We start from the raw sequence: 72,089 nt of genomic DNA, 5'->3' as shown, positions 1-72,089 counted from the left end.
GTCTAAGGAGACTTTATAAATAGCTGTGAAAAGAAGAGAAACAAAAGGCAAAGGAGAAAAGGAAAGATATTCCCATTTGAATGCAGAGTTCAAAGAATAGCAAGGAGAGATAAGAAAGCCTTCCTCAGTGATCAATGCAAAGAAATAGAGGAAAACAATAGACTGGGAAAGACTAGAGATCTCTTCAAGAAAATGAAACATATCAAGGGAAATTTTCATGCAAAGATGGGCTCGATAGAGGACAGAAATGGTATGGACCTAACAGAAGCAGAAGATATTAAGAAGAGGTGGCAAGAATACACAGAACTGTACAAAAAAGATCTTCACAACCCAGATAATCACGATGGTGTGATCACTGACCTAGAGCCAGACATCCTGGAATGTGAAGTCAAGTGGGCCTTAGGAATCATCACTACAAACAAAGCTAGTGGAGGTGATGGTATTCCAGTTGAGCTATTTCAAATCCTAAAAGGTGATGCTGTGAAAGTGTTGCACTCAACACGTGAGCAAATTTGGAAAACTCAGCAGTGGCCACAGGACTGGAAAAGGTCAGTTTTCATTCCAGTCCCAAAGAAAGTCAGTGCCAAAGAATGCTGAAACTACCGCACAATTGCACTCATCTCACACGCTAGTAATGATCAAAATTCTCCGAGCCAGACTTCAGCAATACATGAACCGTTAAATTCCAGATGTTCAAGATGGATTTAGAAAAGGCAGAGGAAACAGAGATCAAATTACTAACATCTTCTGGGTCATTGAAAAAGTAAGAGAGTTCCAGAAAAACATCTATTTCTGCTTTATTGACTACGCCAAAGCCTTTGACTGTGTGGATCACAATAAACTGTGGAACGTTCTGAAGGAGATGGGAATACCAGACCACCTGACCTGTCTCTTGAGAAATTGTATGCTGGTCAGGAAGTAACAGTTAGAACTGGACATGGAACAACAGACTGGTTTCAAATATGAAAAGGAGTACATCGAGGCTGTATATTGTCATGCTGTTTATTTAACTTATATGCAGAGTACATCATGAGAAATGCTGGGCTGGAGGAAGCACAAGCTGGAATCAAGATTGCCGAGAGAAATATCAATAACCTCACATATGCAGATGACACCACCCTTATGGCAGAAAGTGAAGAAGAACTAAAGAGCCTCTTGATGAAAGTGAAAGAGGAGAGTGAAAAAGTTGGCTAAAGCTCAACATTCAGAAAACTAAGATCATGGCATCTAGTCCCATCACTTCATGGCAAATAGATGGAGAAACAGTGTCAGACTTTATTTTTTTGGGCTCCAAAATCACTGCAGATGGTGACTGTAGCCTTGAAACTAAAATACACTTACTCCTTGGAAGGAAAGTTATGACCAGCCTAGACAGCATATTAAAGAGCAGAGACATTACTTTGCCAACAAAGATCCATCTAGTCAAGGCTATGGTTTTTCCAGTAGTCATGTATGGATGTGAGAGTTGGACTATAAAGAAAGCTGAGCGCCGAAGTATTGATGCTTTTGAACTGTGGTGTTGGAGAAGACTCTTGAGAGTCCCTTGGACTGCAAGGAGATCCAACCAGTCCATCCTAAAAGAGATAAGTCCTGGGTGTTCATTAGAAGGACTGATGTTGAAGCTGAAGCTCCAATACTTTGGCCACCTGATGCAAAGAGCTGATTCATTTGAAAAGACCCTGATGCTGGGAAAGATTGAAGGCGAGAGGAAAAGGGGAAGACTGAGGATGAGGTGGTTGGATGGCATCACCAACTCAGTGGACATGAGTTTGGGTAAACTCCAGGAGTTGGTGATGTACAGGGAAGCCTGGTATGCTGTGGTCCATGGGGTCGAAAAGAGTCAGGGACGACTAAGCAACTGAACTGAGCTGAACTGATAGAATTTTAAAATTGACACAAACAGATTATTTGATTGTATTATACACACTGCAACTTGATTTTTTCTGATTCAGCTTTATGTTTTTGTTGCATCTGTTTATGTATGATAAATGTACCTTGATTCTTTTAACTGCAGTGTAGTTATCCGTGGTATAATTATACTGCATTTTTTTCTGTCTATTCCTCCACTGTTTGTTTGCTCACACAAACATTGAGATTGTTTCCAAATTTTTGTTACCATCAGTTTTACAGTATCAATCATTTTCTTTGGAGTTAACAAGATTCAGAATTTCTAAGACCTAAAGCATATGCCTTTTAAAATTTGTTTTTCTAAATGGCTATATCAGTTTTTTCTCCTGTTTAAAGAGCAGGACAGTTTTCAAATAAATGTATATGCAAACGGTAGTCATTTAGAAGAAAACACAACTTCCCAGGGACAAAGTTATATTATCCATGGCAAGGTGAGTTGAAGCTTTTGACAAGGACTTCCTGTGGGATTAATCTGTAGTCACTGGTACAGCATTTCTAGGTGATCATGTCAAAGGCCGGACAGAAATGACCATAGAACCAGCCACCAGTATTGCTCTGTTTGCCAGTTGATTGGTACTTTTTAGGAAGCTAATGAAATTTGAACAATCACATTATATAGCAACTTCACATCAACCTTCAGATGACCCAACTCACAGTCCAACTCATACTTTGACCTATTAGAGGTTGAGCATGATATGCTGGTGTTGTGACTTACTGAAGCATGCAGCCACCTCTGCCAGAAGGTTGAATTAAGCAGCTACAGAGAAAACAGTTGTGAAATTCATCAATCACAGGATGTCTGTTATTGGCATTAAAACACCTAACCGTAGCATATATTTGCATTGATTGCTATAGGCTGTGAGTAACATGCTCTCTTTCCTGCTTGCATTGCACTCACTGCCTTGACTAGAAGCTGGGATATGTGGGCTGATTTCCTTTCTTCCTTGGAGTCCATATCTGCATTGTAGGGACCAGGGGATATTAAATGAAATAGATTTATATTGAGTGACAACTTGATGTGCAACCATCAAAATAAAATATTATGGAGAACAATTCTTTGACAACTAGAAACTGGAGCATATGCTCTGTCAAAGATTTTTTTGTTTGAATTTTCTTTCTTTTTTAAAAAAATATTTCTGTTTTTATTGTAGACCCTTGTTGATTATTTATTTTAAATATAACAGTGCGTATATGTCAATAACAAACTCCCAATCCATCCCTCTCCCCTACCCTTTCCCTCTGGTAACCATAAATTCATTCTCTAAGTCTGTGAGTCTGTTTCTGTTTTGTAAATAAGTTCATTTGTTTAATTTTTTTAAGATTCCATGTATAAGTGATATCATATGATATTAGTCTTTGTCTGGCTTACTTCACTTGGTATGATAATATCCAGGTCTATCCATGTTGCTGCAAATGGCATTGTTTCACTTAATGGCTGAGCTATATTCTATTGAATATATTATATATATATATTTTTTTTCAAAGATGTTTTGTGCAAATTTAGTGTCAGAGGCAATCTGGGAGATGCTGTTAGACAGTAATGTACTGTATATGGAAAAAAGTGAAAAGAATGCCTAGAATTGGGATTTTCAATGACCATGTTTATACTATCTTAACAGCTTTCTCATATTACTGTTCCTATGATGATGGGAACTGATCCGTGTCCTTACAAAGCTGAATAAGGGTGTGTGTGTGTGTGTGTGTGTGTGTTTACGAAGCAAATAGGCCAGAAAAAGGAGCCAAAATTATTTTTGGTTTGTTTTTGTAATCCCTACATTGCACATTTTACACTGATGTCTCTGAGCACTTTTCATATGTTGAATTCAGACTTTCATTTCTCAGTGGTCAATGATTTTTCTGAACTATAATACAGTGGTACCAAATATATGTCTATGGTTTAATTTTAGGAATATCTTCATTTTTCTGCATATAGCATTGTTTATTTGTATAACTCGAAATGTCTTCTTACTTTTTATTTATTTTATAAAAACAGTCAATTGGAAAAAATAAAAGTTCCACTACTTATAATAATAAAAAGAAAGAATTTATTATGATGGTAATGGAGACAAAGATAGATGCCATTAATCTCAATTGGGTGTTTCATGGACAAACCTCTACTCACTGTTAGTTTCTGCACTTTAAAGTGTAACATCTAACTAGAATTTTATTTGGAAATGCTTTGCAGAAAACATTTTTTTTTTTTTTTTTTGGCATCATGGTGTTTTCCCTTCCTAGGAACTCAACAATTTCCCACTAGTAAGATCTCCTTGTACCCCAAAGCTTTGTCATTTGTGCAAAAATAACTTTCTGCCTGCTTGTGGCAATGCTGGGGGAGGTGAGCTGAAATGAAGCCTTGGGGTAAAATATTGGACAGAAGGATCATTTGGGAGAAAGCTCGAAGACCAAAGGCAGGGCATCTCAAACCTCAAGGTGCAACACTGGCAGGAAGGCACTTGCCAGCAGGTTATTAACAGTTTTCAACAATACAGAGTCATGAAGTGGGGCAAATCCCCAAAGCTTCTTTGGTAAAAGTTAAAGTATAAACACACAACACATAACAATTCCTTGAATTATTCTTGCTTTCTCTCTTCCTGTTGCCTGAGTGCATGCTAAGTCGCTTCAGTCGTGTCCAACTCTTTGTAACCCCATGGACTTCTCTGTCCATGGGGTTCTCCAGGCAAGAATACTGAAGTGGGTTGCCATGCCCTTTGCCAGGGGATTTTCCTGACCCAGGGATTGAACCTGCATGTCACATGTCTCCTGCATTTGCAGGCAGGTTCTTTACTAGCACTACCTGGGAAGCCCTCTCTTTCTGTTAACCCACGTCTAATCTGATAGAAAACCAGGTTGACTTTTTAAAAAAGTCTTCTCAGAATATAACTGCTTTTGACCGCTTCACTGTTAAACCTGCCCAAGCCACCATTTCCTCTCACTTGAATTTCTGAAATAGTCTGTTACTCCACACTTGCCCCCCTAGTCACATCAGACAGAGTGAGTCTTTCAGAAGGGTTAGGTTCCTCTGCTCAAAACCTTGCCAATGGCCGCTCATCTTAGAGAGAAAGGCAAAGACTTTGAAATGACACACAGTCCCATGTATCTGCCTTCAGTCTTCTCTGACCTCTTCTTCCGTCACCTTCTGCTGCTTCTCTCACTCCAGATCACCACAGAGGCATTGGTCTCTTTGTTCTTCCTTGAACTTGCCAAGCATATTTCCTTTAGGAGCCTCTTCCTTAGATGCCTACACGACTGGCACCTTACCGTTTTTGGTCTTTACTAAATGTGTGTGTTCAGTTGCTCCCTCGTGTCTGACTCTTTCATGACCCCATGGATTGTAGCCCACCAGGCTCCTCTGTCCATGGGATTTCCCAGGCAAGAATACTGGAGTGGGTTGCCATTTCCTCCTTCAGGGGATTGTCCAACCCAGGGATTGAACGGATTGGCAGGTTGCTTCTTTATCATTGAGCCATCTGGGAAGCCTAGGGATCGAATTTGCCTGTCTTACATCTCCTGTATTGGCAGATGTGTTCTTTACACTAGTGGGACCTGGAAAACCCTCTTTACTTAAATATGATTGCCTAAACACCACCCTTATGTCAGAAAGTGAAGAACTAAAAATCTTCTTGATGAAAGTGAAAGAGGAGAGTGAAAGAGCTGGCTTAAAACTCAATATTCAAAAAACTAAGATCATAGCATCCAGTCCCATCACTTGATGGCAAATAAATGGGGAAACGATGGAAACAGAGACAGACTTTATTTTCATGGGCTCCAAAATAACTGCAGATGGTGATGCAGCCATGAAATTAAAAGAAGCTTGCTCCTTGGAAGAAAAGCTATGACCAACCTAGACAGCATATTAAATACCAGACACATTACCTTACCAACAAAGGTCCATCTAGTCAAAGCTATGGTTTTTCTAGTAGTCATATATGGATGTAAGAGTTGGACCATAAAGAAAGCTGAGCATGGAAGAATCAATGCTTTTGAGCTGTGGTGTTGGAGAAGACTCTTGAGAGTCCCTTGGACTGCAAGGAAATCCAACCAGTTCATTCTGAAGGAGATCAGCCCTGGGATTTCTTTGGAAGGAATGATGCTAAAGCTGAAACTCCAGTACTTTGGCCACCTCATGGGAAGAGTTGACTCATTGGAAAAGATTCTGATGCTGGGAGGGATTAGGGGCAGGAGGAGAAGGGGATGACAGAGGATGAGATGGCTGGATGGCATCACTGACTCGTTGGACGTGAGTCTGAGTGAACTCTGGGAGTTGGTGATGGACAGGGAGGCCTGGGGTGCTGCGATTCATGGGGTCGCACTTGGCAATTCATGCAAAGAGTCAGACACGACTGAGCGACTGAACTGAACTGAATACGTTTCAGGGATGAAAACCACAAAGGTAAAGTTTCATTTTCATCACATCATGCCACAATACATACTATCAACATGACTTACCACTTTTCATGTTGATTTCGATCACCTGGTTGAGGTTATGTTTGTCAGATTTCTCCAATGTAGAATTACTCTTTTGTTCTTGCTTTCCACAGAGAATGCTTCAAAGGAATGTCACTAAGCTCAGTTTACAAGGAAGAATTTAAGAGTTATGCTCTATCTGCTTAAGGAAAGAGAGCGTGCCTGCTCATTTGTCCAACTCTTTGTAATGGCATTGATGGTAGCCTGCCAGGCTCCTCTGTCCATGGGATTTTTCAGGCAAGAATACTGGAGTGGGTTGCCACTTCTTTCTCCAGGGGATCTTCCCAACCCAGGGATTGAACTTGTGTCTCCTGCGTCTCCTGCATTGCAGGTGAATTCTTTGTCACTGAGCTATCAGGGGAAGTCCAAGGACAGAGTATCTGCATAAATTATTTGGAACTCTGCACAGGAAATTGTCTATGTTTGTATCTATTTGATCATCAGAGTTGACTCATTATTATGTATTTTGTACTATGACTTATAATCCAATACCTTATTACTTATTTATTGCTCAAACTGTTCCAGCTTTGGCCATTGGGAGCTTTCAGTTAGCTCCTATATCTCTTTGAAACAAGTCCATCACTTGAGTGTGTGTGTGTGTGTTAGAATGTTGAACATTTCCTTACTTTCTGGCACAATAGCATGCTGCAGGCTTAGCTCCTCTATTCCTGGCTCCAGCTTTGGAGTCAGTTATTTCTCTAAGGAGTCTTGGTCCCTTTTATTAAAGACTGGATAAGAGACCAAGATCTGAGCTCTGGGCATGTTTGTTACTATGGGATATTTTTGCTTTTAGGCTCTCTGTTTCAAAATAAGGAAATATACCAACCAGTTTTTTGTAATATTGCTCTCACACATTGTTGAGTCCCTACACGCTTTGCTCACGTTTATTTCCCATAATATACATCAACTAATTATATTCTATCTATTTGCTTACTTATGTATGTATGCACATATTTAAGAAAATGTGAGTAAATCAACATTAATCTACAAGGAGAAATAGCATCCATGGTGATTTCCCTTTCCTAGGGGTAAAATTTCATAGGGAAGATTAGCAGTATTACTTTCAAATGCAAAGCACAACACTGTCATTAGCAGTCCTGAGAAATAAAAGCCAAATTTAACTATACACAAGTAATAAATAAAACATCCTTAAAAATCTTCCCTTAGCCTCAAAGATAAGTAAATATATTTAAAATAAGATATTTTAGAAATGAATACAAATGACATATTCAAATAACTATGCATATGTATTCAAGATTGGCCTATAATAGAAACAAAAATATCAATTCAATTGTGACAATTTTCTCTCAATGTTGTTTAAAGTCCTTGAGACTTTATGAAAGTCCAGGAAGATGCCCTGGAGAAAGAAATGATATTTGATATTTTTAGTAAGTAGAAGTTTTAATTCCTAAATCTAAAAGCAATACAAAACTTTTCTTAATAGCATTACAATTGGACAGAAAGAACTGTTTTGATACTTGTATATTCATGACATTTAAAATGGCTACATATTACCCCAGTGTATCATTCTACAGTGTCATAATTATTAACTAGATCACTATCAATGGGTATTTATACTGTTTCTTATGATGTACTCAACAATACCTTACTGAACATTCTTGAATTAATATTCTTGAATTAATATTATTTAAGGATAGATTCCTTCAAGTGAAATTTTTTGTGTCAATGTGGATAGATAAGATTTTATTTCATGTTTTTAAAGTGCTCTTCATGAAGATAGAAATTTTACACTTGTACCAAGAATATGTGAAAATAACTAATTCCCCACATGTCCGCTAATATTGTGTAATATCATTCTTCTACATTTTTGTTAATCTGGACTTTAATTTGCTTTTCTTCTTTACTATCAGTGAGTATAAACATCTTTTCCAGAATGTGTTGATCATTTGCCCTCCTTCGGTGAATTGCCTTTTCATCTTATTATCCTATTTTTATATTGTGGTTTCTAGGGTGTCTTTCTTCCTGATATGTAAGAATTAATTGTATATTAAGAATATTGACATCATATCATATGTTGCCAATGCTTTTTTAGCAAGTCATTTGATTTTTGACTTTCTATCTGGTATTTTTGTAACTATAAAACTTTTATTTTTAAGGTAACCAGTCTCTCCATTATGACATCTGCATTGGTGTCGCATTTAAAAAGGTAATAGAAAAATTCCATCTTAGTTCATACTTACATTGCAATATGAACATATGCTTATGTTTTGGAGCACACTTGTGGTGTTTTGGAGGGCTAAATATATGAGCAATGGAGTTCAAATTGCCATCTTAGAACCAGATATCTTTTTTATTTGTAAATGAAATAAGATTTAAAAATTTAAACAGTCTGTAGACCTCTTAATCTTTTATTGTTTAAAGATGATAAAAAAGGTACTTTGAAATATATAAAGTTTAAAAATAAAATTAAATTAAAAAAAAGGTACTTTGAATTCTTTCACTTTATATCAATGTTGATATGTAAAAACAGTTGTTTACCAATCATATGAATATAAATGTTTTGTTCTTAATACTTTTTTCTGCCAGAAGAACTTGAATTCAATTATTTATTTCCATTGTTAAAAAAAGCACTTTTAAAAAGAAACACAATGATATATTAAATGTGGAAATTTTTGTATTCAGTTCACCTTGCTGAAATAAATAGAATTATATGTTATTACTGGCAACTGAAGGATAAAGATGTTACATAAATTCACATTTGTGCTTACACTTACAGTTGTTATAAAACCGTGAATCAAACAGGCACACTGAGTATTTATTTATTAGTGATTTTATATTGATTCTTCAGTCTCTGTTGAAACATATAATCCAAGGGTTGTATATTAATAGATATTCTGCACCCAGAATTCATAATGTTTCTCTTACTTATATTTCATGGAGATAAGGAATCTCTAAGACTTGTCTATTTTTTAATCCCTGCCTGCCAAAGCATGCTTCCTTATGAGAGGCTAAGAATGTGCAGAACTCTGAGGGGAGTGGATTAAAGAATATTGAAAAATTGTGAGAAACCGTGGAGTGGGCTGAAATGAAAAAGTAAGAAGTCAAAAGATATCTGGAGTAACAAGTAACAAACTTCAAGGCACGTTTGGCCTTGGAGTACAAAATGAAGTAGGGCAAAGGCTAACAGAGTTTTGCCTAGAGAGCACACTGGTCTTTGAAAACACTCTTTTCCAATAACACGAGAAACGACTCTATGCATGGACATCACCAGATGATTGATACCAAAATCAGATTGACTATGTTCTTTTCAGGTGAAGATGGAGAAGCTCTATACAGTCAGCAAAAACAAGACCGGGAGCTGACTGTGGCTCAGATCATGAACTCTTTACTGCCAAATTCAGACTTAAATTGAAAAAAAGTAGGGAAAAACCACTAGGTCATTCATGTATGACCTAAATCAAATCCCTTACAGTTAAACAGTGGAAATGACAAGCCGATTCAAGGGATTAGATATGATAGAGTACTTGAAGAATTATGGATGGAGGTTCATAATCTTGTATAGGAGGTAATGGTCAAAACCATCTCCAAGAAAAACAAATGCAAAAAAGGCAAAAGGGTTGTCTGAGGAGGCTGTAAAAATAGCTGAGCAAAAAAGAGAAGAGAAAGGCAAAAGAGAAAAGGAAAGATATATCCATCTGAATGCATGGAAAGATAAGAAAGCCTTAAGAGTTTGATGCAAAGAGAATGGGAAAGACTAGAGATCTCTTCAAGAAAATTAAAGATACCAAGGTAACTTTTCATGCACAGATGGGCACAATAGAGGACAGAAACAATGTGGACCTAACAAAAGCAGAAGATATTAAGAAGAGGTGGCAAGAATACACAGAACTATACAATGAGATCTTCATGACCTAGATAACCATGATGGTGTAATCACTCACCTAGAGCCAGACATCCTGGAGTGCGAAGTCAAATGGGCCTTAAGAAGTATCACTATGAACAAAGCTAGTAGAGGTGTAGGAATTCCAGCTGAGCTATTGCAAATCCTAAAAGGTGATGCTGTTAAAATTCTGTACTCAATATATCAACAAACACTGAAAACTCAGCAGTGGTCACAGGACTGGAAAAGGTCAGTTTTCATTCCAATCCCAAAGAAAAGCAATGCCAAAGAATATTAAAACTACTACACAATTGCACTCATTTCACACACTAGCAAAGTAATGCTCAAAGTTCTCCAAGCTAGCCTTCCACAGTGTGAACCGAAAACTTCCAGATGTTCAAGCTGGTTTTAAAAAAGGCAGAGGAACCAGAGATCAACTTGTCAACATCCATTGGATTATAGAAAAAGCAAGAGAATTCTGGAAAAACATCTACTTCTGCTTCATTGACTATGCTAAAGCCTTTGTGTGAATTACAACAAACTGTGGAAATTTCTTAAAGAGATGGGAATACCAGACCACTTGACCTGTCTCCTGAGAAACCTGTATGCAGGTCAAGAATCAATAGTTAGAACTGGACATGGAACAACAGACTGGTTCCAAATTGGGAAAGGATTACATCAAGGCTGTATATTGCCACCCTGCTTATTTAACTTCATGCAGAGTACATCATGTGAAATGCAGGGCTGGATGAAACACAAATCGGAATCAAGATTTCTGGGAGAAATATCAATAACCTCAGATATGCAGATGATACCACTCTTATGGCAGAAAGGGAAGAGGAACTAAAAAAATCTCTTGATGAAGGTGAAAGAAGAGAGTGAAAAGCTGGCTTAAAACTCACCTTCAGAGGAGCCAAGATGGTGGAGGAGTAGGACGGAGAGAACACTTTCTCCCCCACAAATTCATCAAAAGAGCATTTAAACGCCGAGTAAATTCCACAAAACAATTTCTGAATGCCGGCAGAGGACATCAGGCACCCAGAAAAGCAACCCAAGTCTTTGAAAGGAGGTAGGAAAAAATATAAAAGACGAAAAAAAAAGAGACAAAAGAGGGAGGGACAGAATTCCATCCCAGGAAGGGAGTCTTAAAAAGAGAGAAGTTTCCAAACACCAGGAAACCTTCTCACTGCCGAATCTGTGCCGAGCTTTGGAAGCACAGAGGGCAACATAACAGGGAGAAAAAATAAATAAACAATTAAAACTCGCAGATTGCGAGCCCTACGGTAACTCCCCCAGCAGAGAAGCAGCGCAGACGCCTGCACACGCCATTAGCAAGCGGGGCTGGGCAGGGAGGCACGGCACGGGCTGCGTCACTTAGAGTAAGAACCTGGCCTGAATACCCTGAGCGCTATCTGAGCGAAATAATTTGGGCTAGCAAACCAGACTGTGGGATATCTACCACGCAAAAAGCCAGCCCTAACCTATGACACCACCAGGCCCGCGCATGGAACAAAGGATTGAACAGAGATAGCCGGCTGCAGACCTTCCCCCTCCGGTGACAGGCAGCCAGAGCTGGAAGGGGGCAATCGCAGCCCCAGAGAGACACTATCTATAAAACTGTAAGCAGGCTTCTTTGCTAACTAAAACTTCTTGGGGGTCTGGACGGTCAACATCTGCCTGAGAAGGTGTGCCAGTTGTACACCTAGATAACTGAGTGGCGGGGAGGCGATAAGTCGCAGCATTGGCGCCCGCCAAACACCTCATCACCTGAGCTGCTCGGACCTGGGAAGAGCACAAAACACAGGCCCAACCGAGTCTGCACCTCTGTGGACTACCTGAGTGCCTGAACCTGAGCAGCTTGGACCTGGGAGGTGCATGCAGGCCAGGGCCAGCTTTGGATGGTTCCCGGGGGAACAACCTAGAGCCCGAGCAGTGTGGGCAGGGAGGCTACATGCGCTGTGAGCGGGGGCAGACCCAGTGTGGCTGAGGCACTGCGAGCGCAGGCCAGTGTTATTTGTTTGCAGCATCCCTCCCTCCTCCCCACAGCGGGACTGAACAAGTGAGCCTAAAAAAAAAAAAAAAAAAAAATAGTGTCCTCCACCGTCCCCTTTGTGTCAGGGCGGAAACCAGACACTGAAGAGACCAGCAAACAGAAGAAGCTATAACAGAGGGAACCGCCTTGGAAGCTACAGGCAATAGATTAAAACCCTGTGGTTACTACGGACTACATAGGAAGGGGCCTATAGATCTTGAGAAATATAAGTTGGACCAAGGAACTAGCCGAAAATGAACTGAACCCACAATACTCACAACAAAACCAGAGAAAGTCCTAGATATATTTTTACTATTTTTATGATCATTCTTTCTTTCTTTTTTTAAAATTTTAAAAAAATTTTTAAGGCCTCTATTGTTCCTTTAATTTTCACTTTTATAACCTATTACTTTGCAAAAAAAAAAAAAAAAAAAAAAACCCTATTTTTTTCTTCAGCAAACTTCATATATATATTTTTTATAATTTTTTGACCTTGTTTTTTTTTTTTCTTCTTCTTTTCTTTAACATTGTATTTTTGAAATTCCAAACTCTACTCTAGATTTTTAATTTTAGCTTTTTGGTATATGTTATCAATTTTGTAGCTAGTTTTTTTTATAATTTCTGTGACTTTTTTTTCTCTGTTTCTTTCTCTTCTTCTTTTATATAACATTGTATATCTGAAATTCCAAACTCTACTCTAGATTTTTAATTTATGCTTTTTGGTATTTGATATCAATTTTGTACTTGTACTCTCTTTATAATTTTCGCGACCTTGTTTGTTTTTGTTTGTTTGTTTTTTCTCTCTTTCTTTTCCTTCTTCTTTTCTTTAACATCGTATTTTTGAAATTCCAAACTATACTCTAGATTTTTAATTTTTGCTTTTATGTATTTGTTACCAATTTTGTACCTTTAAGAACCCAATCTTCAGTACCCATTTTTCACTAGGGAGCGAGATTACTGGCTTGACTGCTCTCTCTCCCTTTGGATTCTCCTTTTTCTCCACCAGGTCGCCTGTGTCTCCTCCCTAACCCCTCTCTACTCTACCCAACTCTGTGAATTTCTGTGTGTTCCAGACGGTGGAGAACACTTAAGGAACTGATTACTGGCTGGATCTGTCTCCCTCCTTTTCATTCCCCCCTTTTATCCTTCTGGCCATCTCTGTCTCCTTCCTCCTTCTTCTCTTCTCTGTATAACTCCGTGAACATCTCTGAGCGGTCCAGTTGTGGAGTGCACATAAGGAAGTGACTACTGGCTAGCCCACTCTCTCCACTATTGATTCCACCTCATCTCATTTGGGTCACCTCTAACTCCCTCCTCCCTCTTCTCTTCTCCATGTAACGCTGTGAACCTCTCTGGGTGACCCTCACGGTAGAGAAACTTTTCATCTTTAACGTAGATGTTTTATCAATGGTGCTGTATAGAAGAAGAAGTTTTGAAACTACTGTAAAAATAAGACCAATAACTGGAAGCAGGAGGCTTAAGTGCAAACCCTGACTCCAGGGAACTTCTGAATCCAAGGAACATTAATTGACAGGAGCTCATCAAACGCCTCCATACCAACACTGAAACCAAGCACCCCACAAGGGCCAACAAGTTCCAGGGCAAGACACACCAAGCAAATACTCCAGCAACAAAGGAACACAGCCCTGAGCTTCAAGATACAGGCTGCCCAAAGTCACCCCAAAACCATAGACATCTCATAACTCATTACTGGACACTTCATTGCACTCCAGAGAGAAGAAATACAGCTCCACCCACCAGAACACTGACACAAGCTTCCCTAACCAGGAAACCTTGACAAGCCACCTGTACAAACCCACACACAGCGAGGAAACACCACAATAAAGAGAACTCCACAAACTGCCAGAATACAGAAAGGACACCCCAAAATCAGCAATTTAAACAAGATGAAGAGACAGAAGAATACCCAGCAGATAAAGGAACAGGATAAATGCCCACCAAACCAAACCAAAGAGGAAGAGATAGGGAATCTACCTGATAAAGAATTCCAAATAATGATAGTGAAATTGATCCAAAATCTTGAAATTAAAATGGAATCACAGATAAATAGCCTGGAGACAAGGATTGAGAAGATGCAACAAAGATTTAACAAGGACCTAGAAGAAATAAAAAAGAGTCAATATATAATGAATAATGCAATAAATGAAATTAAAAACACTCTGGAGGCAACAAATAGTAGAATAACACAGACAGAAGATACAATTAGTGAATTAGAAGATAGAATGGTAGAAATAAATGAATCAGAGAGGATAAAAGAAAAACGAGTTAAAAGAAATGAGGACAATCTCAGAGACCTCCAGGACAATATTAAACGCTACAACATTCGAATCATAGGGGTCCCAGAAGAAGAAGACAAAAAGAAAGACCATGAGAAAATACTTGAGGAGATAATAGTTGAAAACTTCCCTAAAATGGGGAAGGAAATAATCACCCAAGTCCAAGAAACCCAGAGAGTCCCAAACAGGATAAACCCAAGGTGAAACACCCCAAGACACATATTAATCAAATTAACAAAGATCAAACACAAAGAATAAATATTAAAAGCAGCAAGGGAAAAACAACAAATAACACACAAGGGAATTCCCATAAGGATAACAGCTGATCTTTCAGTAGAAACTCTTCAAGCCAGGAGGGAATGGCAAGACATACTTAAAATGATGAAAGAAAATAACCTACAGCCCAGATTATTGTACCCAGCAAGGATCTCATTCAAGTATGAAGGAGAAATCAAAAGCTTTTCAGACAAGCAAAAACTGAGAGAATTCTGCACCACCAAACCAGCTCTCCAACAAATACTAAAGGATATTCTCTAGACAGGAAACACAAAAACGGTGTATAAATTCGAACCCAAAACAATAAAGTAAATGGCAACAGGGTCATACTTATCAGTAATTACCTTAAACGTAAATGGGTTGAATGCCCCAACCAAAAGACAAAGACTGGCTGAATGGATACAAAAACAAGACCCCTACATATGTTGTCTACAAGAGACCCACCTCAAAACAGGGGACATGTACAGACTGAAAGTGAAGGGCTGGAAAAAGATTTTCCATGCAAATAGGGACCAAAAGAAAGCAGGAGTAGCAATACTCATATCAGATAAAATAGACTTTAAAACAAAGCCTGTGAAAAGAGACAAAGAAGGTCACTACATAATGATCAAAGGATCAATCCAAGAAGAAGATATAACAATTATAAATATATATGCACCCAACACGGGAGCACCGCAGTATGTAAGACAAATGCTAACAAGTATGAAAGGAGAAATTAACAATAACACAATACTAGTGGGAGACTTTAATACCCCACTCACACCTATGGATAGATCAACTAAACAGAAAATTAACAAGGAAACACAAACTTTAAACAATACAATAGACCAGTTAGACCTAATTGATATCTATAGGACATTTCATCCCAAAACAATGAATTTCACCTTTTTCTCAAGCTCACATGGAACCTTCTCCAGGATAGATCACATCCTGGGCCATAAATCTAGCCTTGGTAAATTCAAAAAAACAGAAATCATTCCAAGCATCTTTTCTGACCACAATGCAGTAAGATTAGATCTCAATTACAGGAGAAAAACTATTAAAAATTCCAACATATAGAGGCTGAACAACATGCTGCTGAATAACCAACAAATCAAAGAAGAAATCAAAAAAGAAATAAAAATTTGCATAGAAATGAATGAAAATGAAAACACAACAACCCAAAACCTGTGGGACACTGTAAAAGCAGTCCTAAGGGGAAAGTTCATAGCAATACAGGCATACCTCAAGAAACAAGAAAAAAGTCAAATAAATAACCTAACTCTACACCTAAAGCAACTAGAAAAGGAAGAAATGAAGAACCCCAGGGTTAGTAGAAGGAAAGAAATCTTAAAACTTAGAGCAGAAATAAATGCAAAAGAAACAAAAGAGACCATAGCAAAAATCAACAAAGCCAAAAGCTGGTTCTTTGAAAGGATAAATAAAATTGACAAACCATTAGCCAGACTCATCAATAAACAAAGGGAGAAAAATCAAATCAATAAAATTAGAAATGAAAATGGAGAGATCACAACAGACAACACAGAAATACAAAGAATCATAAGAGACTACTATCAACAATTATATGCCAATAAAATGGACAACGTGGAGGAAATGGGCAAATTCTTAGAAAAGTACAACTTTCCAAAACTGGACCAGGAAGAAATAGAAAATCTTAACAGACCCATCACAAGCACGGAAATTGAAACTGTAATCAAAAATCTTCCAGCAAACAAAAGCCCAGGTCCAGACGGCTTCACAGCTGAATTCTACCAAAAATTTAGAGAAGAGCTAACACCTATCCTGCTCAAACTCTTCCAGAAAATTGCAGAGGAAGGTAAACTTCCAAACTCATTCTATGAGGCCACCATCACCCTAATACCAAAACCTGACAAAGATCCCACAAAAAAAGAAAACTACAGGCCAATATCACTGATGAACATAGATGCAAAAATCCTTAACAAAATTCTAGCAATCAGAATCCAACAACACATTAAAAAGATCATACACCATGACCAAGTGGGCTTTATCCCAGGGATGCAAGGATTCTTCAATATCTGCAAATCAATCAATGTAATACACCACATTAACAAATTGAAAAATAAAAACCATATGATTATCTCAATAGATGCAGAGAAAGCCTTTGACAAAATTCAACATCCATTTATGATAAAAAATGTCCAGAAAGCAGGAATAGAAGGAACATACCTCAACATAATAAAAGCTATATATGACAAACCCACAGCAAACATTATCCTCAGTGGTGAAAAATTGAAAGCATTTCCTCTAAAGTCAGGAACAAGACAAGGGTGCCCACTTTCACCATTACTATTCAACATAGTTTTGGAAGTTTTGGCCACAGCAATCAGAGAGGAAAAAGAAATAAAAGGAATCCAAATTGGAAAAGAAGAAGTAAAACTCTCACTATTTGCAGAGGACATGATCCTCTACATAGAAAACCCTAAAGACTCCACCAGGAAATTACTAGAACTAATCAATGATTATAGTAAAGTTGCAGGATATAAAATCAACACACAGAAATCCCTTGCATTCCTATACACTAATAATGAGAAAACAGAAAGAGAAATTAAGGAAACAATTCCATTCACCATTGCAACGGAAAGAATAAAATACTTAGGAATATATCTACCTAAAGAAACTAAAGACCTATATATAGAAAAATATAAAACATTGGTGAAAGAAATCAAAGAGGACACTAATAGATGGAGAAATATACCATGTTCATGGATTGAAAGAATCAGTATAGTGAAAATGAGTATACTACCCAAAGCAATTTATAGATTCAATGCAATCCCTATCAAGCTACCAACAGTATTCTTCACAGAGCTAGAACAAATAATTTCACAATTTGTATGGAAATACAAAAAACCTTGAATAGCCAAAGCGATCTTGAGAAAGAAGAATGGAACTGGAGGAATCAACCTACCTGACTTCAGGCTCTACTACAAAGCCACAGTCACCAAGACAGTATGGTACGGCACAAAGACAGAAATATAGATCAATGGAACAAAATAGAAAGCCCAGAGATAAATCCACGCACATATGGACACCTTATCTTTGACAAAGGAGGCAAGAATATACAATGGATTAAAGATAATCTCTTTAACAAGTGGTGCTGGGAAATCTGGTCAACCACTTGTAAAAGAATAAAACTAGAACACTTTCTAACACCATACACAAAAATAAACTCAAAATGGATTAAAGATCTAAACGTAAGACCAGAAACTATAAAACTCCTAGAGGAGAACATAGGCAAAACACTCTCTGACATACATCACAGCAGGATCCTCTATGACCCACCTCCCAGAATACTGGAAATAAAAGCAAAAATAAACAAATGGGACCTAATTAACCTTAAAAGCTTCTGCACATCAAAGGAAACTATTAGCAAGGTGAAAAGACAGCCTTCAGAATGGGAGAGAATAATAGCAAATGAAGCAACTGACAAACAACTAATCTCAAAAATATACAAGCAACTCCTACAGCTCAACTCCAGAAAAATAAATGACCCAATCAAAAAATAGGCCAAAGAACTAAATAGACATCTCTCCAAAGAAGACATACAGATGGCTAACAAACACATGAAAAGATGCTCAACATCACTCATTATCAGAGAAATGCAAATCAAAAGCACTATGAGGTACCATTTCACACCAGTCAGAATGGCTGTGATCCAAAAGTCTACAAGTAATAAATGCTGGAGAGGGTGTGGAGAAAAGGGAACCCTCTTACACTGTTGGTGGGAATGCAAACTAGTACAGCCACTATGGAGAACAGTGTGGAGATTCCTTAAAAACCTGGAAACAGAACTGCCTTATGATTCAGCAATCCCACTGCTGGGCATACACACTGAGGAAACCAGAAGGGAAAGAGACACGTGTACCCCAATGTTCATCACAGCACTGTTTATAATAGCCAGGACATGGAAGCAACCTAGATGTCCATCAGCAGATGAATGGATAAGAAAGCAGTGGTACATATACACAATGGAGTATTACTCAGCCATTAAAAAGAATACATTTGAATCAGTTCTAATGAGGTGGATGAAACTGGAGCCTATTATACAGAGTGAAGTAAGCCGGAAAGAAAAACACCAATACAGTATACTAATGCATATATATGGAATTTAGAAAGATGGTAACAATAATCCTGTGTACGAGACAGCAAAAGAGACACTGATGTATAGAACAGTCTTATGGACTCTGTGGGAGAGGGAGAGGGTGGGAAGATTTAGGAGAATGGCATTGAAACATGTATAATATCATGTATGAAACGAGTTGCCAGTCCAGGTTCGATGCACGATACTGGATGCTTGGGGCTGGTGCACTGGGATGACCCAGAGGGATGGAATGGGGAGGGAGGAGGGAGGAGTGTTCAGGATGGGGAACACATGTATACCTGTGGCAGATTCATTTTGATATTTGGCAAAACTAATAGAATTTTGTAAAGTTTAAAAATAAAATAAAATTAAAAAAAAAAAACAAAAAAACCTCACCTTCAAAAAACTAAGATCACAGCATCTGGTCCCATCACTTCATGGCAAATGGATGGGTAACAATGGAAACAGTGACAAACTTTATTTTCTTGGGCTCCAAAATCACTGGAGATGGTAACTGCAGCCATGAAATTAAAAGACGCTTGCTCCTTGGAAGAAAAGCTATGACAAACCTAGACAGCATATTAAAAAGCAGAGACATTACTTTACTGACAAAGGTCTGTCTAGTCAAAGCTATGGCTTTTCCAGTAGTGATATATGCATGTGAGAGTTGGACCATAAAGAAAGTTGAGCACCGAAGTATTGATGCTTTTGAACTGTGGTATTGGAGAAGACTCTTGAGAGACCCTTGGACTGTAAGGATATCAAACCAGTCAATCCTAAAGGAAATCAATCCTGAATATTCATTGGAAAGTCTGATGCTGAAGCTCCAATACTTTGGCCCCCTGATTTGAAGAACCGACTCATTGGAAAAGACCCTGATGCTGGGACAGATTACAGGCAGGAAGAGAAGGGGATGACAGAGGATAAGATGGTTGAAAAGTATCACCGACTCAATGTACATGAGTTTGAGCAAGCTCCATGAGATGAAGAAGGACAAGGAAGCCTGGCGTGCTGCAGTCCATGGGATTGCAAAGAGTTGGACACGAGTGAACCACTGAACAACAACATGATGTGGGCTGAGCATTCCACTTTTGTAAGCTCTCACTTCTCCTGAAGCCCGTCTAGGTCTCCACGTCTGGATCTCTTTGATGGTGACATGCCAGGCTGCCACTACTGGGCATGCCAGCAGACCACTGACAAGAGGCTACTGTGGATCTGGCTCCCTAGAGCCTTTGTTGGAAAGCAGACTGAGAGCACAATTGGCGATCTTTAAATTCCACTCCAAATAATGATATTTACACAGTTGAGACAGAATACTCAATGGGGTGGGCTGAAGACCCTGAATTAGCCACATCGATCTGGGCAAGTGATGGATATGTTCCCCACTGCAGGGGAGAAGCACGCAGAGTGAAGAGCTTTATCTTCTATTTAAAAACTCCATGGACAAATCCATCAAGCTCTTTGACAGGTAAATTAAGCAGGGTTCCAGTTTCCAAGGAGCCCAACTCATATTCCCCTTCAGGAGCTTAACTGGCTTTAAAACCTGCCTCAGAATTTATGCGTCTCGGTCTTCCTCATGGTCAGAGCCAACTCACTGGGAGCCACCCACAGCTACTGCTGTTTCTCCTGGATGTGGCTATTCCTGTAACAGGCAGGCTTTTCTTCTTGAACAACCCACCCAGAGGGTAAGTCATTCCTTTGCTGAGCTTGGGGAAAGCTGTGGCAGTTACAAGGCACATTTTGGTCACTGATGGACCGTGACATTAAAGTCAGTAAATTGCATTTGGAGACAGAGATTCCCAGACCTTACTTTCACTAGGATTGAAGAAATCATAGCCCCAGTCCAAAAAAAAAGTAACTACACAGGTCTCTTTCCTGAAGAGTGATATTCTGAAGGGAGTGGGAAGGAACTAAATCAACTAATTATGTGTCAGATATTTATTAAACATGTAGTGTATGTAGCTGCCTGAGACATGAAAATGAACGGTGAATAATATATTGGAGGTCTTGTCCACAAGGAATAAAATCCTCAGACCCCATGTACATGTCTCATAAGTGCCAGCACCTAATTAGCTTGCAAGCTAAGGGCAATGTGCTGGTCATTGCAGAAATACAAATGAATGACATTATATATGTCTTCCTAGTCTCTGCCTCTTCATCACAGTGGCTACCATCTCTTTCAGGTTTTCCATGAACCCAGCCCTGAACTAAACACTTTAGTCTAATTTAGTCTAATTTAAGCCTTGTATAATTGTATCAATTATTCAGTATTTATCTGATGTGACAAGTGAGGGGATAGATGCTCAGGATGTTTCATCTATTCCTTCTTTATTTTTCAACTGATATTGAGTGTCAGAGGCTGTTCTGGGGTCTTGCTTTACAGGTCTGGGAGCTCCAAAGTTTCTCAGGCACCAAGCTATGTCTCTGTTCACATCACCTTCTCCTGGTGGGTGTGCCCCATTTCAAACCTGAAGGTAGCACAGAGCCTAGACTTAGAATGGGAACTATGCCATTGAGGGGATTGTGGGACCCTGATTAACCAGAGCAACGTTCATCTTGATTGAATATATATAACCAAGGAGGGCTTCCTTGGTAGTTCAGATGGTAAAGAATCGTCTGCAATGCAGGATACCAGGGTTCGATCCCTGGGTTTGGAAGATCCCCTGGATAAGGGAATGGCTACCCACTCTAGTATTCTTGCCTGGACAATCCCATGGACAGAGAAGACTGGAGGGCTACAGTCTATGGGGCCACAAAAAGTCGGACACAACTGAACAATTCACACTTTCACAACCAAGAAAGGAAAGAAGGCAATTATATTTCATGAGAAGGGCAGGAACAAATGTGGCTTCCTGGTTCTCTCATTTTAACAACACTTGAATAACACAGCTTCTACATTTCCTGAGTACTTTGATTAAAGACAACTCCTTGCACACATCTTCTCAATCTTCTGAATTTGTCAGGGTGAACCCCAATGCTACCACTCCAGAAAGGATTTCCTTGTCTATTCTAATAAGAGTAAGGTTGTTACAGGCATCCAGGCATAGATCTACAGTGTTGGTTGAACCCTGTAGGTTTTATTTTAAATAATAATTATTCTTAATTATGGGTTTTTTTGTCTCTCTCCCTTGTGTGCTCATTCGCTCAGTCATGTCAAACTCTGCGACTCCCTGGATTGTCTGTAAAAGAGTCATTTATTTCTCGTGTACCTCTTATCCTAGGCTCAGTGCAGAGGAGAGAGGGGATGTTTAGTAGATATGCTCTTGAATAAATAGATATTTTATCCGCAGGGAAATATGGCAATCTAGTGAACACATAGGAGGGTAGAACAATTGTTAGACTTGTCTGAATAACTGTCTTCACATAATGTGGAAAGAAACTGGGCTTTCTATATTACCGACGTGCTTTCTACATTATCATAGACAATGGAGGCTGCTGTGAAACGTGGCTTGTGAAAAGAATGCATATGTCAAGCTCTAAAATATGCAGTGCCACAAATCACGAGGATTGACACACAGACAAAATCCATGTAAATGAGCCACTGATCAAAGATAAACTTGTTAGGGAAGCAGACTCGCCATGACACCAATCTATACATTTCTGAAGTTTTCACTGCATTATTCATTTATAGGAAGTGTTCATGGGTCTTGGCATTTACTTTTAGGAAAAGTGTATAATAAATAGACTTTGGAACGTCTTCTCAAGCACACTCTTCTCTAAGGGAAGGATTTAGAACATTTGGGGATAAGACAATTTTGGAATACATTATTTAAACAAACGGGTTCTGGAATTGAACTGCTGGGTTTAAAATTCAGGTGCTATGTGTTTTATAACTTCGGTGAGCCTCAGTTTTCTCAAAAGTGAAATTGGGAGGATAAGATGATAATAGCTTTCATCTAATGTGTATGTCGGAGAAGGCAATGGCACCCTACTCCAGTACTCTTGCCTGGAAAATCCCATGGATGGAGGAGCCTAGTGGGCTGCAGTCCAGGGGTCGCTAAGAGTCGGACACGACTGAGTGACTTCACTTTCACTTTTCACTTTCATGCACTGGAGAAGGAAATGGCAACCCACTCCAGTGTTCTTGCCTGGAGAATCCCAGGGACAGGGGAGCCTGGTGGGCTGCCGTCTATGGGGCCGCAGAGTCAGACACGACTGAAGCATCTTAGCAGCAGCAGCAGCAATGTGTGTGTTGGAGAAGGCAATGGCACCCCACTCCAGTACTCTTGCCTGGAAAATCCCATGGACGGAGGAGGCTGGTGGGCTGCAGTCCATGGGGTTGCTAAGAGTCAGACACGACTGAGCGACTTCATTTTCACTTTTAACTTTTCACTTTCATGCATTGGAGAAGGAAATGGCAACCCACTCCAGTGTTCTTGCCTGGAGAATCCCAGGGACGGGGAAGCCTCGTGGGCTGCCGTCTATGGAGTCGCACAGAGTCGGACACGACTGACGCGACTTAGTAGTAGTAGTAGTAATGTATGTGTATGTGTATGCATGTAAGAGAGAGGACTGAGATCTTGACAAAAGTACTCACACTGTTTGGTACTATATGATACACTTTTACATAGGTTTAATTACATTGAACGATTTTCTTTCTAAAATCTATTGTTTCAATTCTGTTCAGTTCAGTCGCTCAGTCGTGTCCGACTCTTTGTGACCCCATGAATCGCAGCATGCCAGGCCTCCCTGTCCATCACCAACTCCCGGAGTTCACTCAGACTCACGTCCATCGAGTCAGTGATGCCATTCAACCATCTCATCCTCTGTCGTCCCCTTCTCCTCCTGCCCCCAATCCCTCCCAGCATCAGAGTCTTTTCCAATGAGTCAACTCTTCGCATGAAGTGACCAAAGTACTGGAGTTTCAGCTTTAGCATCATTCCTTCCAAAGAAATCCCAGGGCTGATCTCCTTGTTTATTGGGGTATAATTGCTGTGTTCACTTCTAGTGTACAACAAAGTGAATCAGCTCTGTGTATACATTTATCCTCTTCCTCCCCCTCATCCTACCACTCTAGGTCATCACAGAGCACTAAGCTGAGTTCCCTGTGTTATTCAGCATCTTCCCAATAGCTATCTATTTTAAACATGGCAGTGTCTATATGTCAGCGCTACTCTTCCAATTCATCCCATCTTCCCCTCCCCCCTGCCCTTCTGGGTCCACATATCTGTTCCCTTTGTCTGCATCTCTGTTCCTGCCTTGCAAATAGATGCATCTGTACCATTTCCCAAACTTTGCTAAAACATCTATTTGTATGAACCTATTTCTCTTCCACTTCTATCTTACTTTTCTCTTCTCTGATTTCTTCCCAAGTGCCAGCAATACTTGACTCTTAGGAGAAGGCAGGGTGCTGTCTCAGAAAAATTGAAGACAAAGCATATAGCTTTCTAGGGCATGTGCTGTGAGGGGCTGTGGGCGAGTGATCCATTTAGGAAATGATCTCATCCAATGAAATCATTGTCATCTTTTAGATTAGTCGTCATCTTGGGAAGCACAGACTCCAGCACCCAGCAGGGATTGTGTGTTTGATTGATTGATGGCATTAATCGTCATGATTCTTTAGCCAACCCTGTAACCATTCTCTTTGCCACATGACTTGCAGTGCTTCTCCTGAGATAGGAATGTTTCACTCTGAGGTGGCCATGTATCTTGTGCTAGACATAAGAATGTTAGCTGATAGAACCAATAGAAACTGAAAAAAAAAAAAAAAAAAACAAACAGAAAACTATTAGACATTTCTGCTGCTTCTTTAGTCCTGCTGTCTTTTCATGAGAACCTGCCTGGACAGAGCTGAGGCATTTGAAATAGCCTCAAAACCATCCTAGATCAGTTGTGTAAGGTCCTGTCAACCTAGGCCAGAATATTGGAGTGGGTAGCCTTTCCCTTCTCCAGGAGATCTTCCCAATCTAAGGACTGAACCCAGGTCTCCCACATTGCAGGCGATTCTTTATCAGCTGAGCCACAAGGGAAGCCCATAAACACGTCAGGAAGTCTAAACGAGACCAGGAGATTGTGCATCTAGGCCAGCCTAAATCACCCAAATGAAGATTCATGAGCCAAATGAATATGCATACTTTTAAGTTACTGAAAGTTGGAACAGTTTGTTACTCAGTATTATTGTAGACATACATAACTTACATTGAATATGAGATGGATAGGCTCATGGAACCTTGTGTAGAATCTTTCTAATGTATAACATTTATTATGTTGTACCTAAATGGCTCTATATTAGTTAAGCCCTGACTATCTTATCAACCACATCCCTTTTTCTCCCTATACTCAAATTTGTACTTATATTTATGAATATAGCATACTATAAGTCTTAGGCTTTGTTGCCTGGAAAGACCAGTTGCAATGAATTAAATTTCCACTTGTTCCTTGGTTCTTATTTTAGGAATCATTTTTTTTTTTTTTTTTTGGGAAAGCCTATGTAGACCCTGTAAGAGAAGTTTGGGTAACTCTCCTCTGGGTTACCTAACACAGCACTTCATGGTTTCACTTTCTTGGTTCTTATCATATGTTGGTGTCATTGCCTGTTTCCTGGCTTCACTGGGATCCATGTTCTTAGAGAGCTAAAGACTTTTATTTTGTGTTTTATGAACCATTGCCTTTTCAGTATGAAGCTCAGTGTCTGGCACACAATTTGTGCTCAACTGATAGATGTCAAAGGAATAAATGAAAAGATGTTGAATTCATGGGCAAATGGGGGAAATGATGGTATTGTGAAGGTCCATGTCCCGGGACAAAGATAAAAAGTGAAATTGACAGGAAAGAAAATGTTAGGCTCTTCTGCAAATTGGTAATGTTCAAGTGACACAGAATAGTCTCCCACTCTCCAGACCTTTTCTATAGGTTTCAGGCAAAGATCAGATACCGTCCAGATTACTAAACTAAAAGAGTTCTTGTTTTATAAGCAAGGGAAAAAAAATATAAGTAAATCACCTTTGGGGGCAATAAGAGTGGCATCTGCCAATTGAGCAACATGGATGGGGCTTTACTTCTTTCCTAAGTAAATTAAAGAAAATGAGAAAGTAAGACCTCATTTAGAACTTCTTTTACAGTTGCTTCCAAATTTTGGATATTTTAGACGTTGAATTTACAGATTAAAATAAAAAACAAAATGCAAACAAATTGAGGAACACAAACCTTTTGCACTAAAGACTTTTTTCCTATGTTCCCAGGAAAATTAATGAGTGTGTGATTTGGGCATGCATAATCTTATGGTCATAAGATTTTAGATGAGGAGAAACTCTTCAGGATTTTCTAACCAGTCTTATTTAACCCAGTGTGTTTTCAAATGAATGGGACACACATTTGATGTCCTAAGTCTCTTCTGACTCACTTCGGCTCCAGCAATTAGAATTCAGCTCCTTGGAGTCTGAGTCTTTCCTTTGGACTTCCTACACTTTTATTTTCTTGACAATGGAGATCATTAAAATGTGAATTTTAACCCGCTGTTTTTTCCTTATTTACAGAGGATAATTGTTTTGCAATGCTGTGTCAGTTTCTGCTGTACAACAACCTGAAGCAGCTGTGAGTGTGCATATATACCCTCCCTCTTGAGCCTCTCTCCCACCAAGCCCCTGATCCCACCTACTCCCCAGTCCCATCCCTCTAGGTCATCACAGAGCACCAGGCTGAGTTCCCTGGGTTATACTCTATTTTATACTACCCTGTAGTGTATATAGATATATCAATGCTATTCTCCCAGTTCATACCCCTGCTTCTGCCTCCACTGCGTCCACAGTTCATTCTCTACATCGGTGTCTCTATTCCTGCCCTGCAAATGAGATTATCAGTACCATTTTTCTAGATTTCATATATATGATTGCTTACCCTTTCTTACCTTACAAATAAAAATAATTCCCCAAAGCTGTGATTGCCTAAGTTAACCCAAATGATAGTGAGAAAGGTAAAATCTGGCCCTGAAAATTTGCAGCTTTCAGTGTTTTTTTTTTTTTTTTTTAACCACAATGCACTCTCTTTGACCCCTTTCCTCACACATTCCATTGTGTTGTGCAGAATCTGCATGGCTGGAATGAATACAAGTGGAAGGGGAAGTTAAATCCATCTAAACTTTAAAATGTAAGGGAGATTTAACATTCTTATGTCCTCTGGAATGCTATGGCACATTCATGGTTCATGTAGTCAGCAAACTAAAGGTCAGGCTTTCACTGGTATTCAGCATAAAGTATGTTGTAATGTTGACAGGCTATATTTTTACAGTGGTGCTAAAAGATTAAAATAAATATATACCAATGTTGATCCTAACAAATGTGTGCACTGCAGCTAATAGAGGTAACATCAATTTTCAAGTCTATAATTGTTTATCCATATGTTGCAAATGGTAGTTTTTCCAAAATATAATAATTTGGCACTTTGTTCTGTAGATTTTTTTTTTTTGGAGAAGGAGAAAATAAAATTAATATTGGAAGATCTTGATTTCTAGACTATATTACTGCAGGAAAAAAATTAGGATCCAGGTTTTCAATCAGCTTTTCAACCAGTTGTTTGGGAATTCCATCTCTACAAGTCTTTCTGTGTAGCAATTTTTGCTCCTCTAAATACTAAAGGAATAAATATCCCGTGCTCTCTAACTTTTCACATGTCACATGTCACAAGTCTAAGGTCTTTGAATCTGTAGGATAAGGTATTACTTGTACTCTAGATCTGTGCCCACATTTCTCTTGTCCCTGTGCTGCAAGGACCCCCAAATCTCCTGCCAACAGGGCTCCATGACTATTCCTCTTTCTCTCACATCCCCAAGCTAATGACGTGGTTCACACACATCGCTTGAGAAGAATTGCCCCTATAAGGGAAGAATTCTCTTTCTCAAGATGGTAGTTCTTTGATTCAGCCTGTATGAACATCTCAGCACTTATAAGGTTGTGCTGTTATTTCTAGGCTAGAGATCTTTCAGATGAGGTTGTTGATAAGATGCATATCCAGTAGTTAGTCAGTACAAGTCCATTGGGCCTGGCTCCCCACGTATATGCTCTGTGTTTCACCGCTGTGCACATGTCCTCCCCTCCTCTCCATGTCCTTCCTCTCTGGGGGACCCTCTAGAGGAGCTGCCAGCCTTCAGCTTCCCTCCTTTGCATTGACTCTTTTTTTTTTTATTTTATTTTTAAACTTTACATAATTGTATTAGTTTTGCCAAATATCAAAATGAATCCACCACAGGTATACATGTGTTCCCCATCCTGAACACTCCTCCCTCCTCCCTCCCCATTCCATCCCTCTGGGTCGTCCCAGTGCACCAGCCCCAAGCATCCAGTATCGTGCATCGAACCTGGACTGGCAACTCATTTCATACATGATATTATACATGTTTCAATGCCATTCTCCCAAATCTTCCCACCCTCTCCCTCTCTCACAGAGTCCATAAGACTGTTCTATACATCAGTGTCTCTTTTGCTGTCTCGTACACAAGGTTATTGTTACCATCTTTCTAAATTCCATATATATGCATTAGTATACTGTATTGGTGTTTTTCTTTCTGGCTTACTTCACTCTGTATAATAGGCTCCAGTTTCATCCACCTCATTAGAACTGATTCAAATGTATTCTTTTTAATGGCTGAGTAATACTCCATTGTGTATATGTACCACAGCTTTCTTATCCATTCATCTGCTGATGGACATCTAGGTGGATCCTCTATGACCCACCTCCCAGAATATTGGAAATAAAAGCAAAAATAAACAAAAGGGACCTAATTAACCTTAAAAGCTTCTGCACATCAAAGGAAACTATTAGCAAGGTGAAAAGACAGCCTTCAGAATGGGAGAAGATAATAGCAAATGAAGCAACTGACAAACAACTAATCTCGAGAATGCATTGACTCTTAAGTGTATTGAACAAGGACCATTCTTCTTTCCAAGCAGCTGAATTTAGTTCATGTACATTTTACCTCTAGTATCCTTCAAGAGCCCTTCTCAAGAGCTCCTGAGATCCTTATCTGGTCTCCTATATGATGGTTTTTTCCCCTAGGTGAAGTATTGACACTGACACTTTCATAATGAGCTGGAGGACTTTGGCAGTCTAGTGGTTGACTCAGCACTTTCACTTCAGGGAGCATGAATTCGAGTCTTGGTTAGGGAACTAAGATCTCACATGCCTTACAGAGGGGCCAAAAAATTATATATGCAAACTTAATAATGTGTGGAAGCTAATGTTTAAACTACATATATACACATGATTGTAGGAGAGGGCTATGTAGCCAGCATAAAGGTAGTCTATCATTTGATAGGTACCTTAGGCTTTAGACTTATCAAGAGATTTTAAAGTTACCATCTAGGGAACTAACTCATACTGTTTATAACAATCTTTTCTGAGACTACTTTTCCTATTTAACATCCTAAAGTTTTTCCTCCCTTCTAATTTTCTATCTATATTTCTACCCATATTCAATGGCAGTAGGCACTTGGTTTGCTTTTACTCAGAGTGATACCACCTGAAATGTCTTTCCTGGATTTTCTGCTTACTAAAATTTATTCACATGGCAGGGCTCAGGGCAGATGTCCCAGGAGGAATGAGCAAACACTCCCTTATGTTTCAATCAGAAGTAAGCATTTCCTACTCTGAGCACCCACTGCCAGCTTCTCACACTGCTCAGTTCATTTATCGTGTTGTGGCCTCCTATTTGTGTTGGGCATATAAAATACATGTGTCTGTTTATTTTTAATATTTAATAGTGTTTATTCAGTAGTGTTTGTTTTTGTGCCAACAAATTAGGCAGAAGGAAAATCACTGTTACTCCCTGACTTTCGCGTGTTGAACCCAAAACCACAGTCACTAACTCAGAGGCCCAGGAACGCGCTTTCATCAGCAAAGGTTTCAGTCTCCTCCAGCTACTTGATACCTTCTCAAGTGTTCTGTCCCTCTCTCAGTTGCCCTAGGAGACCGAAGATAAAGAATTTTGAATAGACAAAGTAATGGAGAAATCACCCATGGGGATCACCTATTAAATTGTTTTCATCATAACCTGAAATGTAAAGAATACAGGAAGGTAATATATCTCTATGGAATCCAGGTGGATTTAGATAGATTGGTTGCTGATTCCTGAAAAATATTTGCTTACAAGCAGTGTCAGAGTAAAGAAATAAAGTTTATTTGTCACAAGGATGCTGTGAGGAGGCAACCTGGGTTTCACTAACGACAAATCTTGGACTAATAAAGGAAAGCTTTGCAAGCAGCAGTATCAACTTTCCTGCAACAAGTTGTTGTAGCATTTATAACATGTTTAGTCCGCTCTTGTTAAATGGCTTCAGGAATGATAAGAGATGTCCTTTGATGGAAGATGTAGCTTCATAGGTATCATTTCATATCTGACTTTCAGAACATGAATGAATGTTGACACCACAGAAGGAAATAAAAGGGGAAAATTATCCTAATTTATAAAATGAGATAATAATACCTACATTGTAGAGTTATGATAATGAAATAATATATAAACCACTTAGCTTTGCATTTAGGGCAAATCATTTTCCACACATGTTAGGTCTCCTAATAACGGTAGTAATTATTCACCACTTACTGTTGCAGGTGTTCTAAGGACTTCATGCGGCTTAGCGCATTTCATCCTCTCGACAAACCCTATCACGTTCTCAAAACGCCAAATATAATATAGAAGCTTAGCACAACCTTTGCCAGCTGATTGCTAAAGTGATACACATAAAATACCCTTCCATAATTTAGTTCTCAAAGATAAGTTCATAGGGTCAAACATCTACTACTGTGGCTAGAAAATATTACCTCTATTATGAAAAGTATGATTGCGTAACAATTTCTTTACGATTGCTTTACAGTTATAAAGCTATTACATACATATCTCATTTGATCTCCTACTTAATAGTTTCTATTAAGTAGGAAAAGTAGTTATTATTATCACTTTTTACATCTATAGAAACTGAAACTCAGAAAGATTAAACAACCTGCATTATCATGAATTAGAATTAAAGAGCCACTACACTTGGTAATTCAACTATACTCCAATAAAATTTTTTTAAAAAGTTCAGAGCCTTTTCTCTGAATTCTAGTTTAATATTTCAAGTCTCATATCTATCATCCCCCAGGCCCCATGATAAGTGCAGTTAGGATACTCTGGGTTACCTTACCACAAGGACTCACAATCCGATGGGGCACTAATTCTACTCAGAGACGGTTAGAGATGACTTCCTGCTCCTAAGATCCATATTCTCTTCCTGGACACACTTGAAGACCATGTTTTCCAAACTCCTTTGCAGTCAGGTATGGCCATGGTCATGAGTTCCAGTCAATGGAATGTGAATAGAATGGCCATGTACCATCTCCAGTTCCCTTTTGCTCTCTGCTATCTGGGTTCAGATGACTACAGGGAAGAAAATTAAATTTGTGCCCAGGGGCACCTATGCAGAGACTGGCAGCTTCTCTTCCCAGATGGCTCAGTGGTAAAGAATTCTGCCGGTGCAGGAGATGCAGGGGACGTGGGTTCCATCCCTGGGTTGGAAAGATCCCTTGGAGGAGGAAATGGCTATCCACAACATTATGCTTGCTGGGAAAATTCCATGGACAGAGGAGCCCAGTGGGCTACAGTCCATGGGGTCCCAAACAGTCAGACACTGAGCATGCATGCATGTCACTCTGTTCTCAACCAAAAAATATCACAAAATGTTTAGTGGAACACTATGTCTGCAAGGAGATCCAACCAGTCCATTCTGAAGGAGATCAGCCCTGGGATTTCTTTGGAAGGAATGATGCTGAAGCTGAAACTCCAGTCCTTTGGCCACCTCATGGGAAGAGTTGATTCATTGGAAAAGACCCTGATGCTGGGAGGGATTGGGGGCAGGAGGAGAAGGGGACGACAGAGGATGAGATGGCTGGATGGCATCACTGACTCGATGGACATGAGTCTGAGTGAACTCCGGGAGTTGGTGATGGACAGGGAGGCCTGGCGTGCTGCGATTCATGGGGTTGCAAAGAGTCGGACATGACTGAGCGACTGATCTGATCTGAGCTGATGTCTACAAGATAATGACAGTTTTTATGAGCCAGAAAGTTCCATGGTCACATGCTCTTGGGCAATTTTGAGTCATAGAATATATAATTGGATCATTTGTGGCAGGACTTCTTGGAGCTTTAATTTACTGCACCAGTGTGCTCTGTGCAGAGGGCAGCACAGAGTTTTCAGAATTTTTCAAAGTCATTTGTCACAGGCAACCAGTGTTCCAGTAAACATATGTTGGCTCCACTGTACCATACTAAGCCTTATCTCCGATTCATACAGAACTTTTCTTTGAGTTTGGTGAGAAAAGAATGTGACATCTCTCTTCTCATCTCTGACAACAAATAACAAACTGCCTCTAAGCTAGTTACTGGGCTTCCCAGGTGGCACTAGTGGTAGAGAACCTGCCCGCCAATGCAGGAAAGACCTAGGAGATGTGGGTTCAACCTTTGGGTCGGGAAAATCCCCTGGATGAGAGCATGGCAACCCATTGCAGTATTCTTGCCTGGAGTATTCCATGGACAGAGGAGCCTGGCAGGCTACAGTGCATAAGATCACAAAGAGTTGGACATGACTGAAGTGACTTAGCACACATGGAAGCTAGTTCCTAGTTATTTGTTTGGGCTTTAACTTTCCCATCTACAAAATACGGCTGTCCTCTGAGGATTTCATTCCCTGCAGTAAGTGTCATGGGTCAGCTGCATGAAGAAGGGGAAGCTATACTGTGCATCAGTTATAGCTAAGGGGCATGGCTGGCTCTGGCCCTAAGGAGCTGGCAAATCCAGACCAGTTCATGAGAACCTTCCAGGTCTTGGTGTTTTTATCTGAAAGATAATGAAGCTGAACTCCATCATCTAGTCCAGAGAACCTTTCTATATAGGCCAAGGTATATGGTTTTACCGAGACTAGCACTAAAAAATGACTTAAGAAATAATAAAATATACAAAGCTGATGAGTTTAACCTTAGATAAAAGTGAGACTGCAAATGTTTGGAATCAGATCAGATCAGTCGCTCAGTTGTGTCTGACTCTTTGCGACCCCATGAATCGCAGCACGCCAGGCCTCCCTGTCCATCACCAACTCCAGGAATTCACCCAGACTCACGTCCATCGAGTCAGTGATGCCATCCAGCCATCTCATCATCTGTCGTCCCCTTCTCCTCCTGCCTCCAATCCCTCCCAGCATCAGAGTCTTTTCCAATGAGTCAACTCTTCGCATGAGGTGGCCAAAGTACTGGAGTTTCAGCTTTAGCATCATTCCTTCCAAAGAAATCCCAGGGCTGATCTCCTTCAGAATGGACTGGTTGGATCTCCTTGCAGTCCAAGGGACTCTCAAGAGTCTTCTCCAACACCACAGCTCAAAAGCATCAATTCTTTGGTGCTCAGCCTTCTTCACAGTCCAACTCTCACATCCATACATGACCACAGGAAAAACCATAGCCTTGACTAGATGGACCTTTGTTAGCAAAGTAATGTCTCTGCTTTTGAATATACTATCTAGGTTGGTCATAACTTTCCTTCCAAGGAGTAAGCGTCTTTTAATTTCATGGCTGCAGTCACCATCTGCAGTGATTTGGGAGCCCAGAACAATAAAGTCTGACACTGTTTCCCCATCTATTTCCCATGTTTGGAATAGTGTTACCTGTATAATTGGATGGTGGCCCCTTTTTTCTGAGAAGGAGGGAAGAGAAGAGTGAGAGAAATAAAAAAATAGGTGTGTAAGTAAAACGGGAATAGTCAAGCTGCTGCTATTAGAAGTGTACTGGAAACTTTAGATATTAAGCTTCTCTTTATCTCTCTATAAAGTCACAAATTTTATAACATGAAGAGAGAAAATAAGAGTAATATTTTAGATTGATTTTAAAAACCCTAAAGCAATTAAAGAATATATCATCAATTCAAATAAATTGGTGGAGGAAAACCAAATCCCAACAAATCAAGGTCTAAAATACAAGTTGTGTATGTGCATGCTAAGTTGGCTTCAGTCCTATCAGACTCTTTGTGACCCTGTGGACTGTAGCCTGTCAGGCTCCTCTATCCATGGGGTTCTACAGGCAAGAATGCAGGAGTGAATTGCCATTCCCTCTTTCAGGGGAACTTCCCAACTCAGGGATTGAACCTGTGTCTCTTATGTCTCCTGCACTGGCAGGCAGGTTCTTTATCACTAGTGCTTCCTGGGGAGTCCCCAAAATATAAGCTGATAAAATGCAAATATTGTTTGATGCCCTAATTAGTAGTTTACAGAATGGATATTGTTTTCTGATTATCAGAATAGTACATGCTTATTTGGAGAAGACTCTTGAGAGTCCTTTGGACTGCAAGAAGATCCAACCAGTCCATCCTAAAGGAGATCAGTCCAGGGTGTTCATTGGAAGGACAGATGTTGAAGCTGAAACTCTAATACTTTGGCCACCTGATGTGAAGAGCTAACTCATTTGAAAAGACCCTGATGCTTGGAAAGATAGAGGGCAGGAGGAGAAGGGGATGACAGAGGATGAGATAGATGGTTGGATGGCATCACAGAGTCAATGGACATGAAGTTGTGTAAATTCCAGGAGTTAGTGATGGACAGGGAGGCTGGCATGCTGTGGTTCATGGGGTCACAGAGTTGGACACAACTGAGCAACTGAACTGAACTGAATATGCTTATTAAAAAAATTAGATAATAAAAAAATTAAGAAAATGAAATCATCTGTATTCCCATGAATAGCCAATGTTTCTATATAGCATATTACAAAGCAGAGACATTACTTTGCCAACAAAGATCCATCTAGTCAAGGCTATGGTTTTTTCAGTGGTCATGTATGGATGTGAAAGTTGGACTGTGAAGAAAGCTGAGTGCTGAAGAATTGATGCTTTTGAACTGTGGTGTTGGAGAAGACTCTTGAGAATCCCTTGGACTGCAAGGATGTCCAACCAGTCCATTCTAAAGGATATCAGTCCTGGGTGATCTTTGGAAGGGCTAATGCTAAAGCTGAAACTCCAGTACTTTGGCCACCTCATGTGAAGAGTTGACTCATTGGAAGAGACTAATGCTGGGAGGGATTGGAGGCAGGAGGAGAAGGGGACGACAGAGGATGAGATGGCTGGATGGCATCACCAACTCGATGGACGTGAGTTTGAGTAAACTACAGGAGTTGGTGATGGACAGGGAGGCCTGGTGTGCTGCAATTCATGGAGTCACAAAGAGTTGGACACGACTGAGTGACTGAAGTGAACTGAACTGATAAACCCTTAGATTTAGTGTGCCTACTCATGAGTGTATTTTATACCAGTATTCTACTCATAAGAACATTTTAAAATTACACTACAATGGGATCACGCTATGTATAGGGTTTAATAACAGACTTTATTCGCTTAATATATCATATAGAATTTTTCATATCAACCAATGTGGATTTGTTAAGTAGTTTTCATTAGCTAATTATTTAATGAGACTTTAATCAGTTATCAACATGGTTTAATACCTTTCTGTAAATTTACTGAGTGTTTACATTTCTTCCGCAAAAAGATTTGTTTTATGTTAATTTAAGCTTAATTAGATCTTATTTGTTATTTTTGTTTTTATTTTCATTATTCTAGGAGCTGGATCAAAAAAGATCTCGCTGCAATTAATGTCAAAGAGTGTTCTGCCTATGTTTTCCTCTAAGAGTTTTATAGTGTCTGGCATTGCATTTAGTTATTTAGCCCATTTTGAGTCTACTTTTGTGTATGGTGTTAGGGAGTGTTCTAATTTCACTGTTTTGCATGTAGGTATACAGTTTTCCCAGCACCACTTATTGAAAAGACTTTTTCTCCATTGTATGTTCTTGCCTATTTTGTCATAGATTTTTTAAAACTGAGGTACAATTGACATCCAATACTAGGTGTACAACATGATTCATTATTGGTATATATTGCAAAATGATCACTACAATAAGTCTTTAACATCTAGTCTCATACATCACACGATTTCATAAACTAATCAGATAGAATTCTTTTTTAAAGAGCAAAGACTGGGGCTGGGAGGAAGAGGTGTGATGAGCAAGCACAAGATTTTCTTTGACATATGCAGTGGGTAGGCCAAAGATGGTTCAAAGCTAAGGATAGTCACACATTAAATAATTGTGCCTTTGTTATATTTGTACAGATTCATAGAATTCTGTCTAGATCACATCAAGTTGTGGAACTATAACTGTCTTCTGTCAAATGACCAGGTATTGGTAATTATTCCCATCTTTTATTTAAGGGAAGGATTGCAGTGTTCTGAAGCACAGCTTGGGAAGAAATAAGGCAAAAGATAAGGAGAGATATTAATAGCTAGCATTTATTAAGTGATTACTACATTCTATGACACAGTGTGGTAAGCACTGTATAACCTAAAACAGCACAACTTTAAGTCAGCATTTGTTTCTAGCCCAACTTTCCAGGGAGGAAACAAAGAATCAGATAACCAGAACTTTATTCAACTTGTCACAAAATACATAACTAACAAGTAGTGGTCTCTAGCTCCATCTTTATAATAATGTCAATATATAGAATATAGGCAAATTAAGGTAATGGAAGAATAAAAGAAACTATTGTAAAATATCCACAAAAAATTCAGTGAAGAAAACCAGTACTCTTTCTAGTACACAGCAAGTATTCAACATTTTTCCCTTTCTGAAGAGTTTCCTTAATCATTACTACTGTTAATCTATTTTATAATTTTAATATTTAATTTTATTTCATGTTATGGCTGATATTGAGTTTATTTTTATTTGGCTATATTTTATGAAGAATTGGAAGCTACCTTAAATTATCTTTGTAATAACAAAGGGATCATAAACAAATACACAAATCTTAATATGTGAATCACTTTTTACAGCCTCATTCAGAAGTGTTTAGTATTGTATTTTTTATAATTTATATATTCCCTGGCAACCTTTGTTGAAAATGTATTATAAATCAAGAGGAATCTACTTAAGGCACTTCCTTGGAATTTCTGAGAAACATCCACAGGATGTTCAATTCCCTACTGGGATAGAAACTCATGTTATTCATAATCACATATTTGAATGTAATCAGGTCAATATGTAAATGACTGTGAATGTGATCCATTGTGTCTGTATTTTCCTTCAAAGGTTCAGCAAAGTCTGTTTTCTCCAGGGACAGTCTAGTCAATATCTGTGCCTTGCACAAGCCAGGAATGTGACATTTAGGGAGCTGAGTGCCACGGAAGAGTGGATTCCTATCTCATTTGCACACTGCGCAAAGATTAGCCATCATAGTGAGGATGGAATAGTGAGGATGCACCAGCATGAAAAACCCTTCCTACTGGCTGTACGCTGGACTTGCCGTTCTACCAGGTCAATACAAATTATTTCTGAGCAATACCCCCTGCAATTACCTGATTAGCAATCCCAATTGCTTTCCCCTGTTTCAAAGACCTTGATTAAATGATATCCCCTCCCGATTACTTTATCAAGTCTGGCTACTATGGACTATTGACAGTTCTATGTTAACTAACTGTGTTTCTTTGGCAACCTGCCAGGCAAATGGGAAAGCAGCTGTTTCTTGAGATGAGGAGAAGGGAAATGCCAATTGATACAGTCCTTGTGGCTTTTGCACACTGACAGACCATTAGCTGACCTTGAAATTGTTTTGGTGGTGGTTAGAGTGTTTGACATCCCTCTGGACTACCAAAGATTGACAACTAGATAGTAGAGGGTTTAGAACTCTGATACAAAACTCCATCCCTTTATAGCTTGTAGAAAGCAGGTGTATGGTGTGCTGTTTGTAGAGGAGGAAATACATCATGTTAGCCTGTTTCTCACCGAGTTCTGACTGCATGGACTGTCCAGAGCCTCAAGGTTTAAATTTGACTTTTGCCATTCTTCCTTGTGCTGAAATTATGTGTAAGGGCTGCTGAACAGGCTGACTTTCATCAAATAGCTCCATATAGAGAGAATGGTGATCTTTTTGTATCTCACTTACAAACCCATGGAGGCTTTGATGCAGGGCCACAGATGATTTAAACACAGTCATCTTCTCACCATGATCTTTAAATACAGATTATTCCATTTTAGTTGTTTTTCTTCTTTTTCAAAATATTAATTTCCCTTTTATATCCTGTGTTTGTTTGTTCTTTTTTTTTCATTTTAATTGTCTTTAAATCTGAATTTTAGAGAAAATCAGTAGGCAAAATGTTAGGAGAGAAGGCTTGAGATGAGTGACTATTACTATAACAATGATGCTTACCTTTTTCTTTTTACTTAATTCCAGTTACATTTTTTTTCTCCTTTCGTTTTTAACAAGCTTCAATTTAGAAGAGTTTTCAGTTCAGTTCAGTTCAGTCGCTCAGTCCTGTCTGGCTCTTTGTGGCCCCATGGACTGCCGCTCTCCAGATTTCCCTGTCCATCACCAGCTCCCAGATCTTACTTAAACTCATGTCCATTGAGTTGGTGATGCCATCCAACCATCTCATCCTCTGTCATCCTCTTCTCCTCCCGCCTTCAATCTTTCCCAGCATCAGGGTCTTTTTCAGTGAGCCAGTTCTTTGCATCAGGTGGCCAAAGTATTGGAGTTTCAGCTTCAGCATCAGTCCTTCCAATGAATATTCAGGACTGATTTCCTTTAAGACTGACTGGTTTGATCTCCTTGCAGCTCAAGGGACTCTCAAGAGTCTTCTCCAGCACCACAGTTCAAAAGCATCAATTCTTCAGTGCTCAGCTTTCTTTATGGTCCAACTCTCACATCCATATGTGACTACTGGAAAACCTATGACTTTGACTATATGCACCTCTGTTGGCAAAGTAATGTCTCTGGTTTTGGATTTAGAAAATTATTGTGATGTTAGTACAGAGAGCTGTTTTCCCCACACCAGGTATGGAATACTTATTACACTTAAACCCCAAATGATAAACTATTACTAACTAAAGTGCATAGATTATTCAGAATGTCCTTAGTTTTTATCTAATGTCCTATTTCTGTCCCAGGATTTTGTCCAAGAATACCACATTCTATTTAGTCCTCATGTCTCCTTATGTTCCTCTTGACTGGGAGAGTTTCTCAGACTTACTTTGTTTTTTAAGAGGTGACAGTGTTGAGACCTCCTAGTCAGGTATTTTACAGACTGTCCCTACATGAAAAGAGAAATTTTACAGTGGAGGAACCTGAAAAACACTACCTCAAATCTGCTGATCTAGGTCAACATCAATAGTTAGAAGTCATGTTGATAGTATGCACGTACCCTTGTTATGATTTATTGAGAATGACACTTTACTTCTGTGGTTTTATTCCCCCAAATCCATCTCGCTAATCTAATCATGAGAAAAATATCAGATAAATCCCAACTGAGAGACCGTCTACAAAACACCTGACCAATACATCTCAAAACTGTCAAAACCAACTAGCGATAGTACAAAGAAGAATTTCAATGTTTATGTAGTTATTTCATTTTCAGTATAAAATCGTGAATATTTATTTTACACTTTCAGTTATAGCTTAATACTACTTTATTTTGTTATTTAGACTGATGCAAATTTGAGCTCTTCCAGTTGATTCTTGTATCCCTGTGACAAGTCCTATCATTGTTACTGCCTTTTGGGGGGCACTGAGGGTATTTTATTAACTCTAAAACCTTTTTCTAATTGTGATAAAATCATGAAATTTACCACCTTAACCATTTATAAGTATACTGTTTAGTAGGGTTAAGTGTATTCACATTGTTGTCCAATTAATCTGAAAATTTTCTTATTTTGCAAAACCGAAACTCTATACTCATTAAACAACTGCTCCCTCTTTCTTCTCTCTCTAGCCCCCTGGAGATCACCATTCTAGTTTCTGTTGCCATGAATTTATCTACTCTAAACACATCATATCAATGGTATCAAAGAGTATTTATCTTTTTGTGACCAGTTTCCTTAACTCAGTCTAGTATCCTCCCAGTTTCTTTATGTTGTATTATGAATTACAGCGCTATGAATAAGAATGTACAAATTTCTCTTCCAGATCCTACTTCCAGTTAGTTTGGATATATGCCCAAAAGTGAAATTGCTAGACTTTATAATTCTATTTTCAATTTTTTGAGGAACTGACACTGTTTTCCAGAGGGACTAAACCATTTTACTTTCTTATCAATAGTATATGAGAAGGTCTAACTTTTTTACATCCTTGCCAAACTCATTACTTTCTATTTTCTTTTTTGATAGTAGCCATCCTAATGGGTATGAGATGATACTTCATTGTCATTCTGATTTGCATTTTGCTAATAATTAGTAATTTGAGCATTTCATATGCTTGTTGAACATTTGTATATTTTCTTTGTAGAAATGTCTGTTCAAGTCCTTTTCCCAATTTTAAGACAGGTTATTTGTTTTTTGTTGTTGTTGACTTGTGCAGTTCTTTATATATCCTGGGTATTAACCTGTCAGATATATGGACTCAATATTTTCTTCCATTCCACAAGTTATCTTTTTACTCTGTTGATTGTTTGGTGCAGAGTAGTTTTGGCACCCCGCTCCAGTACTCTTGCTTGGAGAATCTCAGGGACGGGGGAGCCTGGTGGGCTGCATAGTCCAGTCTATGGGGTCGCATAGAGTTGGACACGACTGAAGCGACTTAGTAGCAGCAGCAGCAGTTTTAAATTTTTATGTAATCCAATATATCTATTTTTATTCTTATTGTTTGTGCTTTTGGTATCATGTCCAAGAAATCAAATCATGTGAAGCTTTCCCCTTACCTTTCTTTCTAAGCAATATAGCTTTGTAAAATGTAAAATCCCTTTTTTATAGTTTTAGCTTTTACATTGAAGTTTTGACCATTTTTAGTTTACTGTTGCATATAGTGTAAAATAATTGACCAGCTTCATTCTTTCATGTGTGGATATCCAGTTTTTCCAACACTGTAAAAAGACTTTTAAAAAGACTGCTCTTTCCTCATTAAATCACATTGTCACCCTTATCAAAATCATTTGACCAGGTCTGTGAGAGTTTATTTCTAGGCTCTTTTTCCTTTTCCTTTGGTCTATATATTTGTCTTTGTGCCAGTACCACACTGTTTTGATAACTGTAGCCTTGTTATGTTTTGAAATCAGAAAATTCAGCTTTGTTCTGTGTTTTTTATTGAGATTTTTTTGGGGTATTTGGGTTCCTGTGAGATTCCATATGAGTTGTAGAATGAATTTTTCTATTTCTACAAAAAATACCATTAGAATTTTCATAAGTATTGCTTTAAATTGTAGCTAACTTTGATAGTATTTACATCTTAACAATATTAAATTTTCCAGCCCATTAACATGTAATGTCTTTCCATTTATTTGTGTCTACTTTAATTTATTACAGCAACATTCTGTAGCTTTAAGTGCAAAGTCTTTTGTCTCCTTCATAAGGTTTATTCCTAGACATTTTACTCTTCTGATGCTATTGTAAACTGAATTGTTTTCTTAATTTCTTTTTGGATTGTTCATTGCTAGTGTATAGAAACACTCTAATTTTTGTGTTTAGTAACTTTTAAGTCTAATTTAACTCATAGTTTAAGAAAACATGCACAATCTTTTAGGACTCTTCTTGTTACCTAACGGTTTGCCTGAAGAGGAATCTATAACCTAAGTAAGTATTTTGAGTTCAGGTTTCTTTCACTCACAGATGTGACTCAACATCTAATTTATTTAAGTCAATTCTGACTTAATGACTTTCTCTTTTACCATCTTGTCTCTACTTTCAGTAGAGTTGAAATGCTTGTCCTGGTAATGGGAAAGAAAGAAACTAGTGGGTAAGTCTCATCTCATCATGCAGATTCCCTGAGATCCTGATAATGTCATTGCTATTGATAGGGAATCTTGTACCACTCAAGCCAATAAGAACTTACTCAGTTGTTAAGAATGTGGTTTTGAGATTAGAAAAATCTGGTTTACTCTAGCTCCAAAATTTACTAGTCATGTAAAGTTGCTGAATTTCTCACTACCACTGAACCTCAAACATGGAACAAGATTGGTTCCAAATAGGAAAGGAGTTCATCAAGGCTGTATATTGTCACCCTGCTTATTTAACTTCTATGCAGAGTGCATCATGAGAAACGCTGGGCTGGAGGAAGCACAGCTGGAATCAAAACTGCCTGGAGAAATATCAATAACCTCAGATATGCAGATGACACCACCCTTATGGCAGAAAGTGAAGAAGACCTAAGAGCCTCTTGATGAAAGTGAAAGAGGAGAGTGAATAAATTGGCTTAAAGCTCAACATTAAGAAAACTAGGATCATGGCATCTGGTCCCATCACTTCATGGCAAATAGATGGGGAAACAGTGGAAACAGTGACAGCTTTTATTTTGGGGGGCTCCAAAATCACTGCAGATGGTGACTGCAGCCATGAAATTAAAAGACGCTTACTCCTTGGAAGGAAAGTTATGACCAACCTAGACAGCATATTCAAGAGCAGAGACGTTACTTTGCCAACAAAGGTCCATCTAGTCAAGGCTATGGTTTTTCCTGTGGTCATGTATGGATGTGAGAGTTGGACTATAAAGAAAGCTGAGTGCCAAAGAATTGATGCTTTTGAACTGTGGTGTTGGAGAAGACTCTTGAGAGTCCCTTGGACTGCAAGGAGATCCAACCAGTCCATCCTAAAGGAGATCAGTCCTGGGTGTTCATTGGAAGGACTGATGTTGAAGCTGAAACTCCAATACTTTGGCCACCTGATGCGAAGAGCTACTCATTTGAAAAGACCCTGATGCTGGGTATAATTGAGGGCAGGAGAAGAAGGGGACGGCAGAGTATGAGATGGTTAGATGGTATCACCAACTCAATGGACATGAATTTGGGTGGGCTCCGAGAGTTGGTGATGGACAGGGAGGCCTGATGTGCTACGATTCATGGGGTCACAAAGAGTCAGACACGACTGAGTGACTGAACTGAACTGAATGGAACTGAACCTCAATATACTTATATTTTTACTCCTAAATTCTTATGTGTGTGAATCACTGAACATACATAAAGTGTTTAGTGTAAGTACCTGTATGTAGTGTACAATGTATTGCATTAGTTACACTCATGTTTGTTACCTTGTCAATTGTTAGGTAATAGCAGAACGGAATTATTGTTAAACACTAGAGTTTTTCAATTATTACTGAATGCAATAGAAACACTACTCTCAACTGGAAAATATAGCATTTTTTGGGGGGGTGGTGGGAAGGATTTGCACTAGAAAGCATGATGAGATAGCCATATACCTGGTCTTATATTTTAATTTGAAAATGGGTTGAGAATGATCAGTTTTGGCTCTATAAGGATAATATATGTGTATCAGGGGGCAGAATGTAATGTGTGATGCAGAATTCATAATCTAAAATGATTAGAAATTCAGATACCAAATTCTACAAACTGGCTTCATTCCAACTCTCCTGAATGTGGGCCTGAATCCAAATAACATCATTAAAGAGAAAAGAACAGCAAAACTGTGAAATGTGCAGTTTAATGAACTTCCCAAATATAGGACCTCAAAAACCAGCTCTAAATGAAATAGATGCATGCATATTAAATGAAATTCTATCTTCTAACACTCTGAAAGCCACTTGTCCAGAAGTCCTCCTACACCCAATATGCTTGGAATTTTTTTAGCAAATGTGTATCACTTGAGACGAAAATAGTTGAAAAGGAAACAAGTGGGTAAAAAAGCAGAATTAGAGAAGTGAACAGATGGCATGTAAGTATAATGATGATCCAATTGTACCATATTATAGATGAACTATCACAGAATCTCAGGGGAGCTTCTGGCCAAACACTTGAACATAATGGAGAAAAGCCCTACTTGTATCTTTCTTTCTTTTATTTTTCACAATTTAAGAAAACTGCAAACAAATGCAACAACTTACTAGAAAGTGTAACACAGAACAGCTACTCATGCAACATATTCTCCTTAATGTCTTCCCCTGGAAATTGAAAATGATCAAGTAGCGCTTGGTCAGAATAAGATATATGGGAAATAATATATTTCCCATAATAATAATAATAATAAATAAAGTATATGACCCATTCTTGGGAAATAAATACTATTTCCATGGAACATACAGGGCTCATCATTGAAAGGCCATGCATTTCATTTCCCTCTCGCAGTATAGTTTTCTGGTATCTTTTCTAATTTCCTCAAATTGTTGGTGGAAATTGCTTTAAACTACTTTGTTACCTCTCTCAGATGTTCTCACTGCAAATAAAATAGATGAATCATCTGCAATCTTTTGCTGCTGCTTCTGCTGCTAAGTCGCTTCAGTCGTGTCCGACTCTGTGTGACCCCATAGACGGCAGCCCACCAGGCTTCCCCGTCCCTGGGATTCTCCAGGCAAGACCACTGGAGTGGGTTGCCATTTCCTTCTCCAGTGCATGAAAGTGAAAAGTGAAAGTGAAGTCGCTCAGTCGTTCCCGACTCTTAGCGACCCCATGGACTGCAGCCTACCAGGCTCCTCTGTCCATGGATTTTCCAGGCAAGAGTACTGGAGTGGGGTGCCATTGCCTTCTCTGCTGCAATCATTTAACAGTGTTTAACAGCACTTGTGTTAGAACTTCACAACATAAATTTGCAATCAGTTTAAGCCCTTTCAACTAGTTTGAACCGCAAGCAGAGATATTTGCAAGGGCCCAAAGATGTTTTATTAGTCTGGACATCAAATTAATTTCAATTCTGTTCAGCAAGTATTTCCAGAACATCTACAGTCACCTTAGAACTGCATGTAGAACTGCATGCAACCTCCACATTCTTGCTGCTGCTGCTGCTCCTGCTGCTGCTGCTAAGTCGCTTCAGTCGTGTCCGACTCTGTGCGACCCCATAGACGGCAGCCCACCAGGCTCTCCCGTCCCTGGGATTCTCCAGGCAAGAACACTGAAGTGGGTTGCCATTTCCTTCTTCAATGAAAGAGAAAAGTGAAAGGGAAGTCGCTCAGTCCTGTCCGACTCTTCGCGACCCCACGGACTGCAGCCTACCAAGATCCTCCATCCATGGGATTTTCCAGGCAAGAGTACTGGAGTGGGGTGCCATCGCCTTCTCTGCCACATTCTTGGGGAGCATGCAAATGTCCATGCATGTAGAAATCTGTTGAGTCTGAGCTGTTCACATTACAAGGTATTAGAAGAAAACATTAGTGGCTGGTCACAGCTGAATTCTTAATTATAAGAATTGGCACAATTCAAATATCTATTATATTAAATAAGGAATTTTGAGGACCATCTGTAAAAGCATGGTCTCTCAACGTCAGCACTACTTATGGTTCAGACATCTTTCTGTTGATGATGGTGGAGGGAACTGCTCATTGCTTTGGAGATTATTTATCAGTGTTTTTGGCCTCTACCCACTACATGCCATCAGCCTGACTTGTGACAATTAACATGTCTCCAGTCTTCTCTAAATGTCTCCTGGAGGCACAACATCACCTCTAGTTGAGATGCTGCTGTAAAAGATACACCCTTTATCATCAAAGAGTTTTCTACACAATAGAAAAAGAAATAGTACACATATTAAACAGTTAAATCAGTAACAGGATTAAGAAGATGATTCAATACTAAGTGGCATAGACAAAACATTCAGTAAAACTTAAGAGGTCCTTGAGTCCATTAATTTGGTTTCTTGCTTGGAAGACTTCTGATAGTACCATCAGTTTAATCTTACAACTCTCATACTGTACAGGAGTTTCCCTTCTCATAAAATGTTCATCGATTGCTTTTGGTATTCCCTATTGACTAACAATGACTTATAAAATGGTAGTGTAATTAAAAACATCATAGTACTCTACTGATTCTTGTCAAATTTTCTATTTGTTGTATGATGTCTTGCCTCATTGTTGATTCTCTTCCTATGCTTTGGTTTTTTTTTTTTTTTCCAGATATTCTAAATTGGGAATCCAAGTAAAGCAAATTGGTGGTAGTGCTTATGCTACTCTTTAGTTGGAAATTATAAAGTCAAGTATCTAATATCAAAGGTGATATCCTATGGAGTCTAGAGTTTACTTAAGACAATATGCACACAGGAAGAAAATAGTGGGTAATCACTGACTTCACTGACCTTCAATAACCATGACTGTCTACCATTCACCCATTAGGTATTTATTTAAGACTTATTGTAGAAGACAGTGTCCTTTTCATTTTTGTTGCAATTTAAAGGCAATGTCTCTTTCCCTTAAAAATGGAAACTACAAGATGCTTAGTTCCTTGTCTCCCTTGAATATAGAACATGACAGAGTCCCAAGTCTCCGAAAACAAATCTGCAAGAGTTTGTGAGTATAAGTTTTCTGGAAAAGATTTAAATCTATAATGAAAAAGAATCTCTTTCTCTTTGACCATGGTTGTGTAGGGATATATTACCTGGAGCTGTGGCAGCCATCTTGCGGTGATAAGGGGATAGTCATCAGTTCAGTTCAGTTCAGTTGCTCAGTCATATCATAAGATAGTCATAGGATGGTAGAAATGCTCTGTGAATGGTAGAAGTGAAATATGAACAGCCTAAGGTTTGTGGTGACATAACTGAGTGGTTGAATTATTTGATCCTATATCTGTCTGCCTTCATACTTCTTGTCAGTATAATAATAATAATAATATATAATAATCAGGGAAGATTATAAATGTTCTTATATAAAAAAAACCTTAATAAACTGTGAATTACAGCTAAAGAATTTCTCAGGTAACATTTTCTAATATATTTAATCCACTATATTAAAAAGCATGTGAAGTTTAAAATCAACCAAACAAACAAAAAGAATGACAAATCCTGACCTCAATAAAGGCATTTAACATTATTTGGGACATTCTATTTCTAGAATTTATAATATGTCACTATAATTTTAACATTTAACTTGGCGTGGACAGATAACATAGCATTTTGTCAACCTGTTCTTGCCATGTCTGTTATAGATTGAATTGTGTCCCCTCCACCTCTACAATATGTTGAAATTCTAACCTCTAGTTCCTCAAAATGTGACCTTGTTTGGAGATTAAAGCATTTTCAGAGATAATCAAGTTGAACTGAAGTCACTAGAGTGGACTGTAGTCCAATGTGACTGGTGTCCTTGTTTATGGGGGAGATTTGGACAGAGGCACTCAAGGAAGGAAGACAGTGTGAAAAGATATGGACAAAAGATAGTATGTACAAGCCAAAGTGATAGATCTGGAAGAGATCCTTTCCTCACAACCTCAGAAGGAACCAACCCTGCTGTCTCCTTGATTTTGAACTTCCAGCCTCCCGAACTGTGAGACAAAAATTTGTATTATTGAATCCACACCATTTGTGACTCTGTTACAACAGCCCCACAAAACTGAGGTAATGTCCAAATCTGAATTCCTCATATCTTCTCCAAACCTGCTCCTTTAAGTATTCCCCATCCTAGTCAATTCTTTCAACTCAAATTCTTCCAAAGCTCTGGTAGAAAACCTTGACTACTTCTCCCCTACTCTACTCCAACCATGTTAGCACATTTTTTTGGATCTACTTTAAAAGTTACTGGACTCTCCCTGTTTATCACTGTACCCACAGACATTACTATATGTCACTGTTATCTTTTTATTTTCTTATAGCCAAAACTGTAGAGCTGGTGTCTATTAACATCATTATAGTTCTTTTTTTGCTTGTTTGTTTGTTTTTAAATTAGAGTACGCACTTTGATCTCATTAAAAGATAACATGGGGGAACTTCCCTTGTGGTCCAGTGGTTAAGACTCTGTGCTTCCACTGCAGGGGGCACAGATTTGATCCTTGGTTGAGGAGCTAAGATCCCACATGTCATGTAGTGCCTACCAAAAAAAAAAAAAAAAAAAAGATAAGGTGGGTAATATCATGATTCTGTTCAAAACCTCCAGTGACTTCTCTAGGACACAGTTCAGTTCAGTTCAGTTCAGTTGCTCAGTCATGTCCGACTCTGTGACCCCAAGGACTGCAGCATGCTAGGCCTCCTTGTCCATCACCAACACCTGGAGTTTACCCAAACTCATGTCCATTGAGTCGGCGGTGCCATCCAACCATCTCATCCTCTGTTGTTCCCTTCTCCTCCTGCCTTCAATCTTTCCTAGCATCAGGGTCTTTGCAAATGAGTCAGTACTTCATATCGGGTGGCCAAACTATTGGAGTTTCAGCTTCAGCATCAGTCCTTCCAATGAATATTCAGGACTGATCTCCTTTAGGATGGACTGGTTGGATCTCCTTGCAGTCCAAGGGACTCTCAAGAGTCTTCTCCAACACCACAGTTCAAAAGCATCAATTCTTCAGTGTTCAGCTTTCTTTATAGTCCAACTTTCACATCCATACATGACTACTGGAAAAACCATAGCCTTGACTAGATGGACCTTTGTTGACAAAGTAATGTCTCTGCTTTTTAATATGCTGTCTAGGCAGGTCATAACTTTCCTTCCAAGAAGCCAGCATCTTTTAATTTCATGGCTGCAGTCACCATCTGCAGTGATTTTTGAGCCCCCAAAATAAAGTTTGTCACTGTTTCCCAATCTGTTTACCATGAAGTGATGGGACCAGATCCCATGATCTTCGTTTTCTGAATGTTGAGCTTTAAGCCAACTTTTTCACTCTCCTCTTTCACTTTCATCAAGAGGCTCTTTAGATTTTCTTCACTTTCTGCCATAAAGGTGGTGTCATCTGCGTATCTGAGGTTATTGATATTTCCCCTGACAATCTTGATTCCAGCTTGGGCTTCATCCAGCCCAGCGTTTCTCATGATGTACTCTGCATATAAGTGAAATATGCAGGGTGACAACATACAGCCTTGATGTACTCCTTTTCCTATTTGGAACCAGTCTATTGTTCCATGTCCGGTTCTATCTGTTGCTTCTTGAGCTGCATACAGATCTCTCAGGAGGCAGGTCAGATGGTCTGGTATTCCCATCTCTTTCAGAATTTTCCATAGTTTGTTGTGATCTATACGGTCAAAGGCTTTGGCATAGTCAATAAAGCAGAAGTAGATGTTTTTCTGGAACTCTCTTGCTTTTTCAATGACCCAACGGATGCTGGCAATTTGATCTCTGGTTCCTCTGTCTTTTCTAAATCTAGCTTGAACATCTGGAAGTTCACGGTTCACATACTGTTGAAGCCTGGCTTGGAGAGTTTTGAGCTTTACTTTTGTAGCATGTGAGATGAGTACAATTGTGCAGTACTTTCAGCATTCTTTGGCATTGCCTTTCTTTGGGATTGGAATGAAAACTGACCTTTTCCAGTCCTGTGGCCACTGCTGAGTTTTCCAAATTTGCTGGCATATTGAGTGCAGCACTTTCACAGCATCATCTTTCAGGATTTGAAATAGTTGAACTGGAACTCTATCACCTCCACTAGCTTTGTTCATAGTGATGTTTCCTAAGGCCCACTTGACTTTCCTTTCCAGGATGTCTGGCTCTAGGTGAGTGATTAAACCATTATGATTATCTGGGTCGTGAAGATCTTTTTTGTACAGTTCTTCTGTGAGTTCTTGCCACCTCTTCTTAATATCTTCTGCTTCTGTTAGGTCCATACCATTTCTGTCCTTTATTGTGCCCATCATCACGTGGAATGTTCCCTTGGTATCGCTAATTTTCTTGAAGAGATCTCTAGTCTTTCCAATTCTATTGTTTTCCTCTATGTCTTTGCATTGATCAATGAGGAAGGCTTTCTTATCTCTCCTTGCTATTTTTGGAACTCTGTATTCAAATGGGTATATCTTTATTTTTCTCCTTTGCCTTTTGCTTCTCTTTTTTTTCTACAGCTATCCACCCCTCTAGGACACAAGGAAAAGTCAAAGTTGCTAATAGAGCCCTACTTGATCTTGCCATAACATATCTTACTTTGTTTTTTTACATTTTCATTCATCAAAAACCATAGTGGTATGCTGTCTATTCTTCAAACTTCCATGCATTTTCCTTTGAAATCACTATTCTGCTTGGATAATTATTTCTTCTAGATATTTGCCTGACTACTCTTTCAACTTCCTTAGCTATTTCATTTGAGAAGATCTAATTTTCCTACTGAGATCTTCTCTGTTTATTTAAATACGTAATTGTTCCCTTGTCTTAAATGCTGAATCACCTACTCCTTTCTTGAATTACTATATTTGTTCCAATAGGATTTGTTACCATTTATCATATTATATTTTTCCTTATTTATTTTAATTGATGTCTATTTCTGTTAGTATAATGCAATCTTTTTGATGACAAGGATTTTTGTCTCTTTTGCTTACTGCTCTATCTCTAGTGACTATAACAGTGCCTAAGATATATAGATGCTCAAAAAAATATTTTGGATAAATAGAAGAATGCACCGAAACTCATTTTACTACCATATCTTAAAAACCTAGGAGATCAAGGGAATTTGAAATCATCAGAAAGTTCTTTTACTTTGTAGGATGTTACTGTTAGCTTTGAAAATTAAAATTCCTCATGGTATATATATGAAGTTTTAATGACAATGAGTAAATTTTTGTGTTTACTATATGTAAATCTCTGTAATACAAGCTCACAGCACTAGTTTTAAGACTATGCACATATTAGGAGATTAGTAAAAATTTGTTTAGGGAGTGAAACCAAAAGTACTGTACTTTATTATCTTAAATATCATACTCCATGACTTTCAAAGTGAATGAAAGAAGGAAGTGTTATGGTTCTTGCTGTTTTTCCTCTTTTCTTTGGGGCTTGTTCCTAGGACCATAGGGTTGAAAGTTATCTGAATAGAAGGCTACATTGGTAAACAGTTTCCCATCTTTCACAGTACAACTAGAAGACCTAAATTTTGTTGCTGCATGATTAGTTTTATCTCACTGGGGGGAGATAAAATAACTTTGCATAAATTTTAAAATTTTTGCAACAATAGACTTTGCTTGTAACCCCTATGAATGTGAATAGAAATCTCTTTCATTGGCTTCTGGCAAATACATTATTTAGAGATATGTAGATATCAACTGTAAGCATTTTGTATGAAAATCACATATATTTCTTTTTCATGTCTTATGCCTGACACTTCAGCTCTTGATTGTTAAGCCCTGTCAGTTACCTGGAATCAGCCATCACAGGGAATTTCTTAAGGGAATTCTGACTGTGATCATGAACTTAGGTTAAGTTATACCCAAAACATCATATGTAGGTAGATTTTTAGCCTTTTTTTTTTTTTTTAGGGTTTTCCGGCTAGGCTCAGAAAATTTACAAGGGCCTACCTTTACTCCTGAGTTTAAATCTTCCCTTTAAAACAGACAAATAAACAAAATCTATATTTAGCATAAGTCATTCTTGCTAACGGAGAAGGCAATGGCACCCCACTCCATTACTCTTGCCTGGAAAATCCCATGGACGGAGGAGCCTGGTAGGCTGCAGTCCATGGGGTTGCGAAGAGTTGTACACGACTGTGCGACTTCACTTTCAGTTTTCACTTAAATGCGTTGGAGAAGGAAATGGCAACCCACTACAATGTTCTTGCCTGGAGAATCCCAGGTATGGGGGAGCCTGGTGGGCTGCCGTCTTTGGGGTTGCACAGAGTCGGACATGACTGAAGCGACTTAGCAGCAGTAGCAGCAGCATTCTTGCTAAAGATAAATCTATTTTCTATTGTTTAGCCCTTAGTGGATATGGGTGGGCAATGTCACAGGAAGAATAAAAAGTACTTCAAGGTTATACAAAAGACACAAAAGCAAACTTTCAAATTACAAACTTCTGGCAAGTAATAGCCATAAATATTCTTGTCAGAGATTTTTGTAATAAAAATATGATAATTATATTTTGAGTAAATCAATAAGGTCAAATGGTAAAGCATCTACCTGCAGTACAGAAGACCCAGATTTGATCCCTGGATCAGAAAGATCCCCTGGAGAAGGCAATAGCAACCTAATCCAGTATTCTTGCCTGGAGAATTCCATGGACAGAGGTACAGTCTATGGATTGCCAAGAGTTGACACAACTGAGCAACTAACACATACCTAAGGTCATAAACAAAGCTAGTGGAGGAGATGGAATTCCAGTTGAGTTATTTCAAATCCTGAAAGATGATGCTGTGAAAGTGCTGTACTCAATATGACAGCAAATTTGGAAAACTCACTGGACTGGAAAAGGGCAGTTTTTATTCCAATCTCATAGAAAGGCAATGCCAAAGAATGCTCAAACTACTGCACAATTGCACTCATCTCACATGCTAGTAAAGTAATGCTCAAAATTCTCCAAGCCAGGCTTCAGCAGTACGTGAACCGTTAACTTCCAGATGTTCAAGTTGGGTTTAGAAAAGGCAGAGGAACCAGAGATCAAATTGCCAACATCCACTGGATCATCAAAAAAGCAAGAGAGTTCCAGAAAAACATCTACTTCTGCTTTATCAACCACGCCAAAACCTTCGACGTGTGGATCACAACAAACTGTGGAAAATTCTGAAAGAGATGGGAATACCAGACCACCTGACCTGCCTCTTGAGAAATCTGTATGCAGGTCAGGAAGCAACAGTTAGAACTGGACATGGAACAACAGACTGGTTCCAAATAGGAAAAGGAGTTCGTCAAGGCTGTATATTGTCACCCTGCTTATTTAACTTATATACAGAGTACAACATGAGAAACGTTGGGCTGGAGGAAGCACAAGCTGGAATCAAGATGGCAAGGAGAACTATCAATACCCTTAGATGTGCAGATGACACCACTTTTATGGCAGAAAGTGAAGAACTAAAAAGCCTCTTGATAAAAGTGAAAGAGGAGAGGGAAAAAGCTGACTTAAAACTCAACATTCAGAAAACGAAGATCATGGCATCTGGTCCCATCACTTCATGGCAAATAGTTGGGGAAACAGTGGAAACAGTGTCAGACTTTGTTTTTTGGGGCTCCAAAAGCACTGCAGATGGTGACTGCAGCCATGAAATTAAAAGACACTTACTCCTTGGAAGGAAAGTTATGCCGAACCTAGATAGCATATTCAAAAGCAGAGACATTACTTTGCCAACAAAGGTTCGTCTAGTCAAGGCTATGGTTTTTCCAGTGGTCATGTATGGATGTGAGAGTTGGACTGTGAAGAAAGCTGAGCGCTGAAGAATTGATTCTTTTGAACTGTGGTGTTGGAGAAGACTCTTGAGAGTCCCTTGGACTGCAAGGACATCCAACCAGTCCATTCTAAAGGAGATAGTCCTGGGTGTTCTTTGGAAGGAATGATGCTAAAGCTGAAACTCCAGTACTTTGGCCACCTCATGCGAAGAGTTGATTCATTGGAAAAGACTCTGATGCTGGGAGGGATTGGGGGCAGGAAGAGAAGGGGATGACAGAGGATGAGATGGCTGGATGGCATCACTGACTCGATGGCCGTGAGTTTTAGTGAACTCCGGGAGTTGGTGATGGACAGGGTGTCCTGGCGTGCTGCAATTCATGGGGTCACAAAGAGTCGAACACGACAGAGCCACTGAACTGAACTGAACTGAAGGTCATAAAGTGGGCCTCTTTGTAAGTGTTTCTTCTCTCTTTTTAATATATAATTTTAAGACGTTTCCTTTTGTGTGATAATTAGTAATGGAGGGGGATCTATTTTGCTTAATTCTTTCTAACTTGTTGCCAGGCTAATCAGTGTAAAATATAGGCTTCTCTAAAACCTTCAGTAGCTCCTCATTACTTATATAATACAATCCAAACTTCTTAGTTTGGCATTCCTGACTACTTTAGGTGAGATCCCCTGGAAGCAAATATGAGATATGGGTTTTTCTGCAAATAAATGATTAAGAAGATTTTTCAAAATTGAACTACAGTTGATTTACAATATTTCAGCTGTACAGCAAAGTTATTCTGTTATATACAGCATATAATATACAACTTTTTGATTCTTTTTCATTAAAATTTATTACAAGATCCTTAAAGTAGTACCCTGTGCTATACAGTGTGTACGTGTGTTAGTCACTCAGATATGGCCAAATCTTTGCAAACTCATTGTATGTCCTTGTTTATCTATTTTATACACAGTAGTATGAATGCTTTTAGAGTCAAATTACTAATTTATCCCTTCCCTTATCCCCTTTTGGGGCTTCCCTCATGGCTCAGATTGTAAAGAATCTGCTTGCAATGCTGGAGAACTAGATTCAATACCTGGGCTGGGAATATCCCCTGGAGAAGAGTATGGCAACCCACTCCAGTATTCTTGCCTGGACAGAGGAACCTGGGGAGCTACAGTCCATGAGGTTGCAAAGAGTCAAACACCATGAGTGACTAATACTATCCTCTTTATTAACCATAAATTCATTTTCTATGCCTCTGAGTTTGTTTCTGTTTTACAAATAAGTTCATTGTATCGTTAAAAAATTTTTTTGTCTGCACTATACCACCAAGGAAATGCAGAAGACTGGTTCAGTCCCTGATCTGGGAAGATTCTACATGCTGTAGGGTAACTAAGCTTGTGGGCCACAACTATTACGCCTGTGTGCTAGAGCCGGGGAGCTGCAACTCCTGCAATTAGCTGCAACTAATTGCCCACAGGGTGCAATTACTGAAGCCTGTGCACCCTAGAACCCATGCTGCACAACAAGAAGAGCCACCACAGTGAGAAGCCCGTGCGCCACAACTAGAGAATAGTCCCCACTTGATGCAACTAGAGAAAAGCCCACACACAGCAACCCAAGACCCAGCATAGCAAAAAACAAATAAGTAAAAATAGTAAGAAAAAATTTATTTTTTAGATTTCACATATAAGTGATATCATATAATATTTTTCTTTCTCTGGCTTACTTCACTTAGTATGATAATTTTTAGGTTCATTCATGTTACTGCAATGGCATTATCTCATTCTTTTCTTGTGGCTAAGTAATATTTAAGAAGATGTTTTTAGCAGAAATTTGTACTGAAGAGAAGGAGACAAGAAAAAGTAAAGAAGGAAGTTGAGCAGACATGTGGTTTCAGAGTACATCTAGCCCTAGTCTGATCCCCTGGGGTACTCTGGAGTGTGAATGACAACCAGTGAGTTTTTCCACCTTGAGGCAAGGAGACCACCTTTTGTACCTGTAGGCCATCGCCAATATTGCAGACACTAAGCAATTTCAAGTGAAGATGGCTCCCTCTAGCCATGAGCAGTTTCCCAGAGAATGATAAGGCCGTAAGCCCTTATCACCAATACTCATGGCAGCCAGAAGATGAGGGCACCAAACTAGTAGAGAGAATATGGCAAGGGGTAGGTGGTGGTGGGGTACTAGTAGGATCTAGTATATAGGCTGTTATGATCTGGCTTCAGTCTTATATACTATTTCCCCCTTGTTTATGTTTTACTCTAATGAAGGAAAAGGGGATGACAGAGGATGAGATGGTTGGATGACATCACCGACTCAATGGACATGAGTTTGAGTAGACTCTGGGAGCTGGTGATGGATAGGGAGGCCTGGTGTGCTGCAGTCCATGGGGTTGCAGAGTTGGACACGATTGAGCAACTGAACTGAACTGATGATTCATAAGAAATTTGCTTCCCTATCCTTCCCTTTTGTAATATTAGGATTTAAGAATCGACCACTTCCTTAACCTTCTCTTCAGGAAGCTGGATGATGATTCATTATAAGATTCTCTAGACAACTGGTAAACCCACTCCAGTGTTCTTGCCTGGAGAATCCCAGGGATGGGGGAGCCTGGTGGCCTGCCGTCTATGGGGTCACACAGAGTTGGACATGACTGAAGTGACTCAGCAGTAGCAGCACAAGACAACTGGTAAAACCAGTATACATTAACTAAACTATCCATGCATCTGGGTTATATCCTCTTGTTTGTAAACTTGACAACCATTCCCATCTTCTTTTTTCCTTATGGACAAGACTCATGTTCCATTATAGAGGCTGGGGATGCTAGATACTCTTTTTCCAACCTCTCCTGTTTCCAAGCATGTGTGTCTCTTCTCCTTTGTCTGAGTGTTTGTGAATTCCACCGATATTCTGCTCACATGAGTTTTACATAGACTAACAAGGACCAGAGTATTCTCTTCTCCTGCAAATTTCATATCCTCTACCCCTTTGTTTTGTGTTATGGAAGGGAAAGAAGGGGAATTAGAATAAGAGTGATGGATTAGCATTAAGACAGCTTCTATTTCTGAATGTATGCCATTACCTTAAAGGTATTTGGAAATAATTTACTAGATATTAAGTGTTTTTGATAGTTTCATCACATGTATATTTGTTTGCGGTCCCTGGGGAATGACATAATTATGTGTTAAACATGATTAACAGCATATCTCAAGAGATATATGAAAGAAAATCAACTACTCCAGAGGAAATTAAGATTAAAAATAATATGGGGGCATATTTACTGGGATTGTGATAATTTGTGTGTGTGTTTGTGTTGCCTTAGATGGAAGTGCTCCAGGCCAATTTGGTTTGAAATTTTCTTTTTAAAGCCCTTAGTTAATATAGAACTTGGGGAGGGATGTGAAGATTGAGAGGAAGTATCTTTTGGGGCTCTTGTGTTCCATCTGACTTGGCCAGCACAGCTGACTTTTGCACTGCTCTGGAGATGTTTCTGAACCAGGAAGGGTTGCCTTATATAAGCTGAGTACTTGCCTTTCCCTCAAATCCCTGCAGAAGGAATAGCTGGAGGGGTTCATTTTCCTCTCAGATATATAATTATTCATGCTTTATTTATAGTAACTCTGAAAACCTAATTTTTGGAGACTTAATGTCTCCATTGTGGCTATATAAATGACAAATGACCACAAGTTTAGCAGCTTTATGATCATATGGTTTCTGTGAGTCAGAAGTTCAGGCACAGGTGGTCCTACTGGTTCCCTGCTTAGAGCCTTAGAACATGGTTGTGTCTCTGTCTCGAGGCTGAGGGGAGAGAATTCATTTCCAGGCTCATTGACTCCAGGTTATTGATTGAATTCAGTGCTATGCAGCTGTCAGCTGAAGGCTGTTCACAGCTTCTGGAGGCCATCTGCACTTGAAAGATTGTGGCCTCCTTCAAGCCAGCAGTGAAGGGTGAAGAAATCCTCTTCACATCTCTATAATTTCTCTGGCTCCCCTTCTGACTCATGTCATCTGCCTTCCTCTTCTGCAACATCTATCTCCTGACTCTAGCTAGAGAAATTTCTCTGCTTTTAAGGATTTGTGTGATTAGATTAGATTCTCATGGATGTTGTCGTTTCATCTCCCTGTCTTAAGACGCATAACCTTAATTACAACTGGGAAGTCTCTTCAGTTCAGTTCAGTTCAGTCACTCAGTCATCTCCGACTCTTTGTGACCCCATGAATTGCAGCACGCCAGGCCTCCCTGTCCATCACCAACTCCCGGAGTTCACTCAGACTCACGTCCATCGAGTCAGTGATGCCATCCAGCCATCTCATCCTCTGTCATCCCCTTCTCCTCCTGCCCCCAATCCCTCCCAGCATCAGAGTCTTTTCCAATGAGTCAACTCTTCGCATGAGGTGGCCAAAGTACTGGAGTTTCAGCATTAGCATCAGTCCTTCCAAAGAAATCCCAGGGTTGATCTCCTTTAGAATGGACTGGTTGAATCTCCTTGCAGTCCAAGGGACTCTCAAGAGTCTTCTCCAACACCACAGTTCAAAGGCATCAATTCTTCGGTGCTCAGCTTTCTTCACAGTCCAACTCTCACATCCATACATGACCGCTGGGAAAATCATAGCCTTGACTAGACGGACCTTTGTTGGCAAAGTAATGTCTCTGCTTTTCAATATGCTATCTAGGTTGGTCAAAACTTTCCTTCCAAGGAGTAAGCGTCTTTTAATTTCATGGTTGCAATCACCATCTGCAGTGATTTTGGAGCCCCCCAAAATAAAGTCTGACACTGTTTCCCCATCTATTTGCTGTGAAGTGATGGGACCAGATGCCATGATCTTCGTTTTCTGAATGTTGAGTTTTAAACCAACGTTTTTCACTCTTCTCTTTCACCTTCATCAAGAGGCTTTTTAGTTCCTCTTCACTTTCTGCCAGAAGGGTGGTGTCATCTGCATATCTGAGGGTATTGATATTTCTCCTGGCAATCTTGATTCCAGCTTGTGCTTCTTCCAGCCCAGCATTTCTCATGATGTACTCTGCATATAAGTTAAATAAGCAGGGTAACAATATACAGCCTTGACGAACTCCTTTTCCTATTTGGAACCAGTTGGTTGTTCCATGTCCAGTTCTAACTGTTGCTTCCTGACCTGCATATAGGTTTCTCAAGAGGGAGGTCAAGTGGTCTGGTATTCCCATCTCTTTCAGAATTTTCCACAGTTTATTGTGATCCACACAGTCAAAGGCTTTGGCATAGTCAATAAAGCAGAAATAGATGTTTTTATGGAACTCTCTTGCTTTTTCCATGATCCAGCAGATGTTGGCAATTTGGTCTCTGGTTCCTCTGCCTTTTCTAAAACCAGCTTGAACATCTGGAAGTTCACAGTTCACGTATTGTTGAAGCCTGGCTTGGAGAATTTTAAGCATTACTTTACTAGCATGTGAGATGAGTGCTATTGTGCGGTAGAAGTCTCTTCAAAGAAGTACAAAGATTAGAGTTGAATAAGCATGAGATGGACAGAGGAGCCTGGTGGGCTACAATTCATGGGGTCACAAAGGTTGGATGTGACTGAGCATGCAAACACATATACACGCATACAGAACCATGAGATGGTGTTTTGGGGGACATCGCTTTATAATTCTGCCTACCACAGTGACATAGTTTGGAATTTAATTCAATGTGAATTTTAATGCTTATATATGGGCGAGTAATTATCCTTCCTCACTGATTCATTAATTTACTCATTTAGCAATTCTCTCTGGAAATCCTGTGTATTATTTGCCAGGCACTGATCTGGGCACTGAGAATACAAAGAGGAGTAAAACTAGACCTGTATTATCATATGGTGGCCACTGACCACACATACAGCCAGTGTACCCTTGATTGTGGCTAATGAGACTGAGGAAATAAATTTTGATTTTCAATTTATTGTCACTAATTTAAATTTGAATAGACTTATATGTCTGGTGGCTACCATGTCGTCAATACAGATTGGCTATTTCAATTATTGCAGAAAGCTCTATTGACAATGAAAAAGTTCCTGTTCTCCTGTTCTTTATATTCTAGTGTGAAGCCAACAATCTTTTTTTGTCTGTAAAGGGCCTAATAGTAAGTATTTTAGGCTTTATGGACCAAACAATTTCTTTTTCAGCTATTCAGCTTTGCCATAGTACCTGAGACTGTCATAGACATTCACAGACATTCATGAATGGATGAGCATGGCTATATTTTTCAGTAAAATTTGATTGACAGGAGAAGATGGTGAAGCAGATTTGTCCAGTGGACTGCAGTTTGCCTACTCCGGTTTTAGTGGAAGATTCCCTATTCATTTACCTTCTGGCTGTTGCTAAGTCTTCTCCACTTTTGCTCTGATCTTTACTTTTCTTACTAGACCAAGCACTTTAATATCATTTTGTTCACAGTTCTATGGGATTTTATCCTGTATTAGTGTGCTAGGGCTTCTATAACAAAATACCAGAGACTGGGTGGCTTAAACAACAGAAATTTATTTTCTCAGCTCTGGAGACCAAGGTCAAGGTGTTGGTAGCTTTGGTTTCTTCTGAGTCCTCTCTCTGTGATATGCAGGTGGCTGGCTTCTTACTTTGTATTCACATGGCTCTCCCGTGTGTGCTATATCTTGCTGTTTCTCTGCCAAAGTTCCTCTTCATATAAGGACACCAGTCAGATTGTTGTAGGGCCCACACTCATGGCTTCATTTTTAACATCATTACTTCTTTAGAGGGCTTATCTCCAAATACAGTTACATTTGGAGGTTCTGAGAGTTAAGGCTTCAATATACAAATTTTGGGGGCTACAGTTCAACCCATAACAAGCTTTAAATTTTAATATGATGTTTTTCAGAGAAGGCAATGGCACCCCACTCCAGAACTCTTGCCTGGAAAATCCCATGGACGGAGGAGCCTGGTGGGCCGCAGGTCAAGAGTCGGACAAGACTCAGCGACTTCACTTTCAGTTTTCACTTTCATGCACTGGAGGAGGAAATGGCAACCCACTCTAGTGTTCTTGCCTAGAGAATCCCAGGGATGGCAGAGCCTGGTGGGCTGCCATCTATGGGGTCGCACAGAGTCGGACACGACTGATGCGACTCAGCAGCCGCAGCAGCAGCATGGTGTTTTTCAAACCTGTCCAAAGTTAGGACCACTTGAGAGCTTAGGTACCCTTTAAGAGATTAATTGAGTAAATTTGCATATAGCCCAAGAGTTTAGATTTTTAACGTTCCCTGGATGAGCATGATGGTCAGCCAGGCTAGGTGCTGTGGTTTTATTATGTATTTAACTGATGCATACCAAGAAATTACCATCTACTTGTGTGATGCACCATATGATTCTTTAGAGGTATGATGTTTATATCTTTATGCACCAGTTGTAAAAATTAATTCAATTTAAATTAATTTTTCTCAAGCATTTTTCTGACCTGAGATAGTTTTGAGCAAGCCAGGTATATTGGAGAAAGAACAAACTCTTCAAGGGATGTTGCCAGTAGTACAGGATGAAGCAGATTCTTTCTATCTGCTTTTTGGCAAGTGATGCTGCTTTTGTGTATAAAAATGATTATGATGGTTCAGACAAAAATACCCAATCTATATACTTCTAAAAAGAAAAAAAATATTTAAAATTATAATGTGCCCTTGCTTCTAACCATTATTAAACATTGTGAATAAATGAAACCCTTAGCATGATATAAAGAGTGCAAGACCAAGTAAACCCAAGCTGTCTGTTCTGCCTCACTTCCTGCCATTCTTATGCAGGATTCAGTTCAGTTCAGTTGCTCAGTCATGTCTGACTCTTTGAGACCCCATGAACTGCAGCACGCCAGGCCTCCCTGTCCATCACCAACTCCTGGAGTCCACCCAAACCCATGTCCATTGAGTCGGTGATGCCATCCAACCATCTCATCCTGCCCACAAGAGAAAACCAAGTAAGACCGTAGGCACTGAGAGAGGGCATCAGAGGGCAGACAGACTGAAACTGCAATCACAGACAACTAGCCAATCTGATCACATGGACCACAGCTTGTCTAACTCAATGAAAATAAGCCATGCAGTGTGGGGCCACCCAAGACGGACGGGCCATGGTGGAGAGGTCTGACAGAATGCGTAATATGCAGGATTGCTATGTTACAATCAAGCAGAGCTTCTCTCTATGCTCATGTGCATGCTTTCCTCTCTATGGAAAGTTCTTTCCCTTACATTGATCCTTTTTTAAAAGGTCTCTATGGTTTTGGTATCTTCTCTACATCACTAGGGAGTATTATTTATTACCTCTGCTTATTTTTTTAATAGTCTAATACAGTAAATTTTCAGTATTAAACACACTGTTTATGTGTTTATGCTGCTCAACAGATCAAAGATGTCATCTGCCACCCCCTTATCTCCACATCCGCCTTAGACATTGATAATCAGTTATGGCACTTTTTCCTGCTTGGTCTATGTGTGGACTCACTACACAGTTCAGCAAATTACTCTGGGGAACCACCACTAACTGACTATTTGGCTTGGGAGATTATAGTAGCCTCAAGACTTCTCCATCTATACAGCACTGTTGATAAAACATCTTTCGAAGACAATGGGCTGCTTTTCTGGGTGTCTGATGTCCTCTGCTGGCATTCAGAAGTTGTTTTGTGGAATTTACTCAGTGTTCAAATGTTCTTTTGATGAATTTGTGGGGGAGAAAGTGATCTCCCTGTCCCATCGGCTTGGGAGATTATAAATGCTTGCAAGTCATTGAAATGTCTCTTAAGAGCAGATTGACAGCTGGTCAAAACCTGGCAAATGTTAATTGGTTTAATGTAAATAGCCTAAAAGAAGACAAATGTGACTTAGAATTACCATATGACCCAGTAATCCCACTACTGGGCATATAGCCTAAGAAAACCATAATTCAAAAAAACACATGTACCTCAATGTTCATTGCAACAATATTTACAAGAATCAGGACATGGAAGCATACCAAATGTTGATGGTATCAGATGGTAACAGATGAATGAATAAAGTATGGTACATATATACAATGGAAATTGGAATATTGCTTAGCCGTAAAAACAAACACATTTGGGTCAATTGTGGAGATGTGGATGGACCTAGAGTCTGTCATACAGAGTGAAGTAAGTCAGAAGTGTTGTAAGTATTAGTCACTCAATCATGTTCGACTCTTTGCAACTCCATGAACGGAATTCTCCAGTCAAGAATACTGGAGTGGGTGGTAGCCAATCCCTTCTCCAAGGGATCTTCCATACCCAGGGATCAAACCTAGGTCTCCATCATCGCAGGCTGATTCTTTACCATCTGGGCCACCAGGGAAACCCTAAAGTAAGTCAGAAAGTGAAAAACTAGTATTTTATATTAATGTATGTATGTGGGATTTAGAAAAATGGTACTGCTGCTGCTGCTGCTAAGTCGCTTCAGTCGTGTCTGACTCCGTATGACCCCATAGACGGCAGCCCACCAGGCTCCTCTGTCCACAGGATTCTCTAGGCAAGAATATTGGAGTGGGATGCCATTTCAGACGAGTCTATTTGCAGGGAAGGAATAGAGACAAAGACATAGAGGACTAATGTATACACAGAGTATACGCAGAAGGATGGGATGAACTGGGAGATTGAAATTGATGTATGTGCACTGCCATGTTTAAAACACATACTTAGTGGGAACCAATTGTATAGTGCAGGGAGCTCAGCTCAGTGCTCTGCAGTAGCTTGGATGGGTGGGATGGGAGTGGGTAGGAAGGAAGGTCAGGAAGAAGGGAGGAAGATTGTATACATATAGATGATTTACTTTGTTATACAGCAGAAACTAACACAACATTGTAAAGGAACTATACCCCAATAAATTTTTTATATTAAATAAGTTACCAGAAAAATAAAATATACAGTAAAAAATTGAATTGTTTCTTTATAGATTCATATGCATTATAAAGTATAATATGGGGTAATCTCATGTATTTGTCATGCAATTTAGGCCAATGGTAACATCTTGCAAAATTATGGTACAGTATCACAACCAAGATGTTGACCTTACAGTTAAGATGCAGAACTTTTCTACCACACCAAGCATCCCTCATGTTGCCCTTTCATAGCCACTCATACCTTTCTCCCATTTCCTCCCTTTTGTTAATCTGTAGCAACTGTTGATCTGTTCTCCATTTATAGCATTTGTCATTTCAAGAATGTTTTATAAATTGAATATTACATTATATAACTCGGGATTTGCCTTTTTCACTCAGGATAATTCTGAGGAGATTCCTTCAGGTTGTTCCTATGTCAACCGATTCTTTTTTGTTTGTGAGTAGTGTTCCATGGCAGGAGAAGGCAATGGCACCCCACTCCAGTACTCTTGCCTGGAAAATCCCATGGAGGAGGAGCCTGGTAGGCTGCAGTCCAGGGGGTCACTAAGAGTCGGACCGACTGAGCGACTTCACTTTCACTTTTCACTTTCACGCATTGGAGAAGGAAATGGCAACCCACTCCAGTGTTCTTGCCTGGAGAATCCCAGGGACAGAGGAGCCTAATGGGCTGCCTTCTATGGGGTCTCACAGAGTCGGACACGACTGAAGCGACTTAGCAGCAGCAGCAGGAGTATTCCATGGTATGGATGTACCACAGTTTGTTTAATCATTCACCCAACTCAACTTGAGTTGTTTTCAATTTTGGCATATTAGGAAGAAAACTGCTATAAACAGTTGTTTACAGGATCTTCCTTTCTCTTAGGATAAATATGTAAAAGTGCAACTTGCTAGGTCATAAAGTAGTTGCATATGACAGATTTTTAAGACACTGCTAAACTGTTTTCCAGAGGACTCAACTGTTCGACATTGCCATCAACAATGTATGGATAATGTTAGTTTCATCATACTCTTCTCAATATCTGATATTGTCTAAATTTTAAATTTTAGCTACTCTGATAGGTGTGTAATTACATCCCACTGATGTTCTAATTTGCATTTCCCTCTTGAGAGTCCCTTGGACTGCAAGGAGATCCAACCAGTCCATCCTAAAGGAGATCAGTCCTGGGTGTTCATTGGAAGGACTGATGTTGAAGCTGAAACTCCAATACTTTGGCCACCTCATGCAAAGAGTTGACTCATTGGAAAAGACCCTGATGCTGGGAGGGATTGGGGACAGGAGGAGAAGGGGATGACAGAGAATGAGATGGCTGGATGTCATCACCGACTCGATGGACTTGAATTTGGGTAAACTCTGGGAGTTGGTGATGGACAGGGAGGCCTGGCGTGCTGTGATTCATGGGGTCGCAAAGAGTTGGACATGACAAAGCGACTGACCTGACCTGACCTGAATGGATAATGATATGGGAAATCTTTTATATGCTTATTTGCAATCCGTATATCCTCTTCAATGAAAAGTTTCTTCATGTCTTTGACCATATTCTGATTGGATTGCTTGGTTTCATTTCCTGTTGGGTTTTGAGAGTTCTTTATATATTTGAGCTATTATGATAACCAAGGTCTGTGTTTGGCAAATATTTTTCTTCCACTGTATCTTTTTTTTCAATCCTGTCATCAGGGTCTTTCAAAGAGCAAATCTAGGAATACAGGGAAATTTCCTTAGCTTGATGAAGAGAGTCTGCAAAAACCTTATAAGCTCATATTACACAGTGAAACCACATAGGCATGAAGATTTCTGTTTTAGGTATTTTTAAATCACAAATACAATTTCCTTAATAAATATAAGAATTACTCAAATTACCTATTTCCTAGTGGGTGAGTTGGGATTGTTTTTGTTTTTTGAGAAAGTGATCTGTTTCCTCTAAATTTTAAAATCCCTGTTTGTAAAGTTGTTTGTGGTATTCTCTCAGTATCCTTTTGCTATTTTCAGGCTGGTGGCTGTATCTCCTGTTTTATTTCTGTTATTGGTAACATGTGTGTTACCTCTCTCTTGCTCTTTTTTTTTTTCTTTGTCAGTCTTAATGTAGGCTTGGCAATTTTACTAAACTTTTCAAAGAACCAACACTTTTTTCATTGATTTTCTATATTGGTTTTCTGCTTTCAATTTTATTGATTTCTACTATTTATTATTTCGTTCGTTCTCTTTGCTTTTGGTTTTATATGCTCTTCTGTTTTCTTGGTTTTTGAAATGAAAGCTTGAATGACTGATTTGAATTTTCTCCTGTTTTATAATTGCCTTTAGCACTATAAACTTCTCTCTTAGCTCAGCTTTATCTGTGTCCCACAATTTTGATATGCTACATTTTTACTTTCAATCAGTTAACTCTACTTTTTGATTTGCTTTGAGAGCTCTGATTTGGTAATGGCTTATTGAAAAACGTGTGCATTTGCAAAGTATTTGGAGTGTTTTGTTACCTTTCTGTTATTGATTTCTAGTTTCATCTCATATATTTGAAGAATATATTCCAAACATATAGGCTTCTCTGGTGGCTCAGATGGTAAAGCATATGCTTGCAATGTCAGAGACCCAGGTTCAATCCCTGGGTTGGGAAGATCCCCTGGAGAAGGAAATGGCAACCCACTGCAGTACTCTTGCCTGGAAAATCCCATACCAGTTTCCTCTGGTAGGTTACAGTCCATCGGGTCGCAAAGAGTCAGACACAACTGAGCAACTTCACTTTCTTTTCACTTTATAGTCCAAACACAATGGAATTATTTTAAATTTATTGAGATTTGTTTTATGATCAGAATGTGGTTTATCTTGGTTTATGATCTGTAGGTGCTTGAGAAGAATGTGTATTCTGCTGTCAGATGGAGTGTTCTACAAATGTTGACTAGATATGGTTGGTTGATGGTGTTCAAAGTTCTATATCCATGCTGTCTTTTTCTCTAGTTGTTCTGTCAAATGCTGAGAGAGAAGTGTTGATGTTTCCAAGTGTAATTATGTCTATTTCTTCTTCCAATTTGATCAATTTTTGATTCATAAATTTTGTATCTCTGGTATGGTTTATACTTATTTCACTGCTATGTCTTCTTAGAGAGCTGATGCTTTTCTGATAATGGTAGTCCATGATGGCATTATAATAATGTCACTTTGGTAATATTTATTACTCTAAATTCCATCTGACATGGGTAGGCACAATTTTGCTTTCCTTCAATCAGTGTTGGCAGGGTGTATCATTTCCCACCCTTTAGCTTTCATCCAGCCTAAATTATTATATTTGAAATAAGGTTCTAGTAGATAGCACACAGTTGGATCATGCTTTTATTTCTATTTATTTATTTACTTATTTTGACCATGCCTTGTGGCATGTGGGGTCTTCTTTTCCTAACCACGAATGAACCCATGCTCCTGGTATTGGGAGTGTGGAGATTTAACTACTGGACTGCCAAGGGAGTCACTTCATTATGTTTTAAAAAATGATCCACCAATCTGTCTTGTAGTTGGTGTATTTGGACTATTTACATTTCAAGTCATTAAAAATTAGGGCTTAAGTCTGCCATTTTATGTTTTTCCTTCCTATTTGTTTCTCTTGATTTTTTCCCTCCATTTTTCCTGCTTTTTTTGTGAACTACTTGAATATTTATTTATACAAACACACACACACACATATAATATTTCTTAGTATATCTCTTTGTGTATCTTTTCTAAAGGTGGTTCTCGGTATTACATTTTGTATGTAACTTACCCATCTGCTAGTGTCACCATATTATCAGTTCAAATGAAGTGTGGTAATCTTATCTCATCTCTTTATCTTCACCTATTTAACATATAAATGTCATAAAAAGCCCTTTTACATATATTTAGAAACACATCAGGGGCTTCCCTGATGACTCAGATGATAAAGAATCTGCCTGCAATGTGGGAAACCAGGCTTTGATTCCTGAGTCAGGAAGATCCCCTGAAGAAAGGAATAGCTACCCACTCCAGTATTCTTTCCTGGAGAATTCCATTTACAGAGAAGCCTGGCAGGCTACAGTCCACGGGATCGCAGAGTTGGACACAACTGAGTGACTAAAATACACACATACATAGAAACACATCAGACAATATTATAATTTTTGCTTCAATCATGAAACTTAGTTTAGAAGATTCAAGAGAAGAAAGGCATATTTTTAAGGACAGCATATTCATATACACACCCACAATACGTAAATAAGGGAGTTTATTGTTATTCAGTTTATTATTATTAATAAGCATTAAACAAATACATTTTATTTGCATAAGATCATTTAAAAAATTACTTTTAAAATTTTTAGGAGACAATCTGAGGAAATGGCAGTGAATTAAAGAAAGCGTTATAAACCTCTCACTAAGCATTTAAAACCTCTATGCTATGAGTCATCATCATGAGAACCTAATGGCCCCATTGTATGTATCTCATATTATTAATTGCTTTGTGTCTACTTGCCCTTATGTTTTGTTGTGCTGACTCTAATGATTCCCTTGGAGAAGAAGTATCTTCATACAAAAAATGCTGCATAGAAACACTAAAACAAAAACAGGGAAAATCTTCATACATTCCATGAAGCAATGTTATAAACGCTTTCTGCATTACACAAAATATATCTCAACTCACAAGTTCTGAATTCAGTATAGACAAAGGTTTCTCAACAGCGGCACTATGAATATTTTGAGACAAATGATTCTTTTGTGGGGGGACCTGTTCTGTGCACTGTAGCATGTTGAATGACAATCCTGACCTCTACAAACAGATGCCAATAGGATCCCTGGCCCCACTCCACTTAACAACAAACAAACATTTTTTCAAGACATTTCCAAGTGTCTTCTAGTGGGCAATCCTGCCCTTGATTAAGAGCTGTTGATGTAGGCCAAATGGGACATCTGAAGTTATCCTTTTTTATCCCTGTTCTCTTTTATGCTCTCTCTTTTCAATGCAGTGGTAAGGCATTACTCATGACAGTCAGTGTCTTCTTATCCTCTTCCCCCTCTATCTACTGATAAACACAGGGAATTCCTTTATTTGTTCATTCCTTCATTCACTTGTACAAGTCTCACTGTTTGGCCATGTGTTTGCTTCAAACTGGCAGACTTAATATTCTTTGGGGAGGCTGTTTTCATCAATGAAACATCGTGTTTAGCTAGTCATGTCTACCAGACTAACTGGTCATCGCTTGCAGATGGAGATACCAGGCTGGGCTCTCTTTTTAAACTCAATATGTTTTAATTTATTCATAAAATTGGTCCTGGAAATAGTCTCTATTCTAGGATCCTAGGCTTTTTACAGTGAATTTTACCAGGACACATTTTAATGCCTAAACTATAAATTTAGGATAATATATTTCAGTGTCCAAGTGAAAAGTATATAAATTCTTAACCAAACATTTGAGCCTTAAGTAAAAATTAACTGCATTATGTTATCACTGATAGTAACTTTAAACTTTTGCTTTCATTTGCTTTTTCCCTTTTTGTTTTCTTTATTTATTTTACATATTTTATTGAAGTGTAAATGACCCACAAAACTGTATTAGTACCAGATGCTGAACATAGTGGTACAATAGTTCTACATATTGTGAAATGATCACAGAGTGTTTTAGCATCTGGGAAATATTGATGCCATCCTGAAACACAGAGTTTCAAGAAAGCTGACTTTTTTTTTTTTTTTTTAAAGATTTTTTTGATATGGACCAGTTTTGAAGTCTTTACTATATTTGTTGCAATACTGTTTCTATGTTTTGGTTTTTCGGCCATGAGGCATGTGGGATCTTAACTTCCCAACCAGGGATTGAACCCACACCCCCAGCACTGGAAGGCAAAGTCTTAACCACTGGACAGTCAGAGAAGTTCCAAGACAACTGACTTTTAAATTCTTATTTATTTCTTTGACATTTCAGAAATTAAGTAACAGATAAAAGAAGATAGGAGATGTGTAACTATTAGTTCATGATTTTTAACCTAACATTACTAAAAAATGCTTATCTGAGCAATAGTTTACCAATATGTTCATAGGAGGGACCTCCCTGGAATTTCAGCTGATAAAGAATCTGCCTGCAATGCAGGAGACCCCAGTTTGATTCCTGGGTCAAGAAGATCCCCTGGCGAAGGGATAGGCTACGTATTCCAATATTCTTGAGCTTCCGTGGTGGCTCAAATGGTAAAGAATCCACTTGCAATGTGGGAGACCAGTGTTTGATCCCTGGGTTGGGAAGATCCCTTGGAGGAGCGAATGAGAACCCATTCTAGTATTCTTGCCTTGATAACCCCCATGGACAGAGAAGCCTGGCAGTACAGTCCATGGTGTTGCAAAGAGTCAGACGCAACTGTGGGACTAAGCACAGCACAGCACCACATGTTCACAGGAGTAAGGCAATTAAAATAAAAAAAGATCCATGATCAGATGATTTGGGAATATATGAATTAGAACCAGACTATACCTCATAACTTTTTATGCACTACTATATATTAGAAAGAATACTCAGCATATTGATATATTGATCTAAATTGTAAGGCATACATATATTTAGTCTATTTATTTCCTAATCATATTTAATAAAATAGAGCTAATAGTCTAATGAAGTGAAGTGAAGTGAAAGTTTCTCAGTCATGTCCAGCTCTTTTCAACCCCATGGACTTTACAATCCATGGAATTCTCCAGGCCAGAATACTGGGGTGGGTAGCCATTCCCTTCTCCAGGGCATCTTCCCAACCCAGGGATCAAACCCAGGTCTCCTGCATTGCAGGTGGATTCTTTATCAGCTGAGCCACAAGGGTAGCCCAAGAATACTGGACTGGATAACCTATCCCTTCTCCAAGGGATCTTCCCAACCCAGGAATCGAAATGGGGTCTCCTGCATTGCAGGCAGATTCTTTACCAAGTGAGCTATGCTCTAATGGAACAAAATTAATAGAAGAGAGAGTTCCTTTGGTTTTAAGGGTAAAGAGAATCAGAAAAAAAAATTTACTTGGAGGGGGTGGCAGTTGAGCTGCAATTTGTGGTGGGTGGGATATGGAACAAGTTCTATGACAAGGCAGTCCTTAGATGAATATAAATGTGGTCAGTCCAAACTGGACAGAATGTGAGTAAGTCACAGGTGACATTTCTTACGAAGTTCTTTTGATTGCAATTATTCAGACACCTTACACACTAGCGTAAGTCTTCCCTGGTGGCTCAGATGGTAATCTTCCTGCAATGCAGGAGACAAGTGTTTGGATCCCTGGGTTGGGAAAAAGACTTAGAGAAAGAAATGGCAACACACTCCGGTATTCTTGCCTGGGAAATCCCATGGACAAAGGAGCCTGGTGAGCTGCAGTCCGTGGGATTGAGGAGTCAGACATGTCTTGGTGACTGAGAAGATACACACAGACACTAATTTAGACTTATGAATTTCTGTAGGCAATGGAGAAATGGAAGCAATTTGAAGATGAGGATCAAGTGCACAGTCATATTTCAAGAGCATAACTCTAAACACTGAATACAGCATAAAGTGAAAGAGTGGAAGAAAGGGACCAAAAGAAAGAGAAAAAAAAAAAACAAAAACAAAACAACAGAAATAATGGGCAAATTATGAGGCTGTTAAGTTTGGAAAGTGAAATTGAAAGTGTTAGATGCTCAATCATGTCAGACTCTTTACGAATCCACAGACTCTAGCCTGCCAGGCTCCTCTGTCCATGGAATTCTAAAAGCAAGAATACTGGACTTTCTTCTCCACTTCCTTCTCCAGGGGATCTTCCTGATCCAGGAATCGAACCTGGGTCTCCCGCATTATTGAGAGCAGACTCTTTACCACCTGAGCCACCAGGAAAGCCCTAAGTTTTGTAAGCATATAGTTAAAAATGAATTGAGGTATGGAGTTAAGAATGGTAAGGACAGAAATCCACATCTTTCTTATAACATGGTTTATATAGGTGGATGTTAATTATAGTTGCTACTCTCTTTCAGCCATCATTCTAACTTAAGTTAAACGTTCTCCATTCAAAAATTAGAAAACTCAGAGCCTTGTCAGCATAGGTCAGGTTTATGCTTTAAGTCTTGTCTTCCTGATTATCGCCATTTAAACTTCCACTGAAACCTTGTTGAATTCTGGCATCTCCCCATTCTTTTAATCTCAATGTACTTTTTAAATCATTTTTTTCTATGGCATGTATCACCTTTTAATAGGTTTTACTTATTACCTCTGTTGTCTGTCTCCTCTATTAGAATGTAAATTCTACAGGGTAGATATAATTTAAGCTCAATAGAGTTTTGTTGAATGAATAAATGAATGACTGAGCACAACATTTTCATAGTTTGCAAATTGAAGGGTATATAATTGAAATTTGTAAACTAAAGAGAAACAGTATTGTACAAAAGTAATTATAACTGAATTTCAGGCATTCACCTCAGTCTAACTTCCCAGGGATATTATAAGAACAAAAATTGAATTAAATTGTGCAGTCATTCAAATCTTTCAGTGCTAGTCATTTACCTGTTAGGTATTGACAAAGAATTCTGGGAGAATCACTAAAAACAGATGACCCTTCAGGTTTCAGGCCATGCCTACAAATGTGTATTCTACAAATATGTGACCATGTGAGCCAGTAGGCTGTGTGGGACCAGATTTTGGCTTACTCAAAGGCAACAAAGGAAGTGAGCCATATGCTATTATTTGAAGGACGTCAAAGGAAAACTTTGTTTGCTCTCAAATGTTTTTCCTATCCATTTGTTGCTGATTTTACTAGGACACAAAATAAAGAAAAACCCACAACTTTCTTTCTGCAAATACATATATGTCTTCAAATGCAAATTTCTCTGGGAAAAGTTGAACCCTGATACTTGAAAGTCCATTAAGATATGAATAGTAACAAGTCTTTCCCTGAGTATGTGTGTTAATGTGGAGATATCAGTGTAGAGGTGCTACAGACCTGATAATGTGAAATTTGAGGCTGCCAGAGCAAGTGTTTAAATACAAAGAAGAAATTGAAGTGCATTCAGTGATGTATCTTTGTTCAGTGCCATGTAATGAGCTCAGGGTTTGTGTGTGTGTGTGTGTGTGTCTGAGTGTGTGTGTGTGTGTGTGTGTGTGTGTGAAGGAGGGAGATTTACCACCTGTAGTCCCTTATTTTTGTCATCCACAAGTTGGTGAGTAAAACTCTTGTTTCACATTATTTTTATAATAAAGCCTTTTGATCTTCAGTTTAGGTTGTAAGTCCCCATGTAAGCTAAGCATATTTCCCAGGGTTCATAGGATTTATTAAAAGAATGAGACTGAATTCTTTTTGCTTAGATGAACAGAATTGAGAGTAAAATATCAGCTCCCATTATCAACTAGTTAATTGATTACATAACCTTAAGGAAATAGGTTTCTTTTTTCCTTTACTTTAAAAGATTTTTAAATTGAAGCATTGATAGTTGATTTACAATGTTATGTTAGTTTCTGC

Source organism: Bubalus kerabau, chromosome 3, assembly GCF_029407905.1.
Source record: "Bubalus kerabau isolate K-KA32 ecotype Philippines breed swamp buffalo chromosome 3, PCC_UOA_SB_1v2, whole genome shotgun sequence".
Lineage (NCBI taxonomy): Eukaryota > Metazoa > Chordata > Mammalia > Artiodactyla > Bovidae > Bubalus > Bubalus kerabau.
Note: the sequence above shows the minus strand (reverse complement) of the source record.